This window comes from Aquarana catesbeiana, linkage group LG02 (genome assembly GCF_042186555.1).
Source record: "Aquarana catesbeiana isolate 2022-GZ linkage group LG02, ASM4218655v1, whole genome shotgun sequence".
In the NCBI taxonomy this organism is placed as follows: Eukaryota; Metazoa; Chordata; class Amphibia; order Anura; family Ranidae; genus Aquarana; species Aquarana catesbeiana.
Window position 1 is genome coordinate 733015221 of NC_133325.1, and position 72089 is coordinate 733087309.

Consider the following 72089-nt stretch of genomic DNA (forward strand, 5'->3'; position numbering starts at 1 on the left):
GCAAATACTGCAAAAGCTGGGTCATTTTAGATCTTTTTTGGCTGGAAATCTGATGTAAAGCTCACTAGTAGTACTGAAGATGTCATCTCATAGCTTGGAAATTGAGAAATGATACACAATCCAGGATGTGCGGTGTTATTTCAATAACTTTTATGTAGTATTATATCAGCGTGTTACAAAAATACATAAATATGATACAACTAGCATCTTTGTAACATCTGCTCAATCATTTCAACATGGTTCAATGTTGCTGCAATACATTATTTTTATTATATTATTTCTATTACAATAAAATGACATTTATTAGTCTAATACATAAAATATTAAATTGAGCTTGAAAATAAATATTTGGTATAGAAACTTCCAGGACAACAATTGATTAACATGATTTTGTGCAAGTCACAATATATAAATATTAAAAAATACCCAGGCACTTCACTAGAACCCCAAGAGTGCTTATCAAATTACTTATACAAAAAGTGCAACAAATGTTGTTAAAAAAAAAAAAAAAAAAAAAAAAAAAAAGGAAGATGCTTATGCAGTTTGGTCCAGCATCAATATTAGACTCCGAGCATATACATGCATAGAGATGTATTCAGGGTATAGTGAATGCACCCTGAACTACACATTATCTCTATGGTGACAACATACAGTTCTGCAGTTTGGACAATTCCTTGCATTAACATGAGACATAAAGCGACTGAATGACAGAAATCTTCACTCTGCTTGGAACATCATTGCAGTAATCCAGGAGCCACTGGAACCCCGGGCAGGACGACTACAGTCCAACCACTGCAGTATTACAGTTGGCAAGAAGATGGTGCCCTTAGCAAAATAAAGTCTTGTTATATGTTGCTGGAGGAGGAAAAAAAAAAACACAACACCTCCATGTACTACAAAAGAAAGTGCTAAATAAAAAGGGGGGTTTCTAATTGCTCTGGAAAGAAGTGCACTTAGGGCAACACAATACGGTAGCATTTTAACCTATGTGTTACACAAGTGTACACGCCCATCCATATTGTGACTACACTTCATCCTTAGGCCATGCACTGACGGTGAGCACTCAGCATATGTAGATTAGTCCAGTGGTTCTGTTCATTCTGCATCATAGGCGGCATCCATGGTACATGCCCATATACCTTATTCCTTCCTTGTTGATAGCTAGGCACAAACTGTGGCTGATATTGGAAATGGGAATTCTGCCTTCTCTTTGGGTTCTTGTTCCAAGTAGGGAGAGTCATTTGTGGCACAAATTCAGGCACCTGGACAAAAAAGATAAAAACAGAAAATAAAAACAAGCATGTAAAAGGAAACTAGTAAGACAGATGCTGGCTAAGCTTCGTCTTCAAGATTTTGAAAAAAAAAAAAGATTTTGAGTCAGAACACTGGTATGCAGACTGGTAATGGAACTAAAGGGTCAGAATGATGAGCAGGCATTTGCCCTTCTTATTCAGTCACCGCAGACTGAAAAAAAAAATAAAAATAAAAAAAAAAAAGCTACACTTACCTTTCCTGTGGCCTTTTTATGTGCCGCTGCTTCAGTGCTCCCTGGCAGCTAGCAGTAGCTAAACCTTTGGATGTGTTTGGTTTTATGCCACACACTTTAATTTCCTTGAGTACCTGCATTGTCAGGAAGCAGTGAAGCACACGATGGGCCAAATTAAAGGTATGTATAGATCATTTTTTTAAGGCTGCCCAACCCCCAGCTTGTTTTGGTGAGAGACCCTGTAAATGAGGTCACCGAAGTTTCCATTATAGGAATGGTCTTTCATGTAGCAACCAGATGTAATCTCAACATAGTATGCAGGTCAGGGGTAGTGAGCTCTAAAAAATATAATAAAAATAACCCATTACGGGTTTCTGATGGTACAAACTCCAAGAATAACATCTTGATCCTTCCATCACAACTTTGTTGGTTACGGACCTTGAACATGCATGTGCATATCACCATATGTCCTACCACCTAATCTACCACTCTACCAGTACAGCCGTGGCCAAAATTTGAGAATTACACAATTATTGATTTTCACAAAGTCTGCTGCTTCAGTGGTTTTCAATTTTTTTGTCAGTTGTTACTATGGTATATTGAAGTATAATTACAAGCATTTCATAAGTGTGAAGTATAATTACAAGCATTTCATAAGTGTAAAGGCTTTTATTGACAAAATAAAGCGGGATTCCATCCCTGAACAACAAAAAAATAAAAGTCAGCAGCTACTAACACTGTTGCTGCTGACTTCAAATAAGTACTTACCTGTCCTGGGTGCCCGCAATGTGGGCTGCCCGAGGCCGACCCGTCCCACGGCTCTCGGGTCCCGGCACCGCCATCCTAAGTAAGGGAAACAGGCAGTGGAGCCAGACAGCCACACAGTTCCCAGAAGACAACGGGGCCGCTCACCGAGGAGCAGAACACGCCACGGAATAGGAAGAGGCAGATTAGGAAGACTGCCTAGCAACAAGTGTTTAGGTAAGTTTAAAATTTTTTTTTTTATTTTATTTTTTTTAGGGTTTTTGGTGAATTTTTTTTTTCAGGATGACCCTCCACTTTAAGAAGATTTAAGATTAAGTTTATGCAAAAGTCAATATTTGCAGTGTTGATCCTTTTTCAAGACCTCTGCAACTCGCCCTGGCATGCTGTCAAAACAACTTCTGGGCCACATCTCACTGATGGCAGCCCATTCTTGCATAATCAATGCTTGGAGTTTGTTAGAATTTGTGTTTTTTTTTTTTGTTCACCTGTCTCTTGAGGACTGACCACAAGTTCTCAATTGGGGGGGGTTTCAATGGACCCAAAATTGATGTTTTGTTCCCTATGCTACTTAGTGATCACTTTTGCCTTATGGCAAGGTGCTCCATCATGCTGGAAAAGGCATTGTTCCTCAACAAACTGTTCTTGGATGGTTGGGAGAAGTTGCTCTCTGGGGATGTTTTGTTTTTGTTTCTTTATTCATGGCTGTGTTCTCAGGCAAAAATTGTAAATGAGCCCACTGAGACACAACCCCACACATGAAATGGTCTCAGGGTGCTTTACTCTTGGCATGACACAAGACTGATGGTAGCGCTCATCTTTTCTTCTCCGGACAAGTCCCCCCCCCCCATACCCCAAACAATCGCAAAAGGGGGTTCATCAGAGAAAATTACTTTACCCCAGTCCTCAGCAGTCCAATCCCTGTACCTTTTGCAGAATATCATTCTGTCCCTGATGTTTTTACTGGAGAGAAGTTGCTTCTTTGCTGCTCTTCTCGACACCAATCCATCCTCCAAAAGTCTTCTCCTCACTGTGCATGCAGATGCTCACATCTGCCTGCTGCCATTCCGGAGCAAGCTCTGCACTGGTGGTGCCCCGATCTCCCACAGCTGAATCAACTGTAGGTCCTGGCGCTTGCTGGGCTTTCTTGGGCACACTAAAGCATTCATAAATGCAGTGCAGATTTTTATGGGATTAAAATTCCTTTTCATGGCAAAAGAGGGACATTACAATTAATCGGATCACTCTTCAAAACATTCTGGAGTATATGCAATCTCAAAAACTGAGGCAGCAGACTGTGAAAATTAATTTTTATCATTCTCAAAACTTTTGGCCACAACTGTATATCATATTTGTCCTACCACCTAATATACATATGCTTGTTCCAGGTCAAGGGCTTAGCAAGGATAAGTCCAACAGCCCTGAAGCTTCGCCCTTCAAAGACAAGTCTGCAATGTCAATTCCCATATTTCTGCCACTACAGGGGTCCCTTTATGATGCCCTTCAGTGATCTCTTATGTCCAACATGTACATCAGATTTCTTATGGTTACAGGATACAGAATCGTGTTCATTAGGAATTGATTTGTCTACACCAAGCTCTTTCCAGGTGGCAGCCTCACACCACACTGCTGTACAAAGGCAGTCCTCTCTACATACAGCTTATTTTAGAACCAGTTACTGTTGCTTAGGAGCAAAATGAGCCTGACATTCAAATGCAAAAAAACAAGGAAATGAGAAGATATGATAGATTTAAACATGACCTCAGCTCCACTTGCTGCACAGCTCGTTAACTATTCCTCGCACAGTAAAGTGCATAATGGAAGAGTGCAAAAATTGTTTGTGGCCAGTGTGGTAAATGGGTGTCCCTACACACCAGCCTTATAGAAGAAAATGTACATGTCTTTCACTGCCAGGCCTGTATGCCGTACGAACCTCATCTCTCTCCCTCCTATAAGCTCATGGTCACTTGAATGACCATAAACTTATAGCAGAATTATAGCAGACTCTGCTGAACAATTCTATAATTCTAATTAATTCAGATTACAACCTGCTGATCAGAGTTATTAACCTCAAATATGATTGCCCCAGACACCCCCCCCCCCATAAAAAAAAAAAAAAAAAAAAGGAAAAAAAATATAATAAGACAACCCCTCCCTCCCCCAGGTACACCCACACTCAGCCTCTCCATGGTAATGGCCCCCGCACTCACCTCTCCGCGGTTTCTCCTCCCGGCCAACCTGATCTGCCTCCTGTCCTGATTTCCGAGAGGAGAAGGCAGAAGACAATAGCGAATATTAATTCACCATTGTCACAAGTGGGTGGTTTGGGGTGCAGTGCTCTGCATCCCAAGCCCAACCTTTTTGAAACCAATTAGAAGCTCAGGTTCTAATCTGGTGGCTTGGGGAAAAAAAAAAAAAAAAAAAAAACACCTCATACAAAACGTACCAGTCCAACACCCTGCAGGGGGGCGGAGCCCCTGCACCCCCTAATGGACCGGCCGCACCCAGTAAGACTCCTTTCACATGGAGCCTTGTTCACACAGGTGTTCCGTGCATCTCTGTGCAGGCAATCCCACTGATGTCATTTGGGATGTAGCAACTGCACGAATAGAGCTGTTGCTCCCAATTTTACATCCATGTAGGTCCACATGCATGGCCCTGAGCTAACACTCTCTGCGTTCTGGGTGGTGTACCCACACGGATGTCAGATTGGAAACAGCAGCTATGCCTGTGCAGCTATTGCATCCCAATTGACATAAATGGGACTGTATGTACATGATTGCGCAGAACACCTGTGCGGGAAAACATGGCCCTCCATGGGCGTACACTTTAGTATGCCACATGTGAATGATGCTTTAGTAGCAATTTAGCAGGAATTGTGTAAGTTATGTTGTGTTTATGTGCACTAGTAATGATTTTAGTGTATTTTAGTGAAAATAGCGATATGAACATTTGCGCAAGTCTTGCGGGGCCCAAAAAAAAAAAAAAAAAATCGGTAGCATTTTTTTTATTCTACAGGTCATGTGCTTTCAGAAAAGGTCTACTTTGAGGGGGGTCTTTTCAAATTCTGAAAGCTGTAAGTGAAAAATGGTAACCTCTGGATTTTTAGAGTAAATTGTTTTTATTTACAGTTTTGCGTACCTTCAGGTTTTCACCATTTCACAAAAAGGTGCAATTTTAAAATATCTACAAATATTTGTTTTTAACTCACAGTTTTAACTTTTATATTTACTAGGAATTTTGTACTTTTTGCCATGTATGAATCCACCATTTAGGATTTTAGTGTCATTTTAGATAAAATATTGTTTTGATAAACATTTGCGCAAATATCACAGTGCCTTAAAAATCAGTAGCACCTTCTTTTTAGCTTTTTAGTCTACTGGCCATTTTAGAAAATGTATTGTTTGGGGGGGGGGGGGGGGGGTCCTTTACAAATTCTGAAAGCTGCAAGTGAAAAAGGAAAACCTCCCGATTTTAAAGAAATTTTTGCCTATGTCCGATTTTCACTTTCTCAAAAAGGTGCAACTGAAAATTTAAAAATATTTGTTATTCATTAACTCAATACAGGTTAAGCTTTTATATTTAGTAGTAATTTAGAAGGAAATTTGTAAGATTTGCTGTGTTAATATCTGCGAAAAACATTTTAGAACATTTTTCGCAAATATATTGTTTGATAAACATTTGCACAAATATCGTTGGGCCAAACCAGTAGCACCTATTTTATTCTACTGATCCTATGCTTTCAGAAAATATATGGTTGGGGGGGGGTCATTAAACTCTGAAAGCTGTAAGCGAACCTTCAGATTGTCAGAGAAACGTGGTTATATACATTTTTGCATACGTTCAGTTTTCACTATTTTGCAAAAAGGCGCAATTTAAAAATTACAAATATTTAATTTATTAACTCAATACAGGTTAGCTTTTATATTTAGTAGGAATTTTGTAAAATGTATTGTGTTTTTATCGGCTAATAATGATTTTAGGGATTTTTAAAAACAAATATTGTTTTGATTAATATTTGTGCAAATATTGTGCCCTAAAAAGCCATGGCACCTTATTTGTATTCTACTGTAAACGGGGTACATTTTGCCTAAAATGTGGATAATTTATGGACAGGGTTTCATGGAGAGGGCAGGAGTTATAATGCCTCGCGAAGTTTTTAAAAATGTTGGCAGGCACTGTCTATGCAATAATGATGGGGCAGTTAACTGAAAGGAACCATCAGCCATTTGGTCCTATATGCTCAACAGGGTCCAAACTGCTCTGAAATGATCAAACAGCTAGCTAGATTGGAGTAATACGTTTAGGGGTAGTGTAATTGGGTCATGCTGGTCTTACACCGTCTGTTTGTAAGTTGCAGGGGAGCCATTACTGCTGTCCAGAAAGCACTTAGTTTAGGGCCCCTTTCACACTAGATCCACCTCACTCTGCATTTATACCATTTTGACTGTACATTTAGGATATGGACTCCTTTTAACCAGTTTATGTTTTTTATTGTACTACTAAAGCTGTATTTGTTTGCAATTTCATATTTTGTGTGAAGTAACAATCACTACATCTCCCGACTCAAACTTCCTATTTTTGAAAGCTTGTTTTTTGCTTTATTTCAAGTATATATACTTGGGGGATGGTGTCCATCTTTTTGCGTACACAGTCCTTCCACCCACGTACATATAGACCCTTTCACACGAGTGGCTGGCTGTAAAACACACATTTTTATCAAGCCTTACTGCAAGGGAAAGTAGTCCACAAAACGAAATGCTGTACTTGCCAGGTAGAAGCCAGGATTGAACCTACTTCCGCTGAGCCCAGGATGTCATGGGACACACCTGAATGGGGAGGAGGGGAGTGCCGCTGCAGCACTGCACATATTATGTGAGCATCCTTCAGTAAGGATTGCTCAACACCAAAGTAGATGTCACTGGACTGGCCAGCAGACAGCTGAAAGAAAGTAAGACCCCTTTCACAATGAGACAGTTTTCAGACATTTTATCGCTAGAAATAGCGCCTGAAAACCACCTCCCATTCATTTCAGTGACTTCACACCGGGCGGTGCGCTTGCGGGATGTCAGGTGAAATCCTGCAAGCAGCATCTTTGGGGCCGTTTGGGAGTGCTGTATCTAGCGCTCCCAAAACGCCCTGCCCATTGAAATGAATGGCCAACGCTTTTAAAACGCCTCAAAAGCGCTTCGGCAGCACCACAACGCGGGCGCTTTTAAGCCCTTCTTTGGGGTTAAAAGCGACCCGCTAGTGGCCGAAAAGTGCAGCTTAAACAGCGCTAAAACGCCACTAAAAGGAGCGCCGTTTTAATGCCAACGCCGCCCCAGTGTGAAAGAGGTGTAAGGTAGGTATGTAATAAAAACAAAAAAAACAAAAAAAAAAAAAAAAACAAAAAAAAAAAAAAAACACGAAAACAGACTTGGTGGGCCGAGGACTGCGGATCCAAAACTGACTGGAGTGTAAAATTAGGAGCTTTGCGTGTAAAAGTTAAAGCATCATTTGTGATGAAAGATTTGAGTATGGACTTGATTATAGTGTTATCATGCAGGGGAAAAAACAAAACAAAAACACAACCAACTAGTCACACAACTAGTTTAAGATTATGTAGCTCACCTTTAGCCCCTCCCTAAGGTGATTATATAGTTAGATCAATGACCCCCAAGCATGCAAAAAAAAAAAAAAAAAAAAAAAAAAGAACCAAAACAGAACAAACAGACTGATTCATTCAAATACCTGGTAGATGTCACATGTTCTGGGTATTACTGGAGTGGGTGGGGTGGTTTTATGACTTATATACACTTCGTCTTCTGATGAAGATCCGGAATGGTAATCGGATGTAACTTTGTCCATGGCATAATTCACTTTCTGAGAAATCTCCATCTTTTCATCATCTTTGCTGTCAAAGCTGGCCACCACAAAAGAGGGGTTCTTCTCTCCATACCTAGTATGATGACAAGAAAGTAAAACAGCCGTAAACAGACACTCAACACAATCATTACCACTGGATAGCGGTCAGAGCTTTTACACCCTATCATTCCCACTCTGCCCAAACATGGATAGACTTTAGCTATATTGGTAATAGCAGAACATATCCTAAGCAGAATCCTGGTTGGTAGGAACATTGATTGTTCTGTCTGTGGAAAAAGAATTATGAAGTCATTTTTTACACCAGGAATGTATTAGGACTTAGGCCTGCTTTTGATAGGCAACCTGGAAAAAAAAAATAAAAGAAGAAGCTTCCCTATTTTCGGGACACCCCTGGGTTGATTTACTCAAACTGGAGTGCAAAATCTGGTGCAACTGTGCATGGTAGCCAATCAGCTTCTAACTTCAGCTTGTTGATTACAAAAACGAGTAATATGAAAACAGTTCATCCGCTCCTCCCCCCCACCACAGTTTATAAATCTTTTTACATTAAAATACTGCCACTATATAACTTTATGGATGATCTGTATACCATGGTTACATGATAAATTGCAGTTTCTCCAGCGCTGAGACTTCAGGAAGGAGGAGATATCCACTACAGCCTGTATACACGCCCACATGTGTGATGTCAATATCATGTGACCTGGCTATCTCTGAGAACAAGTAACTTAACTGTTCTCTCCAGCATAAAAGACACCTGAGCATGTGCAAGTCGGCTACTCTGCCTGTGTTAGCTGGCCTTCCCCAGATAGACAGTGCAGGAGGGATGGAGGATCTACGCATTCAGGATAAAAACAGCCTTTTTACAAAATGCAGAGGATTAACCCCTTAAAGAGGAGTTCCACCCAGGGGGTCCATTAAATTAAAAAAAAAGTCAGCAGCTACAAATACTGCAGCTGCTGACTTTTAATTGGATACTTACCTGTCCCAGGGTCCAGCGATGCAGGGGATCGAAGCCCCGCTCGTCCCCCCCCCCCTCCGCTCGCCGGCATTTCAACTGTGGGCGCCAGGCTGTGACTTCACAGCCTGGCACCCACAACGCATGCGCGAGCGGCGCAGCGCGCCATGATTGGCCGCTCAATCACCTGGGACCTGTAATGGGTCCTAGATGATTGACAGGAGGGAGGGAGCAGAGCCGAGCCCTTCCTGTGCCGAGGGGGAAGGGTTGTCACCAGCCCAGGCAAAGGAAGAGGCAGACTACGAGGGACCACCTAGCAACAGGCATTTAGAGGTAAGTAAAAAAAAAAAAAAAAAAAAAAAATATCCAAATGTTTTTTTTTTTTTTAGAATTTTTCAGGTATTTTTTTGTTTTTTTGGGTGGAACCCCACTTTAAGTTCCACAATGAGTATACCAAGCATGCTATGCTGCATATACAGACCGATTTTACCATTGTGGGTTTAGTAACACTTTAAGCTTTGGCGTAAAAAAAAAAAAAAACAAACAAACCTGGAATCAGATTGGTTTCTATGCAGAGCTGCACCAACCCCAATGTCACCCGCTGATCAAAGTTCAAAATCCTCTATGCATATTTAGAGGATTTGCACCAACAAACTAAACTAGGGCATTACAGCAGGCCCAGACACGTCTCACCCAAAAATAAGCACTACGCAAACTGCATACTGTGCGAGACAGGCTGAGCCAAGACGTCCTTAATCACACTGTAGCAGGAGTGGGTGTGTTGGTGCCAGGCTTTATCCCAGAAGGTGCTTTCAAGGGTGCTGATGATACAACTCAGGGCACACTCAAACTAAGATTGCACCGATTAAAAGCTATTGCCGATGTATGGGGGCACGCTCTGAAATCCTGGAGTTACTGTTGGGGAAAACTGGTACCAGTGTCAGTCTATCAAAACTAAGCACCCTTATTTGGATCCGGCTCCTATAAAAGATATACACAGCAAGGGATTCTTTCTCAACATTGAACACACCTTTAATATGGTTTCTTTCTCTTTTTAAGCACTTTCATAGTAATACAGAGAACACAAGCCAGATTGTAGATGGTTTCCTATAGGGACTACAGATGGTTTGGTAACAAGCCTCCAGTCCCAGCTCACACAGCCTTCACTTCCACTGATCACAGCTACTTACAAGCTTTTAATCTCCTGGCATAACTCTTAACTTATAATCTTTGACTATTCTTTTTTTTAGATCCTCAGAGTTCTTTGCCATGAGGTGCCATGTTGAACTTCCAGTGACCAGTATGAGGGAGTGAGAGTGATAACACCAAATTTAACACACCTGCTCCCCACTCACACCTGAGACCTTGTAACACTAATGAGTCACATGACACCGGAGAGGGAAAATGGCCAAATGTGCCTAAATTTGGATATTTTCATCTAGGGGTGTACTCACTTTTGTTGCCAGCGGTTTAGACATTAATGGCTGTGTGTTGCGTTATTTTGAAGGGACAGCAAATTTACACTGTTATATAAGCTGTACACTCACTACTTTCCATTGTAGCAAAGTGTAATTTCTTCAGTTTTGTCACATGAAAAGATATAATAAAATATTTACAAAAATGTGAGGGTTTACTCACTTTAGTGAGATACTATATGTTCCATAGCTTAAGACACCGAGTCAGCATCAGGTTGGAAGACTGTAGGCTTGTGTAACCTTTAAAGTGCCTGTTTATCCCATAATGTGCTAGTATGCACTGCAGACTTACTTTCAGTATCACCAGGTGAAAACAAAAGAAATACTTAAGAAAACTAATACAGTCACCAGATCCAAGAACTAGCAAGCTGCAGTATAGTAAAAATGATTTATTTTGGGTTTATTTTCACTTTAAAATGTAGCCCTTTATTTTTTACATCACCAAGAGAGGTTTAGCTTTTCTTAATGCAACAACTGCCTGGGCCAAACTCTCTGGACTCCAGTGAACATTTGTAATGTGGCTGCCAAATACATTGTTACATGCCGTACCTTTCTAATCCGGCCATTATGAGGCTCTGTAAGTGCCGCATTACAGAATTTTCCACACAAGAATATTAGACTTGGAGAAATGTGCCCAATTGAGCAATGTTCCAGGTAGAGAAGGCCGAGCCAGACAAGCAATACAACACACCCAAAAACAGCGTGCAAGGACATATGTGTAATTGAAATGCACTTCACAGTTAATTCTCTGGCTACCTCAGAACTACAAGTCCCAGCAGATAACTCACTGGTTTACCCAGAAAACCAAAGTATTAGTGCAACATTCCAGTATACTGCAAGATGAAATCAGACGACTTAAAACAGATGTTCAGCCAAAACTTTTTCTCTTAGATTTGTATTGAGTAGAAAAGGAATAGACCGCCAGTCAGCCTTTCACTGCTATACAAGGCTACGTTTTAGAGATATGGCCTCACTTGCTGTCCTGCTGATAACTTTTTACCAGGCAGAAAGTGACAGCAACCCTCCCACAGAAATACAGACAAAAAGAAAAAAAAAAAACACACCACACAACTTTTCATTAGAAGAGCAGCAGGATGCTTCGAATATGCGATGCAGATTTTCCCTCACTTCCTGTCTTGTGAAACTGTTGTCATCAGGGCATGAACTGAGGATAGATCACCAACAGAGGCCCAGATAGTAGGAAAATCCTGACAGGAGTTCTCATCTTTCCCACTCATTGGCTCGACATACGCTTTAAAGCAGGGATATTCAATTAGCGGACCTCCAGCTGTTGCAAAACTACAAGTCCCATCATGCCTCTGCCTTTGGGTGTCAGGCTTGTGGCTGTGAGAGTCTTGCTATGCATGATGGGACTTGTAGTTCTGCAACAGCTGGAGGTCCGCTAATTACATACCCCTGCTTTAAAGGCTTATTCAGATGGGTGATCAGACTCGTCCTCGGATCTGAGCCGCTGTTCGCTGTGAGGAAAAAAAAAAAAAAAAAACCCTCAGCTGTGTGCAGGCAGCCTATAGAAGTGGATGCAGACTCAGCAGCAGCACTCACACAATTGCTTGTCAAAAACTGACATGTGTGCTCTTAGCTCTGAAGAAGGCGGACCATTCCAGAAACAGGTCAGATGGCACAATGGTACTGTCAGGTCACACGACTCCCGCACTGGATGGTGGTCTACCTTTGTGAGTAACCATTTTGTTGCAAGTTTTTTTTTTTTTTTAAATACTTTAAAACCGTTGATGATGCACTAGGTGTTTGCACGCTCCTGTGTGTTCTTTTAGTCTCTCCCAAGGAATGACCAAAAACGCAATGAGAACAGAAGGAAGAGACATCTGCCCACATCACACCATGCTGAAGCACAAGGGTCCGCTGTGATTCCTGTACAGTGACAGAGGCATGGATACTTTGAGCCATTCCTCTACTCTACGGGCGCACCAGGTTTATACCATTTACTACCACCCCAAGAGCTTCATGTCTGGCCAAAATACCTTAGCAATGTGCTTAGTTTTGAACTTTTATCCCTTCAAAAGATGTCTAGTGTTTATTTTCCACTATTAATAGTATTAATATTACAGGATAAAGCATCTTAAAGTGGTTGTAAAGCCTCAAGGTTTTTCACTTTAATACATTCTATGCATTAAGATGAAAAAACTTCTATGCTGCAACTCCCAGACCCCCCTCCCCCCCCCCTTTTCTTACCCGAGCCTGATCCAGCGATTTGCAGGAGCACAGAGGCTCCAGCCGCCATAACCCTCTGCATTGAACAGATTGATAGCAGCGGAAGCCAATGAGTGAGACGGGAGCGGGGCCAAGTCCCATGGTCTGTGTCAATGGACGTGCCCCCAGGGAAAGGGGCTTGGAGTGCCAGTCGGGGCACCCCAGAAGAAGAGGATCTGGGCTGCTCTGTGCAAAACAATTGCAGAGAACAGGCAAATATAGGCATGTTAGTTATGTTATTTAACCGCTTGCCGACCACCGCCTGTACATTTACGTCGGCAGAATGGCACGGCTGCACAAATAGGCGTACCTGTACGTCCCTTTGAATTTGCCGCCGCTGTGCGCACACCCACCGCGAGCTCCGCGAGTAGGATTGTGGGTCCCGCGGACTCTGTCCGCGATCGTCTCATGGAGAGGAAGTACAGCTAATATAAACAAGCATTTCCTTGTTCTGCCTAGTGGCACTGTCACTGATCACAGCTCCTTGTGATGGGGAGCAGTGATCAGTGATGTGTCACTCATAGCCACGCCCCCTGACAGTTAGACTCACTCCCTAGGACACACTTAACCCCTTCCTAGGCAGCTAGTGGTTAACCCCCTTTCACTGCCATTGTCATTTTTACAGTAATCAGTGCAATTTTATAGCACTGACCGCTGTAAAAATGACAGTGGTCCCAAAAATGTGTCAAAATATGCGTCCGCCATAATGTTGCAGTCACGAAGATGAAAAATAAAAATTATATATTTTTGGGGGATATTATAGCAAAAAGTAAAAAATAATGCGTTTTTTTCAAAATCGTCGCTATTTTTTTGTTTATAGCGCAAAAAATAAAAACCGCAGAGGCGATCAAATACCACCAAAAGAAATCTATTTGTGGGGAAAAAAGGATGTCAATTTTGTTTAGGAGCCACGTCGCACGACCACATAATTGTCAGTTAAAGCGACGCAGTGCTGAATCGCAAAAAGTGCTCTGGTCTTTGGCCAGCCAAATGGTCTGGGGCTTAACCACTTGCCGACTGCCTAACGCAGATATACTGCGGCAGAATGGCACAGGCAGGCAAAATCACGTATGATCTGCCTCCCGCCCCCCCGGTGCCCAAGGCGGTCGGCTTCGTTGGGGGAGCGATCCAGGCTGAGGGGGAGACCACTCATTCGTGGCCACCCCCTCGCGATCGATCCCCACGAATGAGATTCTTCCTCTGCTGCTGTATAGTAAACAGCGGCAGAGGAAGTGATGTCATCGCTCCTCAGCTCGGTATTTTCGGTTCCATTGCTGAGAGAAGTCATCGATGTGAGTGCATCAACACTACACACACACACACAGTAAAAACACACCAGGCACACTTTTCACCCCCCGATCACCACCCACACACACGTTTTTTTTTTCTGATTACTGCATTGGTGTCAGTTTGTGACAGTTAGAAGTGGTAGGGCAGTTAGTGTTAGCCCCCTTTAGGTCTAGGGTACCCCCCTAACAAAGTTTTAACCCCTTGATCACCCCCCGTCGCCAGTGTCACTAAGCGACCGTTTTTCTGATCGCTGTATTAGTGTCACAGGTGACGATAGTTAGGGAGGTAAATATATAGGTTCTCCGTCAGCTTTTTATAGCGTCAGGGACCCCCATATACTACCTAATAAAGGTTTTAACCCCTTGATTGCCCCCTAGTTAAACCTTTCACCAGTGATCACCATATAACTGTTAGGGGTGACGTTGGTTAGTTAATTTTTTATAGTTTCAGGGCACCCGCCGTTTATTACCTAATAAGGGTTTAGCCCCCTGATCGCCCGGCGGTGATATAACTTAGGTTTTAGGGTCAGATAGGGTCTGCGTCGCCCCAGGCAGCGTCAGGTTAGCGACAGTAGCGCTAACACCTACGCACACACCATACACCTCCCTTAGTGGTATAGTATCTGAACGGATCAATATCTGATCAGATCTATACTAGCGTCCCCAGCAGTTTAGGGTTCCTAAAAATGCAGTGTTAGCGGGATCAGCCCAGATACCTGCTAGCACCTGCGTGTTGCCCCTCCGTCCAGCCCAGCCCAGCCCACCCAAGTGCAGTATCGGTCGATCACTGTCACTTACAAAACACTAATCTCATAACTGCAGCGTTCGCAGAGTCAGGCCTGATCCCTGCGATCGCTAACAGTTTTTTTGGTAGCGTTTTGGTGAACTGGCAAGCACCAGCGGCCTAGTACACCCGGTCGTAGTCAAACCAGCACTGCAGTAACACTTGGTGACATGGCGAGCCCCATAAGTGCAGTTCAAGCTGGTGAGGTCGCTGCCACCAAGAAGACAAACACAGGCCCGTCGTGCCCATAGTGCCCTTCCTGCTGCATTCGCCAATTCTAAATGGGAACCCACCACTTCTGCAGCACCCGTATTTCCCCCCATTCACATCCCCAACCAAACGCAGTCGGCTGCATGAGAGGCATTTTCTTTATGTCCTCCCGAGTACCCCTACCCAACGAACCCCCCCAAAAAAAGAAGTCATGTCTGCAGCAAGCGCGGATATAGGCGTGACACCCGCTATTATTGTCCCTCCTGTCCTGACAATCCTGGTCTTTGCATTGGTGAATGTTTTGAAAGCTACCATTCACTAGTTGAGTATTAGCGTAGGGTACAGCATTGCACAGACTAGGCACACTTTCACAGGGTCTCCCAAGATGCCATGGCATTTTGAGAGACCCGAACCTGGAACCGGTTAGTTAAAAAAAAAAATGGTTGTCGTTTTATTGTTTTCTTTCTCTATTGTTCTGCTCTTTTTTACTGTATTCTACTCTGCAATGTTTTATCATGTTTGCTTTTTAGGTATGCAATTTTTTATACTTTACTGTGTTTTATTGTTAACCATTTTTTTGTTTTCAAGTACGCCATTCAGCTGCAGCGCGGATTTATTTATCTTGACAGCAACAGCGTTTGCTCCCACGATACATAAAGCCGTGACTCCAGCGCTGTCGGAGGTGATATATGCCGAAGCATGGGGGCAGCAGGGGTGGAGGAGCGATTTGCTCCTAACTTTTGAGGCAGATGCCCCCATGCTTGGCATATATAAATGGTGCATGTATGCCCATCATTAGAAGTGGGTGGATGAAGGGAGGCATTCTAATGGTGGGCATACCCACCAATCAATCTTTTTTTCGTTCAGCCCACAGGCTGCACTGAAAAAAAAAAAAAAAAAAAAGATTACAATATATGCCCAACAAGGACCAGCAACGTACTGGTATGTTGCTGGACTTTGAATGGTTATACCAGAATGATGCCTGCAGGTTTAGGTATCATCTTGGTATTCTTTTCAGCCAGCGGTCGGCTTTCATGTAAAAGCAATCCTAGCGGCTAATTAGCCTCTAGACTGCTTTTACAAGCAGTGGGAGGGAATGTCCCCCCCCCCACCGTCTTCCGTGTTTTTCTCTGGCTCACCTGTCCCAACAGGGAACCTGAGAATGCAGCCGGTGATTCCGCCAGCTGACCATAGAGCTGATCAGAGACCAGAATGTCTCCAATCATCTCTATGGCCTAAGAAACCGGAAGCTACGAGCATTTCATGACTTAGATTTCGCCGGATGTAAACAGCGCCATTGGGAAATTGGGAAAGCATTTTATCACACTGATCTTGGTGTGGTCAGATGCTTTGAGGGCAGAGGAGAGATCTAGGGTCTAACAGACCCAATTAAAAAAAAAAAAAAAAAAAAAAGGAAGAAGAAGGAGAACCTGTCACTACCTATTGCTATCATAGGGGATATTTACATTCCCTGACAAAAAAAAAAAAAAAAAATGAAAGGAACAGTTTAAAAATAAGATAAAAAAAAAAAGGCGAACGCAAGTGTTGATCTGGCGTCAAATATAAACAGCAATTGCACCATGCATGTGAAGTATCACCACGAAGGTCAGATCGAGGGCAGTAATTTTAGCAGTAGACCTCCTCTGTAAATCTAAAGTGGTAACCTGTAAAGGCTTTTAAAAATGTATGTAGTTTGTCGCTACTGCACGTTTGTGCGCAATTTTAAAGTATGTCATGTTTGGTATCCATGTACTCGGCCTAAGATCATCTTTTTTATTTCATGAAACATTTGGGCAATAAAGTGTGTTTTAGTGCATTAAAATTAAAAAAAAAAAAAAAAAAGTGTGTTTTTTCCCCAAAAAATGCGTTTGAAAAATCGCTGCGCAAATACTGTGTGAAAAAAAAAAAAAAATATGAAACACCCACCATTTTAATCTGTAGGGCCTTCGCTTTAAAAAAAAAAATATATAATGTTTGTGGGTTCAAAGTAATTTTCTTGCAAAAAAAAAAAAGTTTTAATGTAAACAAATACTGTCAGAAAGGGCTTTGTCTTCAAGTGGTTAGAAGAGTGAGTGATGTGTGACATAAGCTTCTAAATGTTGTGCATAAAATGCCAGGACAGTTCAACCCCCCCAAATGACCCCATTTTGGAAAGTAGACACCCCAAGCTATTTGCTGAGAGGTATAGTGAGTATTTTGCAGACCTCGCTTTTTGTCACAAAGTTTTGAAAATTGAAAAAAGAAAAAAAAAAAAATACATTTTTCTTTTCTTTCATTTTCAAAAACAAATGAGAGCTGCAAAATACTCACCATGCCTCTCAGCAAATAGCTTGGAGTGTCTACTTTCCAAAATGGGGTCATTTGGGGGGGGGGGGTTGTGCCATCTTGGCATTTTATGGCCTTGGAAACTGTGATAGGTAGTGAGGAGTGAAATAAAAAATTTACGCCCTTAGAAATCCTGAAGGCAGTGATTGGTTTTCGGGGCCCCGTACGCAGCTAGGCTCCCAAAAAGTCGCATACATGTGGTATCCCTATACTCAGGAGAAGCAGCAGAATGTATTTTGGGGTGCAATTCCACATATGCCCATTGCATGTTTGAGCAATATATCATTTAGTGATAACTTTGTGCAAAAAATAAATTAAAAAAAGTATGTCGTTTTCCCGCAACTTGTGGCAAAATATAAAATATTCCATGGACTCGACATGCCTCTCAGCAAATAGCTTGGGGTGTCTACTTTCCAAAATGGGGTCATTTGGGGTTGGTTGAACTGTCCTGGCATTTTATGGCCTTCAAAACTGATAGGTAGTGAGGTGTGAAATCAAAAATTTACGCCCCTAGAAATCCTGAAAGTGGTGATTGGTTTTCGGGGCCCCGTACGCGGCTAGGCTCCCAAAAAGTCCCACACATGTGGTATCCCCATACTCAGGAGAAGCAACTAAATGTATTTTGGGGTGCAATTCCACATATGCCCATGGCCTGTGTGAGCAATATATCATTTAGTGACAACTTTTTGTAATTTTTTTTTTTTTTTGTCATTATTCAATCACTTGGGACAAAAAAAATGAATATTCAATGGGCTCAACATGCCTCTCAGCAATTTCCTTGGGGTGTCTACTTTCCAAAATGGGGTCATTTGGGAGGGGGTTTGTACTGCCCTGCCATTTTAGCACCTCAAGAAATGATAGGCAGTCAAACTAAAAGCTGTGTAAATTCCAGAAAATGTACCCTAGTTTGTAGACGTTATAACTTTTGCACAAACAAATACATTTACGCTTATTGACATTTTTTTTTACCAAAGACATGTGGCTGAATGGAATAGGAAGGAGCAGCGCTGAATACATTTTGGACTAAATGTATGACTAAAATTGAGTTTATTGTATTTTTTTTTATAACAAAAAGTAGAAAATTGTTTTTTTTTTTTTCAAAATTTTCGGTCTTTTTCCCTTTATAGCGCAAAAAATAAAAACCGTGGAGGTGATCAAATAGCATCAAAAGAAAGCTCTATTTGTGGGAAGAAAAGGATGCAAATTTTGTTTGGGTACAGCATTGCATGACCGCGCAATTAGCAGTTAAAGCGACGCAGTGCCAAATTGTAAAAAGTGCTCTGGTCAGGAAGGGGGTAAATCCTTCCGGGGCTGAAGTGGTTAAAGTGGTTAACACAAATTTAAAAAAAAAAAAAAAAAAAAAAAAAAAAAAAATTTATATCAGACCCCCTCTGATAACACAGGTTTCTATTGTTCTAATGTGTCACGGAAACAGATTTTTTTTTTTTCTCCTCCTCTAGCGCAAAACCTGCTGAAGAGCACAAGAAAATATATGTAGATCTCAATTTTTCCCTTTCTTCCACATCTTCACGGAAACATAGAAAAAGTGATGGCAGAAAAACAAAAAAAAAAAAAAAAAAAAAAAAACAACCGAAGAAGAATGAATGATACAGGTTTAGTAGTATAGATCTAGGTTTGTCCCAAGCATGTCTGAATCCACTTACTGTTGACAGACTCACTACCTCTGCTGGATGCCTGTTCCAAGCATCTCCCTGTTGGAGGCACAGCAGCCTCGTAGGCAGAAAATAGATTGTCACAGAATGGGATGTTGCTTTTCCGATTCCTCACTGTGCATCTCAGCAGGCCATAAAATATGACCAAACACTGCTTAGATGACTTCCTATTTCACAAGATTTCTTTGGACTTTTTGTAACAGCAAACAAAAAAAACAAAAAAAAAAAATTGTAACAATAATAAATTATTGTTGATGAATTGCAAGAAGCAGCACAACAGGCATACAGTATTTTGTAAGACCATGCAAATGGCAATGCTGATGTACAATGTGCCATTTAGGTTACCATATACTGCAGGCAGATCCATGCAAAAACGGATCATGGCTACTACACTGCACATAACATTGATCATGTCTGTTAAAGGGGTTGTAAAGCCTCATAGTTTTTCACTTTAATGCATTAAAAGGTGAACCCCCCCGTCCATTCCAGCGACGAGCCCAGCGCCTCCAGCCACTGTCTCGGTCCCCATTGGATAGATTAATAGCAGAAGGAGCCATTGGCTCCCACTGCGGTCAATCAAATCCAGTGACACGAGAGCCGGGGGGTGGGGCCAAGTCCCGCTGTCTGTGTCAACAGACGCATCAGCTGGACGCGGGAGTGCGTACGCACGGATTCCACCATGGAAAGCAGCTCTCTGGGGGGGGGGGGCACCTGATAAAGGGGAGGAGCCAGAAGCCTCGGCGGGGCATCCCAGAAGAGGATCGGGGGCCACTCTGTGCAAAACCTTTGCACAGAGCAGGCAAGTATGACAGGCTTGTTTTTATTTTAAAAAATGCAAACCTTTACAGCTGCCACTGACACATTTACTAAAGGCAAATACTGTTCACTTTGCCTTTGCAGGGGAATTTCTCAGCGCTTAGCAAATGTGGTAAAATTACAGAATAATAATAATCATAATAGATGTATATAGCATCAACAGTTGCGTGGCATTAGAATGACTTTGAAAGTCAAAATGATCCCCCGCAAAGAAGACAGCACATTCATACCTCCTCCTGCTGCCAAGTCTGACACTGGCGCCTCCCAATGGCCCATAAAAGTCAGTAGAGCATACAGTCCTACAGACCGGCAGTTCAAACTACCTAGGGCAGCTGACACACTGACGATTTAGGATTTTTTTTCTGTAAGAAAAGAAGTTCTTTTCCAAGGCAAAACCCACTGCTCTGCTATACCTCTCCTCCATCCTACACAAATGTAAAATAAATGGTTGTACAACCAGTGCATCCCTGTGTATTGCTAAAGAGGATCAACAGAACACAGGGATTGTCAGATTTGTGCTTGAACATCCAAATACTTTAGAGGTTTGCAGCCACCTTACATTGATTACTCACCTGCAACACACTTCACATGGATCCACCCATAATGTCATTTCTTTCGGTAACCCCAATTCTTCATACAGTAAACCACTGTTGAAACAAGCCTTCTGGAGGTCTGGATCAACACCCTGATACCGATTCACACGGATACATCTTAAAAGGAGGAAGGAAGGAAAAAAAAAAAAAAAAGCATTTATTTTACATGTACTGGAATCACTACCAATGGGAGTTTATTACATTCTCGATACATAAAATCAGCCTACAGTTATTACCATTTAGGCCTCATGCACACGAGACGCTGGTAAACGCGCGTTCAGAGGCAGTTGGACACTTTTTCAACTGCCCCTTAACTCATTCAATGTTATCTTATGTGTCCATGTACACAGTCTCGTTGTCTGGTGTTTTTAGGCAGTTGCGTTTAACCTCGTTTTTCCAGAAGCAAAAAAATTGGTTCAACGCAAAAGTTTTCCACGTTTCAGCGACTAAATGCTGGTACCGCGTTTGAGTTTATAAGTGTTTTTAAAGGAACCCTATTTTTTGGACCAGAAAACACAGAAATATGATGGTAAACTGCAGCAGAGAATGACATTTTGTGACCTGACTTTGGGGCCCCATATCTCGGGGGCCACTTGGTGCTAGGACCTAATACTACAACATATTAGTTCCACTGTGTTATCACACCAAATTTGGGGTTCCTAGCACCAAGTGGCCCCGAGATATGGGGCACCAAAGTCGGGTCGCAAAATGTCAAGCATTTTTCTGCAGTAGAGAATGACATTTTGTGACCCGACTTTGGGGCCCTATGTCTCGGGGCCACCTGGTGCTAGGAACCTCAAATTTGGTGTTCTAACACAGTGGAACTAACACTACAACATATCTAAAATTGGGGTTCCTAGCACCAAGTGGCCCCCAAGATATGGGGCTCCAAAGTCAGGTCACAAAATGTCATTCTCTGCTCTGCAGACGCTTCTAAATGCAAACGCAGTAAAATGCGGCTAAACGCGGCAAACCAGGCGTTTCTAAACGCCGGTTTCAGCTTTTAAAAACATGTGTTCAGCAGAGTTTGCACCGGAGTCTCGTGTGCATGAAGCCTTAGGCTTCGTTCGCAGAGATTTACTAGAGCCTACGCTCATGCAAGGACATGTTTACCCACACGGAGATGAACAGGTGTTCTGATAGTCACTGTGCAAACAGTCCCAATAAGGTCTACTGGGACGCAGCAGATGCAGGGACAGACAGTGCTCCCAATTTGACATCTGTGCGGGTGCACGGCCCCGAACACTGAAGTGTGTGCTTGGGGACGCGCACCGTTATGGATGTAAACTTGGAAGCAGAGTCTGTGTCCGTGCAGCCACTGCATCCCAATAGACATCAACTGGCTGCCTGCCTGGGGGATGAGCAGAACACCTTTACATTCACGAGCAGGTAAACATGGGCATACGCTGTACCCTTCAGCACAAGTTTCTTCACACAGACATGTAATGTATTGCTGAGAAAGGGAGGGGGTGTGGCTTTATAGCACAGAAAAGGGGTGGGGAACATAACTGACCAGGTCTTCTACATTCCTGAGTACACCGATACATACACAGACCACTGGTGAATGGAAAGGCTACAAGTCCCATCTTCAACAGCAGTGGAGGAACTAGATTTCCCATGAACAAGAATGGTGACGTCCCGCACTTGTATTCCATGGCTTACTTCCTCCAGCCCCAAAACAGAAGGTCTGTACTTCTGCGTTAACCTTGGCCTTGGATGTAAACAATATAGGAGCATGCATATGCAAATCAATGTAGGTGCATTTTTCATTTTCAAAAGGTGGACTATCCCTTTAACCAATCTGATCAGTTTGTATATAGTGCTCTAAACTCAGGTAAGATTTATTAAAGCTGCAGGCACCAATAGATTAAAACTCCAGGCAGATACAAGACAGAAATACTGCAACACTTTTTTCAATGCAAGCACCGGAATTTGACTTGGCTTTAGCGTCTAGAAATCTCGGATATCGATCTCTATATCACCGATATAGGAAAAGTCAGGATTAGAAGCCAATCAGGTAAGCAGCGTGCCATGTGCTGAAAAGAGACATGCCACTAAGAGGAGAGTGAGCAGATTATCTCATGTCATTTTGCATCTTCACTGTCCAATCAGCAGGCTGGGGAGGGGGAGACATTAACCCCTGCATGCCTATGGGTAAAACAAATATAAAATGTCCAAGCACAATTTTGCAACTTTGACATGCGTTAGTAAAACCGTACATCATATCACAACTACTTTGTGCATCCAGGTGGATCATACCGCGTTTCTTTTTCAGGACAAAATTAGGCTTTCATTTGGTGGTAAGTGGTAATGCATATCTTTTTTTAAAAAAGCCCCAAAATAGTAAACAAAAAATATATTATAATAAAAAATATAAAATTTTATTTAAATTTAGCAGCATCTTCCACCAAAGGTAAACCCAAAATTAAAATATCCTGCTTCTGGTGATTGCCGTAATGCCACAGATGTTAGTTGTATGTACCCGTAGTACTGCCCAAAAACAAATAGTGCGCATTTTGCTTTTTTTTAATTCTACCGGACCTAAAAACACACTAACACTGATACAAAAAAAAAAAAACAAAACACAAACGACTCTTCTGGGACACCCACTGGTCTCCGCAGCAGTGTTAGGACAGAAGTACATATGGAGAGAGAGAGAGATGATAGAGAAAATATAATAATAATATATATATATATATATATATATATATATATATACACACACATATATATATATATATATATATATATATATATATATATATATATATATATATATATATATATATATATATATATATACACACATATACACATATATACACACACACACACACTTATGTTTAATACCCAATTATATTTTTGGCTGGAACTCTGCTTTAATTAACCTGTCAAAAACAAAAAGCAGTTGTAGATGCATTGAAGGGGCCCATTTTTCTCCGGTATACACGTACCTATAGGCTTGTCCCTTCGTTGGCATTTCCGGGTACCAGTGATTAACATACTTATCATACAGAATTCTGCTCAGTTCTTCAGAAAAGATCTCGATATCCTCCTCACTTAAATTTCTATTATTTTTTAATAGCTTTGACAGAAAAAATACAACTGCAGAAATTTCGTTCTTCATCTTTAACCACACGCAAGAGAGTAAAAAACAAAAAAGTAAAAAAAAATAAAAATGAGATTGTTGCAAGGATCTGAAAGAAAAACAAAAATCAGACCATTAGTACACAACACAGCAATTGGAAGCCTTGCATGGAAAGATACGTTCTGAGGCACGCCTAGGCTTATAAAATTGCATTATCTCTCACACACATACCACCATTTTCATGCTACTTAGTCATGTAAAGGCGAGAAAAAGCAGGCAGGCCCAAGTTTGGCACAGCGAAGGCATTTAGTCTTTTTAGGAAGATTTTTTATTCGTAAATCATTCCTTTGGGGAGAATAATGCTACCATCATCTTGGATCTGCCCTGGGGCTGCCTCACTCAATTGGACGGTACTGCTACAGCATTATTTTCAGACTTCTACAGGGAATTCTTGTAAAATGCCCAAAGCACCCCAGCTGATATCTCAAATCTAAGTAGCAACTATAGTACAAGATGTTCCAAGCGCCACAATCCTCGTTCTATTATTTGGGTGTAAGCTCAGCAATCCTCATTTTCAATGCTCTCTTGAACCACATTCTTTTGATCATTACATAAATAATTTGGATATGATTTGCCTTGGTGGGGGCGATTGGTCACAGCAGAAGCTGACCAAAGGGTGCCATTGAATGGATGTCCGCCAGCACCCACGAACATTGAGAGAGGCTGAACGGCGCTCTGCTTATGTAAACACTGCAGAGCTCCATCCTGTCAGCAGAGATGTGATGGATTTTCTTTCCCTGAAAATCCAGCACATCCCTTAGCAAAAAGCAGCACACACAAAAAAAAAAAAAAAAAAAAAAAAAACACCACGCTTTAACGTTTGTGCAAATCTATATATGCGTTTTTTTGGCGGGAGGATATGTTTGTAAAACACACACATACATACACATACACACACACACACACACTTGTTTTTTTTGTTTATAGCACACACAAAAAAAAAAAAAAAAAAAAAAGCGTTAATCAAATACCAACAAAATAAATCTCTATTTGTGGGGGGTAAAAGAACATAAATGTCATTTATATACAGCTTTGCATGACCGCGCAATTGTCAAGTTAAAATAACGCAGTGCCGTATAGCACAAAATGGCTTGGTCAGAAAGAGGGGTAAATCTTCCAGAGGTCAAGTGGATATGGAACCTCTGACACATCAACACAATTAGAGCAATTAAATACTGGTGCCATTTTTTATAGCACACTTGAGCATTACCCTTTTCTTCTTTAAAACACAAGCCAAATAAACAATACACAGAAATTCTGGGTCATCCAGCTGGTTCCAACACCTGCTAGAAATTTTCATGCTGCTTTCCCTTGTTTTGGATCAGGGACATAAAAACAATATATATATAAGTGATGATGTCTTGCAGCCAGTGTTCAAAGAATGGAACAATAGAAAATATCCTGTGCATCAACACAGGAAACACCACAAAAAGGTGGTGGGGGTGGGGGTGGGGGCACACTTTACAGATTAATGGAAGCAATGATAGTGATGTTGCTTGCTTACGATTGCTCATTGTCTATCAATTTAGTAGCAAATTTTATTTTTTACACTGTACAAAAACTTCCTATGTAAACATCCCTTAATAGGAAAAAAAATGAAAGGACCTCTTAAATATGAGATCTGGGGTCAAAAAGACCTCAGATCTCATATACATACATACATACATACATAGTGACGTTTTGACGTCGCTTCCGCCCTGCAATGGTATGGAGACAGGTGGGGGCCATCTTCCCCTCACTCATCTCCATACCAAGCCAGGGAGAGGACCCGAAAAACTGACAAGGAGTTATGACCCTCCCTTGCCGCCCCCCCCCAAAAAAAAAAAAAAAAAAAAAAAAAAAAAAAAAACACCACACGAAAGAAGTTTTGCCTATAGTTCTACTTTAAAAGAGGAAGTAAACTTCCTCTGCTAACATTTACCTATAGGTATGTCCAGTGGAATACAACCGCTTTAAGACCAGTAATTTTTGCTGGGAAAGCCCAAAACACTTCTACATGAGACCAGCTGAAAAGTACCAGGACTTTCCTCAAGGTTTCAGTACATTGCACTCAACAATTGTATCAACATGTGTTTGTTGATACAATTACTTTTGTGAGTTTCATTTGCAAAAAAATAAAAGAAATCATCATACTGCTGCTGTATCTGGTTTCTCCACGGCTGCAACAGGTGCTTGGTACTGGTTGCAAGGGATGGGCAGATTCTATTGAATGCCATAAGGACATAAAGTGGATGTAAACCCTCATATACCCAGTGAAGTGAACAGCCTCAGATCATACACAGATGAAACAAATCTCCCTACATAAGTTTTACACATATCTGCAGTCTTCAGCTTTATATATATATATATATCCTTTAGAAAGTGCACATTGTGTTAAAGTTTTTCTCTTCCTCATTAGCACTGAGAGTGGATTCTTGGCATACAGCTGATTGAAGGAAAGACCCCCTCCCCCGCCCTCCACATAGGCAAAGGAAGAAGGGAATGCGCACAGGTCTGCTCTAAATCTAGGTTCACATCTCTGCGGCTGCGCTTGATGCATTTTTAGTGTGTTTTTGCATGCAGTTATGCATTTTGCGTTTTTATTTTTCTCTTTAAAACGCACTGTAAACACACTGTATATAGCTGGTTGCTAAGGTGGGGGCCAGGAAGAAGGAGAGAGAAGGGGCATGGGGTCCCACCCGGATCAAGTATGGATTCGGAGGGAAACCCCTCACGACAAAATTCTTTAAAAATGGCACGGGAGTCCCCTCCAAAATCCATACCAAACCCTTATCCGAGCATGCAACCCAGCAGGTCAGGAAAGGGAGGGGAGGAGTGAGCACCCCCACCCCTTCTGAACAATACCAGTCCACATGCCCTTAACATTGGAAGGGTGGACTCTCGCCCCCCCCCAAACACCTTGCCCCCATGTTGATGGGGAGAAGGGCCTCTTCCCGACAACCCTGGCCGGTGGTTGTCAGGGTCCGCGGGCAGGGGGCTTATCGTAATCTGGAAGCCCCCAGATCCCAGCCCCCCTATGTGAATGGGTATTGGGTACATCCTACCCCTACCCATTCACCTCAAAAAGCAGTGAAATGGGAAAAATAAATAAAATAAACTAAAAGCCGGTGTTTGACAAGTCCTTCATTAATAAAATAGCTTTGAGCCATCTTCTCCTGCCGCTGGTCACCTGCTATAAAAATTGTAAAAAGCCTCCCTTCTTCTGTGGCTGTCTTCCCCCATTGTGCTGTCGCTCGCTGTGTGGCATCTCTTACATAGCCATGTGGCATGGCCATCCGATGACATCACCCGGAGAGCCCACCCCTTGTGACGTCACGTGGCGGGAGAAGACAGCGGCGGGAGCTATTTTATTAATAAAGGACTTCACATTTCACTGCTTTTTGAGGGGAATGGGTAGGGGTACCCGATACCCATTTACATAGGGAGGGAGGGCAGGACCCGCACAACCACCGGCCAGGGTCGTCAGGAAGAGGCTCCTGTCCCCATTAACATGCTTGCTTCCTTCCCCCTGCATGTGGACTGGTATTGTTCGGGGGGGCTCGCTTGTCCCCTCCTTTTCTTGACCTGCCTGGCGGCATGCTTGGATAAGGGTTTGGTATGGATTGGGGGGGGGGGGGGGGGGCACGCCATTTATTTAATTGTGGGGGGGTCCCCTCTGAATCCATACTAGACCCAAAGGGGGGGGGGGGAGGAGGAGGAACCCACGCTGTTTTGTTTTTTTCCGCAATTATCTTTTGCCAGCATTTTTTTTTTTTTACATTCAGCTGAGGACTCATCAGTTGTTAAGGGCGTGACGGCCAGCTTTCCAGCTTCCTCCTTAGCAACCAGCTAAATACAGTGTTGAAATAAAAACTGCAAAAAAACATCAAAAATTGCATCAAACACAACACTTGCGTTTCTGGTGCAGTTCAATTGAAGTCTATTAACCGCAAATCACAGAAAAGTCCAAACTTTTCCAAAAACACACCGGCCACAAAACATATAGATGTGAACTTGTACCATAGGAAACCATGTCAAAGGGACTGTAGTGTGTTTCTGCAAAACGCACTAAAAAACGCATACACGTGAACCTAGGATTAGATAGTACACTGACTGCTAATCTATTTATAGCAACCTCACCGACACACACTTCTACCTCCTCTCTGAGAACTTGTCAGAAGCTATTAGGCTGATAACAGAGCTACGGAGCAGGAGAAATAGTGCTTTGGAGAGAGATAAGTAAACACTACAGATATGTGCCCAGCTCAAATTTCATGAATCGGGTTTACAGCCACATTAAAATACAGGAAAAGAGCTGTATCCAAATCAAGTGGATGGTCTTTTTGCCATTACAGTATTTAAAGTGGTTGTAAACCTCCATTTTAAGTTGTACCTATAGAGATAATTTACTTTGTACTGTTCCGATGACGTCATGGGCGCATGCGCTGTGAACATACTGCCCTCTGTGCGGTTTATTCACTAGCGAGTCCCATCACTGGCGGCTCCAGTGCGCGTGTGCGGGAGTGATGTCACGCGACTCCGGCCAGTCACAGAGCCGGAGTCCGCAGCCACGAAAGCAAGAAGGGAGTACATGGATGTGGCCTCCAGCGGGGACAGCGCGGGCTTCGTTTGCAGGGTTTACTTCCTCTTTGAAGGCCAAGTCCACCTTTGCAGAAGATAAAATTTAATGCACATATTTCAGAAGAAAAAAAAAAAAAAAAGTGAATTTATTTTCCTGCAGAAGCCTGGAAAGCATTGCACCCACACTCAGTCGTTATTTTAGATGCTGTTGAATTAGCTTACAGTTTTTTCTGCTCCTTCATGTATTCCCTTTTGCTTTCCATGCGGAATGAGCTTGCCCCTGGGTGCTTGGTGGCCCCTTTCCCTTGTAGGGCCCCATGTAGCCACCCGTGCATGATGAGTCTTCTTGTGCCCATAGAAAGATAGCCTCGGCAGTAAGCAATCCCTAAAAAACTGTGTTCTGTGACGCACGTGCTCTTACTACATGGATGTTCTGAGAAGCGGCGCTGTAGACCTGAACAGGGTATATAGGGCAATGGTCCATCAGCGGACTCTGGGTCCTGGGAGGACAAAAGCAATTCTACTCCTGTGATCCACAAGTGAGGTGTGGCCAAAAAAGCTTTGGTCAGCATTCTCTTTTATTAATACTTTAAAGGGCTAGAAGACACCAGTACAGATCACCAATTAGAAAATTCTGGGAAGGGTTTCACAATCTAATGTATATCAGTAGGGGAATCTAGCAGCAAGATCTTCGAGAGTTCCTTTTCCAATACAGCTAATAGTTTTACCACCTTGAAGCAATAGTCTTTTAGATTTAGCTCTTACAAGTAATGTAAAGTAATGTGTAAAGTGTTGGCACTATATAAATTGTGAATAATAAAAGAATACTTCTGTTGAGTCACCCATTCTTCCTTTCATGGTCTAAGCCCCTTTTCACATAGCTTATCTGAGAACACAGAAACTCCATGCTCTGTCTGACTCATACATTTCACAGATGTCTTACCAATGATTCTCACTAGTCAACGACTACGTGCTGCTACATACCTCTCAATCATTTTTTTGTTTCTATCAAACCATTTCCAGTTCTTGAAAAATCAAGTGAAAGAAAAAAAAAAAAAAAAAAAAAAAAAAAGAGAAAAGAAAAAAGCCCCAAACCTGCATTCGGAGAGCTCACTGGCATAATTCACACGCATGTAAAGTCATTCTAGTGGCTACAATAAACCAATATTCTACAAAAGAAGGAGTTTACGCGCATAAGCTTCAAAACGCTATATGCGTGTAAATGTGCATAACGTGAAAAAACAAGCTCTCTTTTTTTAATGCTGATTTTTTTGCCAGCTCCTGACAGAATGATCCAGCAGAGACAGGTGTATTTTATGTGTGCATGAGATCTAATACTGTAAGAAATACTTTATTGCTCCCTCTCTCATGTCACAGCTGTGTATCCATTCCTAGATAGACGCTGTAAAAACTCAAAGTGGAAATTAGACTTTTGACCCTTGTACACACGGGTGAGTGGGGCCGAGATCGGAAAAAAATGGTGTTTTCCGGTCTAGGATTCATAGCTGCTGTGTACAGCCACCCTTATAAATCAATTACGGGACGTGGTTGTACAAAGGTATAGTCAGGTACAGGTCAGCCAGGGAGGAAAAAAAAAAAAAAAAGGCAAATTGAAAGGAGTTGATATATATTTTTTACGCTGTGTTCTACAGCTGCTATCCAGGAGATTTCTTTAGAGCTGGGCGAAAAAAAAAAATATATAAAAAAGGAAAAAAAAAAAAAAAAAAAAAAAAAAGAAGGGGAGAGGACATATTTTTTTTGTAGTTCCATGTTAAAGTGGTTCTAAAGGCATAAGGGTTTTTTACCTTAAAGGGGTTGTAAAGGTAATTTTTTTTTTTTTTTTTTTAAATAAACATGTTATACTTACCTTCACTGTGCAGCTCGTTCTGCACAGAGTGGCCCCGAATCTTCTCTTCTGGGGTCCCTCGGCGGCTGTTTCAGCTCCTCCCCGCAAGAACTAACCACCTTAATGCGAGCTCCCTCGCATGGTGGTTAGTTCTTGCGGGCAAGCTCCCGTGATACAGCCGGCGGCTATAGCCGCTCACTGTATCACTCGGCCCCGCCCCCCGGCGCGCCGCGTCATTGGAAATGATTGACATCAGTGCGAGCCAGTGGCTGCGCTGCTTTCAATCCATCCACTGTAGCCAATCAGCGGCCAGGCTGAGCAGCTTAATGGATGTCAGGAGCAAGCGGCTGACTTTCGAGGTGTCAGGTAAGTAAAACGGGGGGCTGCGCTATTGTCAGAATGCATTAAGGTGAAAAAATGTTTACCTTTACAACCCCTTTAATGCATTCTATGCATTTAAAAAAAAAAAAAAAAAACAACCCAAACCCACACACACAACTCATTTTCTTGAGCCCCAATCACTAGCAGTGTACTTGCGATACTTCACTAGGGGTAACCTCAGACATTTAGTCATTATAGACTTTATGCATCAAGCCATAGTGCAGTGTTATTTGCCATAGTTATTATTTACAACTCTCTGCTGAATAGAGGGGATAGCTTACTAAAAAAAGCCATATTCTAAAAATGTACTAATAACAGTTTTTGCACCAGGTACAATGTCAAACCCTCAGACCAAACTGTTGGGCTTAAAAAAGTACCCAAAAACCATGGAGGCCAAGGCTGTAAATCAGGCTGGATTTGATTTAAATCATAATTTTTAAAAAGAGCAACTGCCATCTCAGTCCTGCAGCAGCTCCTCCTCCTCCTCCTCTGACCCGCTGTTCACTCACCGACAGTCCCATTCACTTTAGACCCCTTTCACACTGGGGTGGTTTTCAGGCACCTGAAAACCGCCTCCAATTCATTTAAGTGCGACTGGGGAGGTGCACTTGAGGGACGTTCTGAAAAGTCCTGCAAGCAGCATCTTTGGGGTAGGTTGGGATCACTGTATTTAGTGCTCTCAAAACGCCCTGCCCATAGGAATGAATGGGCAGCGCTTCCGAAGCTACAGAAGTGCCACAACACGGGAGTTTTATTGGGGTTAAAAGCACCCTTCTAGCGGCTGAAAAGCACCACTTAAGAACAGTGCAAAAGTGCCGCTAAAATGAGCGGCACTTTAGCGCCAACGCGACCCCAGTGTGAAATGGGTCTTAATGGGGCGGCTTGTGATGTGGCAGTGGCACGACAAGGTGAGGGACGTGGCGGCAGCAAGTGAGTGGATACCCACTAACAGACGCTACCACGAAGAATCTGAAATTACAGGTGCTCTTTAAATGTAAGGACATTCTTGCTGGTAGTTAGAATCTTTAATATTATTTGCAAACAAAATTAAGGTTTCCCCATTTAGAATAATAAGCTGTCAGGCTAGTAAAACAGAACTCTGAACCGATTCAATCATACAGTTTGTAGTGTACATAGATTTGCAAAACAATGGGATAAAGGAATATTCCTGAACTTTGTTTTATCTCATAGTTACTGTGAAATTGTTTGAATGCATCGCATGTCATCTCAGCTTGCAGAACTTGGATTCATTAAATGAGTTTACGAAAGGAAAAAATAATAATAATAATAATAATAATATTGCAGAATATACAGCCTCAGATTACATAACAAAGCTCCATTTCAGCCTGGATAAACTAAATTATTAATGCATCTTAAATAGAAAACTATCTTTAGATAAATTTTGACTCCAAAAGCAATTTAAAATAAAATTTGATAAAAATACTTTTTTTTTTTAAATCATTGATTTTTATCCACCCTGCTGTAAATACAAAAACACTTTGAAATGATGCAGATTATTTATTTGTAGGTCTTAAACCTCAAGTCAAAACACAGGCAGCCAGGTTGAGCCCTACCTCTGATCTATAAACATTTCAACAGCTTTCAGCTTGAATAATTGTACTTGTCAGAAACTCAACTGCTGTATGTTTGTTTAGAGAATTAAAAAGGTCACCTATGGTCTAAACTCTGACAACACCTTGATTGTAAATATTGCCTTCAATCGGTTTCTTTTCCAGTTTGATCTGTCAGTAAAACTCCCTAAGGACGTCTAACATAGCGACTGGAAAAGGTTAATTTGGTCCAAGTTTCTTCTACACAAGTTTTGACATGCACTGAGGCTTGAGCCATTCACCAATGGAAATTCTGCAGCAGACATTAAATTTGTCATACTTACAATCGCCCAGAATACAGGAAAAAAAAAAAAAAAAAAAAAAAAAAAAAAAAACTGTTGGCGTTTAACCACTTGCCGACCGTGTCGCGCCGGGGCGAAATCCCATACGTGTACGTCCTACCCTTTTTCGGCCACCAGAGGGCCATCGCGTGCACAAGGATTTCCCTATGCTGTCAGAGGAGAGGAGCAATATTGTTCGTTCCTACTAAGTAGAAAAAAAAACGATAAGGCTCCTCTCCTAATCAATCCTATCCCCATACAGTTAGAACACAGTAAAGGAACACACAACCCCTTGATCTCCCCCTAGTGTTGACCCCTTCCCTGCCAGTGAAATTTACACAGTAATCAGTGCATAAATGCCAATGGTCCAAAAAAAAAACAAAAAAAAAAACAAAGTGTCAAAAGTCTTCCAATCTGTCCATCGCAATACTGGGAAAAAAAAAAAAAAAAAAAATATGTATGAATCTTTCCCACAGTTTGCAGACACTAACTTTTGCGCAAACCAATCAATATACGCTTATTGCAATTTTTTTTACCAAAAAAAAAAAAAAAAAATCAGTAGAGGAATATATATTGGCCTAAACGGATGAAGAAATTGGTTTTTCTTCTTTAAATTTTGGGGATATTTATTATAGCAAAAAGTAAAAATTTTTTTTTTCCCCCCAAAATTGTCGCTTTTTTTGTTTATAGCGCAAAAAATAAAAAACGCAGAGGCGATCAAACACCACCAAAAGAAAGCTCTATGTATGGGGATAAAAAAGAAAGCTCTATGTATGGGGAAAGAAAAAAAAAAAAAAAAAAAGGACGCAAATTTCGCTTGGGTATAGCGACCGCGCAATTGTCAGTTAAAGCGACGCAGTGCCAAATTCTAAAAAGTGCTCTGGTCAGGAAGGGGGTAAAATCTTCCGGGGCTAAAGTGATTAAATGATGGACAGCAAAGTTACAGAGCTGAAGCTCATCTTACACAGTCTAGAACTAGTTTAACAAAAAGGACCTTTAAGACCCCTTTCACACTGCCGGCATTTTTCAGGCACTACCACGCTAAAAATAATACCTGCATAGCGCCTGAAAAAAAGCAGCTCCATTCACTCCAGTGTGAAAGCCCGAGGGCTTTCACACTGGAGCGGTGTGCTGTCAGGAAAAGTCCTGCCAGCAGCTTTTTTGGAGCGACGAATTCACCGCTGCTCCCCATTGAAATCAATGGGGCAGCGCTGCGATACTGCTGGCAAAACACCGCTCTGGCGGCGTTTTGCGGGCGGATTTAACCCCTTTTCAGGCGCTAGTGAGGGGTTGAAACCGCCCCGCTAGAGGCCGAATAGCGCCACTAAGACCGTAAAGCGGTGCTAAAAATAGCGCCGCTTTACTGCTGACGGTTTGGTGTGAAAGCCCTCCAATTCATAGGCCAGAACATGTTTACCAAATACTGGTATTTAGGGCTGCAACTAACGATTATTTTCATAATCGATTAGTTGGCCGATTATTGTGTCGATTAATCGATTAATCGGTTAATAACCTTAAAAAAATGTGTGGTGTATAATTTAGTTAATATGTAAAGTTTAAAAAAAGGCAATTTATTCTTAAATATCTCTATACAGTGGCAAATATAAATAACCAACTATATGGTTAGGGAGCAAAATATCGAATCCACTCTGAGAATAACAGACAGAAGAGATATACTGTATAAACTATTATCCCCCGTACACACGGTCAGATTTTCCGACGGAAAATGTGTGATAGGACCTTGTTGTCGGAAATTCCGACCATGTGTAGGCTCCATCACACATTTTCCATCGGATTTTCCGACACACAAAGTTTGAAAGCAGGCAATAAAATTTTCCGACAACAAAATCCATTGTCGGAAATTCCGATCGTGTGTACACAAATTCGACGCACAAAGTGCCACGCATGCTCAGAATAAATAAAGAGAAGAAAGCTATTGGCTACTGCCCCGTTTATAGTCCCGACGTACGTGTTTTACGTCACCGCGTTCAGAACGATCGGATTTTCCGACAACTTTGTGTGACCGTGTGTATGCAAGACAAGTTTGAGCCAACATCCGTCGGAAAAAATCCATGGATTTTGTTGTCGGAATGTCCGATCAATGTCCGACCGTGTGTACAGGGTATTAGAGGAGATATACTGTATATACTATTAGAGGAGATATACTGTATAAACTATTAGAGGAGATATACCATATATACTATTAGAGAAGATATACTGTGTATACTATTAGAGGGTGAATCTGGTAAATATCATCAGACTCAGAGATCAAATTTTTTTTATTAAAAAACAAACAATGTCTTCCTTCAAAAAAAATGTAATTTTAAGAACGTTCATTCGATTTTCTAATCGTTAGTGGGGTCAAATCGACGTTAGTTTTCAACCACAGTGACCGAAAAATTTAGAAATAGAAAACTTCTTGGTCAAAGGAATTTTCAGACAGTGTATGTGGTTTTCGTTCAGAAATTACATTCATTTTAAAAACAGAATGTTAAAAACAAGTGAAAATTTCAAACAACATTCTTTCATTCAGCGAATGTACAAAGATTTTTTGTCTGAATATTCTGGTCTGAAAATTGATCCGTGTGGCCAGCATAAGGCTCGGTACACACCTATGCAGTTTGCTTTTACGTTTAGTAACATAATGGGATTAAAAAAAACTAGCCCTTTATAGTACAAAAAAAAAGCAGATAATCACTACTGTAAGGGGTTCATTTTTTTTTTTACTGTAGAACTGTGAAAGTAATATTTACAGTAGCAATTTGCTCTTTTTGTACTATAAAGGGCTCATTTTAGTTTTTTTTTAACCCCATTATGTTACTGGCCGATTAATCGATTATGAAAATAGTAATCGATTAATTTCGTAATCGATTAGTTGTCGATTAATCGATTAGTTGTTTCAGCCCTACTGGTATTCCAGAATGCAGTAAAAATGCTTGTGAAATTCAGCAATATACATTTTATTAGTGGATCAGGATTATAGACACCTTGAGCCAAATAGAAGAATATAATATAATAATCATCAAGTAGAAATAACCAGGCAATGTCAAGAATGGGTTCACCATGAAAGATATTAGAAATCGCTGGGAGCCAAATAAATTCTGAATATGAATAAAGGGTTACTGGATCTACTGATTATCAACAATACAGACCTGATCACGGATGTGGAAATATGGGGCAATTTAGGAAACAGTGATCACAGGTCAATTGGCTACAGTATAAATCACACAAATAGGAAACACAAGGGGAATACAAAGATACTGAATTTTAAGAGCCAACTTTCCTAAACTACGAACCTTGCGAGAAAGCAGAAATTGGGATAAAATCTTAGGAACAAAGATCACAGAGGTGGGTTAGTTTTAAGAGCATATTAAAAAAGGGCATTAGCCAATGCATCCCATTGGGTAATACATTTGAAAAAGAGTGAACAAAAGTCCTGGATGGCTTAACTCCAATGTAAAAATGCATATAAAAGTAAAAGGAGAAGGCCTTCAAAAAAAATACAAGGTTGAGGGATCATCATCAGCATTCAGACTTTATAAAGAATGCAACAAGAAATGTAAAGGTGCAATTAGGGTGGCCAAGATAGAACACGAAAGACACATGGCAAAAAAAAAAAAAAAAAAAAAAAAAAAAAAAAAAAAAATTCTTAAACCACTTGCCGACCACCGCACGCCCATATACATCGGCACAATGGCAGCAGTGGGTAAATGGGCGTACCTGTACTTCCCTCTTTAAATTTGTGGGGCTAGTGGGCACGCGCGCCGCATACCACGTGACCGTCCCGGCGGACTTCATGTCAGCCAGGGGCCCGTGATGGTGTCACGGAGCGGCAGAATGGGGAAATGCCTATGTATACAAGGCATTTACCTGTTCTGCCTAGTGACATGACAGGGATCTACTGCTCCCCGTCATCGGGAACAGTGATCGCTGTCATATCAGTGGTAGCCCATCCCCCCCCCCCCCACACTTAACCCCTTGATCACCGCATTTAACCCCTTCCCTGCCAGTGTCATTTACACAGTAATCAGTGCATTTTTATAGCACTGATCGCTGTATAAATGACAACGGACCCAAAATAGTGTCAAAAGTGTCCAATGTGTCAGTCATAATGTTGCAGTCACGATAGATATATAAAAAAAAAAAAAAAAAAAAAGCCACCGCCAGTATTAACCACTTCAGCCCCGGAAGGATTTACCCCCTTCCTGACCAGAGCACTTTTTACAATTCGGCACTGCGTCGCTTTAACTGCTAATTGCGCGGTCATGCAATGCTCTACCCAAACGAAATTTGCGTCCTTTTCTTCCCACAAATAGAGCTTTCTTTTGATGGTATTTGATCACCTCTGCCGTTTTTATTTTTTGCGCTATAAACGGAAAAAGACTGAAAATTTTGAAAAAAAATGATATTTTCTACTTTTTGTTATAAAAAAAATCCAATAAACTAAATTTTAGTCATACATTTAGGCCAAAATGTATTCGGCCACATGTCTTTGGTAAAAAAAATGTCAATAAGCGTATATTTATTGGTTTGCGCAAAAGTTATAGCGTCTACAAACTAGGGTACATTTTCTGGAATTTACACAGCTTTTAGTTTATGACTGCCTATGTCATTTCTTGAGGTGCTAAAATGGCAGGGCAGTACAAACCCCCCCCAAATGACCCCATTTTGGAAAGTAGACACCCCAAGGAAATTGCTGAGAGGCATGTTGAACCCATTGAATATTTATTTTTTTTGTCCCAAGTGATTGAATAATGACAAAAAAAAAAAAAAAAAAAAAATTTACAAAAAGTTGTCACTAAATGATATATTGCTCACACAGGCCATGGGCATATGTGGAATTGCACCCCAAAATACATTCAGCTGCTTCTCCTGAGTACGGGGATACCACATGTGTGGCACTTTTTGGGAGCCTAGCCGCGTACGGGGCCCCGAAAACCCAGCACCACCTTCAGGATTTCTAAGGGCATACATTTTTGATTTCACTCCTCACTACCTATCACAGTTTTGAAGGCCATAAAATGCCAAGATGGCACAACCCCCCCCCAAATGACCCCATTTTGGAAAGTAGACACCCCAAGCTATTTGCTGAGAGGCATGGTGAGTATTTTGCAGCTCTCATTTGTTTTTGAAAATGAAGAAAGACCAGAAAAAAAATTTTTTTTTTTTCTTTTTTCAATTTTCAAAACCTTGTGACAAAAAGTGAGGTCTGCAAAATACTCACTATACCTCTCAGCAAATAGCTTGGGGTGTCTACTTTCCAAAATGGGGTCATTTGGGGGGGGTTTGTGCCACCTGGGCTTTCCATGGCCTCTGAAACTGTGATAGGCAGTGAAGAGTGAAATCAAAAATTTACGGCCTTAGAAAGCCTGAAGGCGGTTCTTGGTTTTCGGGGTCCCATACGCGGCTAGGCTCCCAAAAAGTCCCACACATGTGGTATCCCCGTACTCAGGAGAAGCAACAGAATTTATTTTGGGGTGTAATTTCACAAATCCCCATGGCGTGTTTGAGCAATATAACATTTAGTGACAACTTTGTGCAAAAAAAAAAAAAAAAAATAAAATTTGTCTCTTTCCCGCAACTTGTGTCACAATATAAAATATTCCATGGACTCGACATGCCTCTCAGCAAATAGCTTGGGGTGTCTACTTTCCAAAATGGGGTCATTTGGGGGGGTTTTGAACTGTCCTGGCATTTTATGCACAACATTTAGAAGCTTACGTCACACATCACCCACTCTTCTAACCACTTGAAGACAAAGCCCTTTCTGACACTTTTTGATTACATGAAAAAATTATTTTTTTTTGCAAGAAAATTACTTTGAACCCCCAAACATTATATATTATTTTAAAGCAAATGCCCTACAGATTAAAATGGTGGGTGTTTCATTTTTTTTTTTCACACAGTAATTGCGCAGCGATTTTTCAAACGCATTTTTTGTGGAAAAAACACACTTTTTTAAATTTTAATGCACTAAAACACACTATATTGCCCAAATGTTTGATGAAATAAAAAAGATGATCTTAGGCCGAGTACATGGATACCAAACATGACATGCTTTACAATTGCGCACAAACGTGCAGTGGCAACAAAATTAATACATTTTTAAAAGCCTTTAAAAGCCTTTACAGGTTACCACTTTAGATTTACAGAGGAGGTCTACTGCTAAAATTACTGCCCTCGATCTGACCTTCGCGGTGATACCTCACATGCATGGTGCAATTGCTGTTTACATTTGACGCCAGACCGACGCTTGCGTTCGCCTTAGCGCGAGAGCAGGGGGGACAGGGGTGCTTTTTTTTTTTTTTTTTTTTTTTTTCTTTATTATTTTTTTGCTTTTTTATCTTATTTTTAAACTGTTCCTTTCATATTTTTTTTTAAATCATTTTTATTGTTATCTCAGGGAATGTAAATATCCCCTATGATAGCAATAGGTAGTGACAGGTACTCTTTTTTGAAAAAATTGGGGTCTATTAGACCCTAGATTTCTCCTCTGCCCTCAAAGCATCTGACCACACCAAGATCGGTGTGATAAAATGCTTTCCCAATTTCCCAATGGCGCTGTTTACATCCGGCGAAATCTAAGTCCTAAAATGCTCGTAGCTTCCGGTTTCTTAGGCCATAGAGATGTTTGGAGCCACTCTGGTCTCTGATCAGCTCTATGGTCAGCTGGCTGAATCACCGGCTGCATTCTCAGGTTCCCTGTTGAGACAGGAGAGCCAGAGAAAAACACGGAAGACGGTGGGGGGGGGGGCATTCCCTCCCACTGCTTGTAAAAGCAGTCTAGAGGCTAATTAGCCACTAGGATTGCTTTTACATGAAAGCCGACCGCTGGCTGAAAAGAATGATACCAAGATGATACCTAAACCTGCAGGCATCATTCTGGTATAACCACTCAAAGTCGTGAATGGCGTACCTGAAGACAAAAAAATGGTTAACAATAAAGCACAGTAAACCGTAAAGTATAAAAAATTGCATACCTGAAAAGCAAACATGATAAAACATAATAACAATAAAACATTGCAGAATAGAATACAGTAAAAAAGAGCAGAACACCAGAGAGAGAATAGAGAGAGAGAGAACAATAAAACGACAACTATTTTTTTTTATTTTTGTTTGTGTTTTTTTTTTTTTTTTACACTTTTTTTTTGTAACTGTAACTTTTATAACTGTAACCGGTTCCAGGTTCGGGTCTCTCAAAATGCGATGGCATCTTGGGAGACCCTGTGAAAGTGTGCCTAGTCTGTGCAATGCTGTACCCTACGCTAATACTCAACTAGTGAATGGTAGCGTTCAAAACATTCACCAATGCAAAGACCAGGATTGTCAGGACAGGAGGGACAATAATAGCGGGTGTCATGCCTATATCCGCGCTTGCTGCAGACACATCTTTTTTGGGGGGGTTCGTTGGGTAGGGGTACTCGGGAGGACATATAAATGCCTCTCATGCAGCCGACTGCATTTGGTTGGGGATGTGAATGGGGGAAATACGGGCGCTGCAGAAGTGGTGGGTTCCCAATTAGGATTGGCGAATGCAGCAGGAAGGGCACTATGGGCACGACGGGCCTGTGTTTGTCTTTTTGGTGGCAGCGGGACACTACTTGTGCTTGCCACCTCACCAGCTTGAACTGCACTTATGGGACTCGCCACGTCACCAAGTGTTACTGCAGTGCTGGTATGACTACGACTGGGGTGTACTAGGCCGCTGGCGCTTGCCAGTTCACCAAAACGCTACAAAAAAAAGTGACAGTGATCGATCGATACTGCACTTGGGTGGGCTGGGCCGGGCGGAGGGGCAAAACGCAGGTGCTAGCAGGTATCTGGGCTGATCCCACTAACACTGCGTTTTTGGGAACCCTAAACTGCTGGGGACACTAGTATAGATCTGATCGGATCAGATATTGATCCGATCAGATACTATACCACTAAGGGAGGTGTACGGTGCGTGCGTGGGTGTTAGTGGTACTGGCGCTAATCTGACGCTGCTTGGGGCTGGTGCTTGCCAGTTCACCAAAATGCTACCAAAAAAACTGTTAGCGATCGCAGGGATCAGGCCTGACTCTGCGAACGCTGCAGTTATGCGTTTAGTGTTTTGTAAGTGACAGTGATCGATCGATACTGCACTTGGGTGGGCTGGGCGGAGGGGCAAAACGCAGGTGCTAGCAGGTATCTGGGCTGATCCCGCTAACACTGCGTTTTTGGGAACCCTAAACTGCTGGGAACGCTAGTATAGATCTGATCGGATCAGATATTGATGTGTTCAGATACTATACCACTAAGGGAGGTGTACGGTGCGTGTACGGTGCGTGCGTAGGTGTTCGCGGTACTGGCGCTAATCTGACGCTGCCTGGGGCGACGCATATCACCGCCGGGCGATCAGGGGGCTAAACCTTTATTCGGTAATAAACGGCGGGTGCCCTGACACTAAAAAAAATAAACGAACTAACCAGCGTCACCCGTAACAGTTATACGGTGATCAGTGGTGAAAGGGTTAACTAGGGGGCAATCAAGGGGTTAAAACATTTATTAGGTAGTATATGGGGGTCCCTGTCGCTATAAAACGCTGACAGCGAACCTAAATATTTACGTTCCTAACTAGCGTCACCAGCGACACTAATACAGCGATCAGAAAAATGATCGCTTAGCGACACTGGTGACAGGGGGTGATCAAGGGGTTAAAACTTTATTAGGGGGGGTTAGGGGGGTACCCTAGACCTACAGGGGGCTAATACTAACTGTCCTACCACTGCTAACTGTCACAAACTGACACCATGCAGTAATCAGGAAAAAAACAAAACAAAACAAAAAAACTGCTTGCTGTCAGTTTGTGACAGGGGGGGGGGGGGTGATGGGGGGGGGATCGGGGGGGGGATCGGGGGTGTTTAGTGTGCCTGGCATGTTCTACTGTGTTGTGTGTGTGTTGGTGCACTTACATGTCTTCTCTCCTCGGTGCTGGAACGGAAACTGGCCAGCCGAGGAGAGATGACATCACATCCTCTGCCTCTGTGTACTATACAGAGGCAGGGGATGTTTCTCATTGGCTGGGAGCGATCGCGAGGGGGGGGCCACGATCGGATGGTCTCCCCCTCGTCTCTCAACTCTCCCAGCCAAACGCCGACCGCCGATGGCACCGGGGGGGGTCCGATCGGACCCCCCGCCCGCGGGAAGGCAATCACGTACCAGGTACGTGATTTTGCCTGCCCGTGCCGCTCTGCTCACGTATATATGCGTGAGGCGGTCGGCAAGTGGTTAATAAAAAAAATTCATAATAAAAAGGCCATAAATCCATCCTCTATTTTGTAGACGCTATAATCTTTGCACAAACCAATCAACATACGCTTATTGCGATTATTTTTATTACCAAAAATATGTAGAATACATATTGGCCTAAACTGAGGGAAAAATCGGAGTTACTTACCGGTAACGTCCTTTTCCAGGAGTCTTTCAGGACAGCACCATAGAGAGAGACCTTGGCTCCTCCCCTTCTGAGGAAACACCGCCTTCAACTTAAAGCTTTAAACCTCACCGCTCTCCCCCGGCCCCTCAGTTCTTCAAGAGGACCTCCGGTTAGCTGGGGAGACACAAGAACACGTCATAATAACTTTGATCTTACCTGACGTTCTTCTGCGATGAACTCCTTCACGAATATCCCTACAGTAGGGTGGGTAACTGTGCTGTCCTGAAAGACTCCTGGAAAAGGACGTTACCGGTAAGTAACTCCGATTTTCCCATTTCCGTCTTTCAGGACAGCACCATAGAGAGGATGAGCGAGCACCTTACCTTAGGGTGGGACTACTGCCTGCAGAACCTTACGCCCAAAAGCCTGGTCTTTTGCTGACAGAAGGTCCAATCTGTAGTGTTTCACGAACGTGTCGAATCTAGACCACGTTGCCGCTCTACAGATCTGCTCCGGAGACGCACCAGCCCACTCGGCCTGAGAGGTCGCCACTGCCCTTGTGGAGTGTGCCCTGATACCCTTAGGGGCTTCTAACCCGCTAATTATATAAGCCTGACTGATAGCTAACCTTAGCCACCTAGCTAAAGTGCGCCTCGAGGCTTTGCCTCCCTTCCTGGTTCCTGAAAATAACACAAAAAAGGAATCAGATTTTCTAAATGGTTTTGTATCCTCCAAGTATTGCAGGACACACCTTCTTACATCTAGTTTATGAAACCTATGTTCCTGTTCCCTCACAGGATTCAAACAAAAGGTGGGCAAAACAATTTCCTGGCCTCTATGAAAAACCGAGGCTACTTTCGGTAAGAAGGCCGGATCGGCCTTAAAAATTACCCTGTCCGGGAATACCTGAAAAAAGGGGGCCCTAATGGAGAGGGCCTCGAGTTCACTTACTCTTCTTGCCGTAGTGATTGCCACCAAAAACACCGTTTTGAGGCTAATCCATTTTAGTGTACACGTCTCCAATGGCTCAAAGGGTTCCCCTGTAAGTGCTTGTAGGACCAAGGAAAGATCCCACATTGGGAAGGGGGGGACCTTCAGAGGTCTCTGCCTACTCAATGCTTTAAAAAATCTAATGACCCAAGGATCGGAGGCTAGTTGCTTCTCCAGAAACACACTCAAAGCAGAAACCTGTCCTTTCAGGGTGCCAAGGGCTAACCCCTTGTCCGCCCCTGCCTGCAGGAACTCTAAGACCGCTATAGAGCTGTGAATATCAAAAGAAGTTTCTGTACACCAGCTATTAAAACGCCTCCACGTTTTTTGGTAGATGACCTGGGTTTCTTTTTTCCTGCAGTTAAGGAGGGTCTTTACCAAGCTATCTGAGAAACCTCTGTTCTTCAACAGTTCTTCCTCAGTAGCCAAGCCGCGAGGCTCCATCTCCCCACCTGGGGACAACAGATTGGCCCCTGGGAAAGGAGATTCTCCTGAACTGGCAAAAGCCAGGGGGGTTCCGCTGCCAGACTTCTCAGGATGGAGAACCAAGGCCTCCTGGGCCAATGTGGCGCAATAAGAATGAGAGTTGTGTTTTCCAGTTGGAATTTTCTTAGGACGGCTGGGATTAGTACAGGTGGGGGGAAGGCATAACACCTGTCGAAAGCCCAACTCTGAGCCAGTGCGTCTATCCCTAGAGCTCCATCCCACCTGTTTAGGGAGAAGAAGAGATGCACCTTCCTGTTTTCTCTCGAGGCAAAGAGGTCTATGCATGGCCTTCCCCATTTCTGGGATATTGCTTCGAAAACCCCCTGATTCAGAACCCAGTCGCCTTCCCTCAGCCGTTTCCTGCTGAGGTAATCCGCCACCAGATTTTGATCTCCCTTCAGATGCACTGCCGAGAGGGATAGGACGTTTAATTCGGCCCATCTGAGAATGCTTTCTACCAGGGTCCACAGAGGTCTGCTCCTGGTACCCCCCTGCCTGTTTATGTAGGCTACAGCTGAGGAGTTGTCCGACCGGACTCTCACATGCTGTCCCTGAAGTTCCTTTTGAAAAGTTTTGAGTGCCAAGGCTACTGCCTTCAGCTCCCTCCAGTTGGAGGATCTTCCTGCGTCCTCCTTCCGCCAGCCTCCCTGAGCCACCCGGTCCTCCATATGCGCCCCCCAACCCATGCCACTCGCATCGGTCGTGACGCATCTGGACACCGGCAGAACCCATTCCAGACCCTGAGAGAGATTGGCTTCTTTCCGCCACCACCATAGGGATCTCTTGACCTGGTCCGGTACAGTTAACAGGGAATCCAAAGATTCCTGACTGTGGTCCCAAATGCTCAGGATAAATAGTTGCAAGGGGCGAAAGTGTAATCCTGCCCACTGGACTGCTGGAAGTGCTGCCGTCAGTAACCCCAAGGCTGACATAGCCTTTCTTACTGATATTTGTTGGCTGCCCTGGAGTAACAACATTGCCCTGTCTACCTTCTGGATTTTCTCCATAGGCAGGAAGACCTTTTGTTTTGTTGAGTCCAACAGGTAACCTAAAAAGATTACCTTTTGCGAAGGAGTCAGATTGGACTTCTCCAGATTTAAGAGCCAACCTAGACCCTCTAAGATGTTCCTTGTCAACTGCAGGTCCTGCGACAGTTGTTCCGCGGAAGGGGCAAAAAGTAGTAGATCGTCTAAATAAGCGATCACTGAAATGCCCCTGATCCGTAGGAAAGCCAAGACTTCTACCATGACTTTGGTGAAGATGCGGGGGGAAGAGGATAGCCCGAAGGGAAGGGCCCTGAACTGCCAGTGAAAGGTCCCTTCTCTGGTATTTATTGCCAGCCTGAGGAACCTTTGACACTGATCTGCAATGGGAATGTGCAGGTAGGCATCCCTCAAGTCTATCGATGCCATAAAGCAGTTTGGAGGAAGAAGTGTCTTTACCGAATAGATTGAGTCCATTCGGAACCTCCTGTAGGTGAGAGAGACGTTCAGAGGCTTCAGGTTCAGGATGAGCCTGAACTTCCCCGAGGGTTTGCGCACCACAAAAATGTGGGAGTAAAAGCCTCTGCCCGTCTCTCCTTCTGGCACTCGAACTACCACCTCCTGTTCCTCCAACTCCTGGAGGGAGGAAAGGAGAGCCGCTGACCTCTCTGCACATTTCGGAAGCGTGGTTACGAGGAGTCTGCATGGTGGAGGTTCTGCAAACTCCAACCTGTACCCTCTTCTTATGACTTCCAAAATAAAATTGTTGGAGGTGATCATCTCCCACTGTGGAAGGAAGGCCCCCAGTCTTCCTCCCACCGTTATTCTGTCACTTTGTCTTTTTGGGCTGTTCAGGAGGGCGAAAAATAGCCCCCCCACGCCCCTTCCCTTTTTGTCCCCACCCCTTTTTCTGTTGATCAGATTTTGGGGGGTCCAACTTCTTCCACGGCCGAGACTTTCTTTTAGTCTCTGCCGGTTTTCTTTTAAAAGGAAATGCCTTTTTTCTGTCAGCCGTTCTATCCAATACAGCTTCCAGACCTGGCCCGAAAAGCAAGTCCCCCGTGAGAGGAATGCCGCAGAGTTTAACCTTGGATGCGGTATCTCCCTGCCATGTTTTAAGCCATAGGGCTCTTCTTGCCGAATTGGACAATGCGGCTGATCTTGCAGACATACGCACCGATTCAGCTGACGCATCTGCCAGGTAAGCTATTCCTTTAAGGAGCATGGGAAAAGACGAAAGGATTGTTTCCTTAGGCGTACCCGCCTCTATATGCGCCTTAATTTGCGTTAGCCAATACTCCATGTTTCGTGCCACCACCGTGGACGCCATGGCAGGTTTGAGGTTCCCTATGGAAGAGTCCCAGGATTTTTTCAGGAGGGAATCTATCCTTTTATCCATGGGATCTGGGAGTGCCCCCATGTCCTCAAAGGCCAAGTCAGTGTGTCTGGAGACCTGCGAAAAGGCTGCGTCTAGCTTAGGCGATTTGTTCCATACCAGCGCCTCCTCTTCTGCAAAGGGGAACCTACGCTTAAGTGCCTTTGAAAGGAAAGGCTTCCTTTCGGGGTCTTGCCACTCCTTTTTGATGGCGTCGACTAAGACCTCATGGACCGGGAACACCTTCCTTTTATGTTCCCCTAGTCCCTTGTACATCTGGTCATGGAGTGAAAGTTTTTTCCTTTCCTCCTGGATTCCTAGGGTGGTATGAATGGCTCCTAGGAGCTCCTCCACCTCCTCCAGGGAAAGCTTGTAGCGAGAGGATCTTGTGGATTCCCCTTCCACCTCCTCTCCCTCTGATTCCCCCTGGGGATCTGAGGACCCGCTATCAGGCTCTTCCTCAACCTCAAATCTGGCACCTCCTGGATTCTCTCCACTTCCCGAGGGAGCATCCATTAAGGATTGATGAACACTCTGCTGTGCTGGTGGAGAAACAACCTGCGGCTGTGGCAACTGAAGACTGGCAAATAATGTTTTAAAAGTCTGCACCGTATTGGAAAGTTCTTTCACGGATGCTGCTAAATCTGAAGACTGTTCTCCAGATTGCTCCCTTACTAGCCCCTCTATACAATCCCTGCAGAGGGGTTTAGACCAAGATTCCCCCATTGTGATTTTACATGAGGGGCATTTCTTCTTGGCACTGTGGGGCGACTTGCTTTTCTCTGTAGCTTTGCCCTGGAAAACAAGTTAAAAGTAGGGAGCAATCAGCAAACTTTCACCAGCACTACCACGGAGGGCCACCAGGGGTGCACTTCCCGGGACCAACCATCACCAGGGACCCAGTCACAACCCTTTCCCCCCCTTCACCACCAGGGGGAGTTCTACACCTGTGGAGCTTTACAGGAAGCGGTAAGGGAACACCACCCCAGGGTTCCTCTTACCTTAGAGTGGCTGGTGCAGGATTCTCCTGGAGCGGTTCTTGAAGCCTCTGCTTCCGACATCTCCTTAGAGTGCAGTGGTGATCCAAGCCCCTGTGTGCTGTCCCCACAGCAGGTCAGAGGCAGCACCAGCCGAACGCGCGGTCCGTTTTCAACACCGCGACCGGAACCGGAAGTCACGGGTCAGACGGAAACACCGACCTCCGCCGGAAATGACGTCACCCGTCCTCCGACCCAGCGCTCAGAGCTCCCACGCTGGCTGCAAGTGCAGGGCGGTCTTCTGTGCCTCCGCCTATGCCACTGCTAGGCAAGAAAGAAAACGGACCCCCCCAGCTTACAACTTCACTAAGAGAAGCTGGGGGAGCGTGATGTGCAGTCTTCTAAAAGGTACTCAGCCACCCTAGCCCCTTAGACTGCAGCTTTCTTAGAAAAAATGAGCAGGAGAGAGCCAGAGAGAGAGCGCCCCCTCTGGTCAGCCTGCAATTAGCCTCAGCCTCCCTAGCTGTGCGGCCCTAGTTCCTTGCGATGTCTCCCCACCGGAGGAAACACCAGAACTGAGGGGCCGGGGGAGAGCGGTGAGGTTTAAAGCTTTAAGTTGAAGGCGGTGTTTCCTCAGAAGGGGAGGAGCCAAGGTCTCTCTCTATGGTGCTGTCCTGAAAGACGGAAATGGGAAAAATGTGTTTCTATATATTTTTGGGGATATTTATTATAGCAAAATGTAAAAAAAAAAAATTGCTTTTTTTTCAAAATTGTCGCTCTTTTTTGTTTATAGCGCAAAAAAATAAAAAACCACAGGAGGTAAAATACCACCAAAATAAAGCTCTATTTGTGGGGGAAAAAAAAGGACCTCAATTTTGTTTTGGTGTAACGTCGCACAGCCGCGCAACTGTCAGTTAAAGCGACGCAGTGCCTTATCGCAAAAAGTGCTCTGGTCAGGAAGGGGGTAAAGCCTTTCCGGGGCTGAAGTGGTTAAGTATGTAAACAGTAAAAAAGGGAGGACAGACCATATTGGCCCTATAAAGAATGAGGAAGGACATCTGGTTACAAAGAATGGGGAGATGGGAAAGGTATTGAATTTATTCTTCTCCTCAGTCTTCACGAGGGAATTGGGGGGTTTCAGTAACCAAAACTGCAGTGTTTATCCTCATGACACATCACAGGAAGCACCTCCATGGTTAATAGAGGACAGAATTAAAATTAGACTTGAGAAACTTAACATTAATAAATCACCGGGACCAGATGGCTTGCACCCAAGGGTACTTAGGGAACTCAGTCAAGTAATTGCCAGACCATTGTTCCTAATTTTTACAGACAGTCTATTGACTGGAATGGTACCAGGTGATTGGAGAAAAGCCAATGTAGTACCAATATTTTAAAAAGGGCCCAAAATACATCCCAGGGAATTACAGACCAGTTAGCCTAACATCAATGGTATGTAAACTCTTGGAGGGGATGATAAGGGACTATATACAAGATTTTAGTAATGAGAACAGTATCATTAGCAGTAATCAGCATGGATTCATGAAGAATCGTTCTTGCCAAACCAATCTATTAACCTTCTATGAGGAGGTGAGCTGCCATCTAGATAAAGGAAGGCCCGTAGACGTGGTGTATCTGGATTTTGCAAAAGCATTTGACACAGTTCCCCATAAAACGTTTACTGTATAAAATAAGGTCCGTTGGCATGGACCATAGGGTGAGTACATGGATTGAAAACTGGCTACAAGGGTGAGTTCAGAGGATGGTGATAAATGGGGAGTACTCGGAATGGTCAGGGGTGGGTAGTGGGGTCCCCCAGGGTTCTGTGCTGGGACCAATTCTATTTAAATTTGCTCATAAACGATCTGGAAGATGGGATAAACAGTTCAATCTCTGTATTTGCGGACGATACTAAGCTAAGCAGGACAATAACTTCTTTGCAGGATGTGGAAACCTTGCAAAAGATCCGAACAAATTCATGGGCTGGGCAACTACATGAAAATGAGGTTTAATGTAGAAACATTTAAAATAATGCATTTGGGTGGCACAAATATGAATGCAATCTATACAATGGGGGGGGGGGACCTTTCAGGATTTACAAAATACACGCAATGACTTCTAAACAAGAACACAACTGAAGTAAAGCTTATCTGGAGTTCTGTTTAGATTCGGGACTGAAGTGTTTCAGGAAAGGCCTGGATGCAGATTTCGCAGAGTGTTCTATGTAGAGGCCAGATACTGAGGAATGTGCTGTGGTAATCTGACAGACAGGAGGTAAATGATATAGCTGTGGTTTTGGATCTGGCGGTTCCTTAACACGCAACTTTGAGACTGCCACATAGACAGCTTAAAGTAAACCAGTGATGATACATACCGGGCTGCCACTGTTGACTTTCTGAAAACACTAACTGACCTATTAATCTTGATAGCTTTAGAAATTACTGACCCAGAACATATACAACCCCAATTCCAAAAAAACTTGGAATTCGGTGTAAAATACACATTAAAACAGAATGCAATGATTTGCAAATCTTGTAAACCAATATTTTATTTACAATAGAAAACATTAAATGTTTAAACTGAGAAAATGTACCATTTTAAAGAGAAAAAAAATGACATTTATGGGAGTGGTGCCAGCAGATTGGTGAAAAGAGAACGTGGTATCAATCAGGGTGGATAAAGGAAAAAAAAATGTTTTGATTGAAAGCGATTTTTTAGATTTTCATCAAATTTATTTTAATAAATACATTAATAATTTAGTTTATTCAGCATGAAACTAAGCATGAGGCTATACATTCTACAATATTTCCATTTTTGGTAAACTCCTTCAATTAATCTAAGCTCTGCAAGCAAGCTGAGATAACATGCACTGCATTGATGCATTCACACAATTTCACAGTAACCATGAAATAAAACAAAGTTCAGGAATATTCCTTTATCCCATTGTTTTGCAAATCTATGTACACTACAAACTGTATGATTCAATCAGTTCTGATTAGGGCTGCAACTAACGATTATTTTCATAATCGATTAGTTGGCCGATTATTGTTTCGATTAATCGATTAATCGGTTAATAACCTTAAAAAAAAAAGTGTGTGGTGTATAATTTAGTTAATATGTAAAGTTTTAAAAAAAGGCAATTTATTCGTAAATATCTCTATGCAGTGGTAAATATAAACAACCAACTATATGGTTAGGGAGCAAAATATCTAATCCACTCAGAGAATAACAGACAGAAGAGATATACTGTATATACTATTAGAGAGATATACTGTATATACTATTAGAGGATATATACTGTATATACTATTAGAGGAGAGATAAGAACGTTCGTTTGATTTTCTAATCGTTAGTGGGGTCAAATCGACGTTCATTTTCAACCACAGTAATGGGAAAATTTGGAAATAATAAAAAGCTTGGTGAAAGGAATTATCAGACAGTGGATGTTGTTTTCGTTCAGAAATTACAATTATTTTAAAAACAGAATGTTAAAAACAAATGAAAATTTCAAACATTCTTTCATTCAGCGAATGTACAAAGATTTTTCGTCTGAATATTCTCATCTGAAAATTGATCGGTGTGGTCAGCATAAGGCTCGGTACACACCTATGCAGTTTCCTTTTGATCTGTTTATGCAGTGCTCTTTGCTGTGCGTTTTGATTTTTGCGCACGTGATTTTGCTGCGATTTGCGTTTTTGCATTTTTTTTGGCCAATTTGTTGGGCAGAATAAAAAACACAAATTGCTGGAAAAACGCATTACCTGCTTTTCTGCAGCTTCTCCATTGAAGTAGGTTGAACCAAAAAAGCACTGTTATGCGTTAAAAAAAAGTCACTGACGCTTTCCAAATACGCAGCGGCTGAAAAAGCATAGATGTGAACGTGTCCCATAGGAAACCATGTAGATGAACTGTAGTCCGTTTCTGGAAAAAGCACCACAAAACACATAGATGTGAACCAGGTGTAAGACGTTTAGTAACATAATGGGGTTAAAAAAACTAATATTAGCCCTTTATCGTACAAAAAAAACAAATAAATCAGTACTGTAAGGGGTTAATTTTTTTTACTGTAGAACTGTGAAAGAAATAGTTACAGTAGTGATTATTTGCTCTTTTTGTACTATAAAGGGCTCATTTTAGTTTTTTTTTAACCACATTATGTTACTGGCCGATTAATCGATTATGAAAATAGTAATCGATTAATTTCATAATCGATTAGTTGTCGATTAATCGATTAGTTGTTTCAGCCCTAGTTCTGATATTGCTGTTTTACTAACCTGACAGCTTATTATTCTAAATAGGAAACCTTTAATATTTGCAAACAAAATGAAGATTCTAACTACCAGCAAGAATAAGTCCTTACATTTAAAGAGCACCTGTCATTTCAGATCCATCATGGCTGCGCCCGTTAGCGGGCATCCACTCACCTGCTGCCACCACGTCCCTCACCTTGTGTCACTGCCACATCACCAGCCGTCCCATTAAAGTCAATGGGACTGTTGGTGAGCCAACAGTTTTTAACCGTTTTTAATTCAGTGACATCTAAGGGCCATACGATCATAGGTATCCAATATTTTGTTTCGGCCTTGAAATATTTCCAGATTCTCACAATCTTTTGATATTATGTACTCTGGAAGATGATAGATTTAAAAAAAAGTCTTTGCAATTTTACGTGGAGGAACATTATTCTGAAACTGGACAATTTTTTGGCATCTCTTTCCAGATTGGTGAACCTCTGCCCATCTTTACTTTTGAGACCCTCCATGATGTTTTTTTTTTTTTTTTTTATACCCAGTCACCCGATATATCGTCTACTGAAAATTATCAGCCAAAAACAGGGTTATCAGTGTTTTGCCAATAGAAAAGAAAAAAAAAAAAAAAAAAAAGTGTCAATAATGACTGCATGTACTTTTACTGTGCTTACGATGGGTTTTTCATAGGTCATGTGACTCAAAAACCACATCAAAACACAACACTGGTGCGTTTTTTGCCACGTTTTCAATGCATTTGAATAGGGAGGTACATTTTTGTAACTGACCAAATATGCGGCAAGCAAGATTTTTAACACCGCAACGGAACCGCAATGGACAAGTGCGAAGACATACATAGAAATTAAAGGGATGCATTTTTCTTGAGCTTTTTTTATTTTGAACGCGAAAGCGCTTCAAAAACTACTGTTTCTTTTTTCAAAATAAATTAAAGTGCATTTTTTTTTTTTAAATTGCGTTTGAAAGACCGCTGCGCAAATACAGTGTGATATAAAATTATGCAACAACCACCATTTTATTCTATAGGGCAGTGATGGCTAACCTTGGCACCCCAGATGTTTTGGAACTACATTTCCCATGATGCTCGTGAACTGTGCAATGTAGTGGAGCATCATGGGAAATGTAGTTCCAAAACATCTGGGGTGCCAAGGTTCTCCATCTCTGCTATAGGGTCTCAGCTTAAAAAAAAAAAAATCATGTTTGGGTGTTCCAAGTAATTTTCTAGCAGAAAATAATGATTTTTACTTGTAATCAACAAATGTCATAAAACGTTTGGTCTTTAAATGATTAAACTTCCTTCATTTACACGCAGGTGTTCTTTCCTTTGAACAAAGAGCAAAAAGATACTTTGTTAAAACTTGGCAGGCTGCCTGGATTTTTAATTTTTTTTCCCAGCTGTGAGAACTCTCTGCACTTGTTAAAAGACTGGACTGATGATATGCCGTTTTAAAGATCGGGAAGAGAAAAAGATCGCAATTTCCATTCTTAACCACTTACCAACCGGCCCATAGTCGAATGACGGCTGCAGGGCGGTTGGATAACTCTGGGAAGACGTACTATGACGTCCTCCCAGAATTCCCCTCTCGCGCGCCGAACCCGCGAGGACCCGTCGCATCACGGATCCCGGTAAATGGCCGCTGATCGCGGCCGTTTACCATGTGATCACGCCGTCAAATGACGGCGCGATCACATGTAAACAGACCGGCGTCATCTGATGACGCCGGTTCCTCTCCTCCCCTCCTGTGTACCGATCGGTACACAGTGAGCGGGGAGGGGGATGGATGGATGTCTGCAGCGCTGTGGGCTGTATGTGTAGTGCCCACAGCGCTGCACAGAGACATCCAGCCATCCATCCATCCATGCATGCTCAGCCATCCCTCACTACTATGCAATGCTGTGCCATACTCTGCCATGCCCCCGCCATGCTCAGCTGTACTCGCCCTCTGTATGTGGCCAGGCTGTGGAAGTCTCACACATGTGGTATAGCCGTACTCAGGAGGAGCAGGAGAATCTATTTTGGGTGTCATTTTTGGTGTGTACATGTTATGTGGTAAAAAATATTGTATAAATGGACAACTTTGTGTAAAAAAAAAAAAAAAAAAAAAAAAAAAAGCGTTTTAACCACTTCCCGCCCGCCGGCCGTCATACAACGTCCTTGACTTTGTGCGGGGATATCTGAATGATGGTTGCAGCTACAGGCATCATTCAGATATCAGCTTTTTCAGCCGGCTATTCCCTACACCATGAGAACGATCATAGCAGCTGTTCCACTGCTTGATCGTTCTTACAGGAGGCGAGAGGGGATGTCCCCCCCCTCCCGCGCTTCTACCGACTCACCGCTACGATCGAAGCCAGGATCGTTTTTTTTTTTTTTTTTTTTTAATTTCAGGCTTCCCAGCCTAGAGGTGAGATGTGGGGTCTTATTGACCCCATATCTCACTGTAAAGAGGACCTGTCATGCCATATTCCTATTACAAGGATGTTTACATTCCTTGTAATAGGAAATAAAGTGGTCAAAAATTTTTTTTTTTGGGAAAAAAGCATCAAACTAAAATAAAGTAAAAAAAAAAAATTTTTTAAAGCGCCCCTGTCCCTGTGTGCTCGCATGCAGAAGCGAACGCATACGCAAGTCCCGCCCACATATGAAAACAGTGTTCAAACCACACATGTGAGGTATCGCTGCGATCGGTAGAGCGAGAGCAATAATTTTGGCCCTAGACCTCCTCTGTAACTCAAAATTTGTAACCAGTAAAAAAATTTTAAAGCGTCGCCTATGGGGATTTTTGAGTAGCAAAGTTTGGCGCCATTCCACAAGCGCGTGCAATTTTGAAAGGTGACATGTTGGGTATCTATTTACTCGGCGTAACTTCATCTTTCACATTATGCAAAAACATTAGGCTAACTTTACTGTTTTGGTTTTTGTAAAGCACAAAACAGTTTTTTTTCCAAAAAAAGCGTTAAAAAAAATTGCTGCGCAAATACCGTGCGAGATAAAAAGTTGCAACGACTGCCATTGTATTCTCTAGGGTCTTTGCTAAAAAAAACATATATAATGTTTTGGGGTTCTATGTAATTTTCTAGCTAATAAATGATGATTTTTACATGTAGGAGAGAAATGTCAGAATTGGCCTGGGTGCTCCAGAACGCCTGAAGGTGCTCCCTGCATGTTGGGCCTCTGTATGTGGCCACGCTGTGTAAAAGTCTCACACATGTGGTATCGCCGTACTCGGGAGTAATAGCAGAATGTGTTTTGGGGTGTAATTTGTGGTATGCATATGTGGTGTGTGAGAAATAACCTGCTAATATGACAATTTTGTGGGAAAAAAAAAAAGTAAAAAAAAACCTTGATTTTGCAAAGAATTGTGGGAAAAAAAATGACAACTTCAAAAAACTCACCATGCATCTTTCTAAATACCTTGGAATGTCTTCTTTCCAAAAAGGGGTCATTTGGGGGGTATTTGTACTTTTCTGGAATGTTAGGGTCTCAAGAAATTAGATAGGCCGTCAGTACTTCAGGTGTGATCAATTTTCAGATATTCGCACCATATCTTGTGGACTCTATAACTTTCACAAAGACCAAATAATATCCACCGATTTGGGTTAATTTTACCAAAGATATGTAGCGGTATAAATGTCGGCCAAAATATAAGAAGAAAAATTACTAATTTGCAAAATATTATAACAGAAATGAAGAAAAATGTATTTTTTTTTTACAGATTTTTCGGTCGTTTTTCTTTTACGGCGCAAAAAATAAAGAACCCAGCGGTGATTAAATACCACCAAAAGAAAGCTCCATTTGTGTGAAAAAAAGGACAAAAATTTCATATAGGTACAGCGTTGCATGACTGAGTAATTGTCATTCAAAATGTGAGAGCACCAAAAGCTGAAAAGTGGTCTGGTTAGGAAGGGGGTTTAAGTGCCCAGTTGTCAAGTGGTTAACGGTTAATCGTGCAGCACTAATATAATATGATAAAATATAATATACTCGAGTCAAGCACTTTTCTGCAGCAAAAAATTTCATTTTCCGAACCGAATTTGGGGCCCCGTATCTCAGGATCACTTGGTGCTAGGAAACCCAAATTTAGTGTGCTAACACATATCCAAAGCTGGAGTTCCTAGCACCAAGTGGCCCCGATATATGGGGCCCCAAAATCGGTTTGGAAAATGTCATTCTCTGCTGCAGAAAAGTGCTTGACATTTTCTGAACCGACTTTGGGGCCCCATATCTCAGGGCCACTAGGGGCTAGGAACCCCAAATTTGGTGTGCAAACCCAGTGGAACTGGTATGATAACATATCCAAAGCTGGGGTTCCTAGCACCAAGTAGCCCCGAGATACGGGGCCCCAAAATAGGTTTGGAAAATGTCATTCTCTGCTGCAGAAAAGTGCTTGACATTTTCTGAACTGATTTTTGGGGCCCTGTATCTCGGGCCCACTTGGTGCTAGAAACCCCAGCTTTGGGTATTTTATGGTGCTAGTTCCACTGGGTTTGCACACCAAATTTTGGGGTTCTTAGCACTAAGTGGCCCTGAGATACAGGGCCCCAAACTCGGTCAACTGTGTCCATCTGCAGCAATGTCATTTCAGGACCCTTTGGGTTCAGAGACCCCAAATTTTGGCTGCAGCTAGGGGGCATCTAGGAACCCTTAACTACCGAGTTTGAAGTTCGGGGGACCGTTGGCTGCAAATGGGCACAGTGAGGCTGCAAATGGGCATTGTTGACCCTCTTTTCAACTTACAGTAGCTGTGCATTTCTCACCCTCGTCTTATACTCGGGTCAATAAGTTTTTCCCATTTTTTTGTGGTAAATTAGGGCCTCGACTTATACTCGAGTATATAAGGTACATCTTGAATTTTTGTTTTGGGTCCAGAATCTTTCTTTTGGTGCACCACTTGCTCTTCCTTGTTGGTACCACTTATTTTACCAGCATTTTGTTCCCAGTTTCATCTTTTTTGAGCCGTGTTGCTGCCATTATTTTCAAAATGATTTTGTCTTAAAATGGTACATTTTCTCAGTTTAAACATTTGATACATTTTCCATATTTGATTGTGAATAAAATATGGGTTTATAAGATTTGTAAATCATTGACTGGCCTCAAGTGATACAAAGAGATGAAACAAATCCTCCTACATAAATTGTACCTGTTTACCTGCTGTCTCCCCTTCTCTACATCATTCAAAAAACAGAATTTATACAGCTTGTCTGAGCTTCCAGAAAGCAGGGGGTGGGGAGCTGAAGTTACTCTGCAGAGCTCATTGAGAACTGACTGAAAGGAAGGGACACACCCCACCAGAACGGAGCTGAAAAAACGGTCAATCACAGGTTGCGCGCTGGAGCTCCCTTTCCTGTCACCTTTTTCTCTTGGTGTCAGGAGAACTTGCCAGAAGGTTCTTGTGCAAATAGCAGAGGAAAGAGGCAGCAGACAAAAACGACACATAATCCTCTGGATTGAGACAAGTACACACTATAGAGCAGGTATATGCAATTAGCGGACCTCCAGCTGTTGCAAAACTACAAGTCCCATCATGCCTCTACCTCTGTGTCATGCTTGTGGCTGTCAGAGTCTTGCTATGCCTCATAGGACTTGTAGTTCTGTAACAGCTGGAGGTCCGCTAATTGCATATCCCTGCTATAGAGCAATATGCTTGGACAGATTCGCCCCTCTTAGGGCTTAATCATAGAGGAGATCTCTAGGATTATGCCTTAGGAGGGGCAATACATGTCAGAGGGGCCTGACCTAAGGATGGAAACTGTCTACAACTAGCTATATACAATAAACTTAACATTGAGATTTCCATGAGTGCGGCCTTGTTCTTTGATTTTACTAAAATGAAATGTGGATACGGATGATGTCCATTTAGGCTCCTTTCACACCGTCAGGGTTCGCCAGTCAGGTGGATCCGATTGAACTACCCATTGCTCTCTATGGAGCGGCAAATGTCCGCTAACATCTGATCCACTAAAAACAGATGAATGGGGGGGATCCATTCTCTATCCATCTGGCAGATCGGATAAAACAAACAGGCGGTCTGTTTCCACTTGACAGCCCCATAGAGAGCAAAGGGCTGTGTCCGCTCTGCACCAGAGGAGCAAACACAGACCTGACATCCGAATACTTAGTGGGGATCAGCAGAGAGATCTCCAGCTGAGCGGGCGGATCTGCTGGTGGACTCCTGCTGGTGTGAAAGAGGTCTTAGTGGAGCCGCAGCACTTAAAGTATCTCCTGACAGAACAGATTCTGCACACCCAGCCCTAAGTAAGAATATCCTTCAAAACCAAGGCTTCTCCAAGATAAGGACGTATTCAACCAAACAAGCCAAAAAGATCAAGCATTAATCACTGGTGTGGATGGCAATCTGAGGGGGGGGGGGGGGGGGGGAGAAAACCAGATGACACACAGGCTGCCATTTATTAACCCTTACCACAAACCCCATGTAGGCCACATACTTGAGGCATGACAGGGCACAATGAATAATGGGAAATAAATAGGAGGGGGTGGGGTGGTGAAGTATTTTACGTTCCATACATCCAGTTCCATTGCTGCAGACACTAAATTACAAAACACGTGCTTATCTGATGGCCTCTGCTGGCAAAAATATGGAATTCATAACTTTTCACAGTTGGGAAATGATCCACAAAGAACATAGAAATAAAATATGTATTATTAGCAATGTTTGACAGTTTAAAGGAAACTTCTGTTCACCAAGTAATGACCATCACCAGGAAACTCTCCAGTAGGCACCGGGGCCTGTTTTCTACCAGCACAGCGAGTAACTTCCCAGTCTACTTATTCCACTCCCACAAAATCCTATGGAAATCACATTGTGCTGCTCTACAGAAAACCCAACATGAAAAAAAATAAAGTTACAAAACACCCTCCATTGAACTGCTCCTCCCAGTATCTGATATAGTGCAATGTTGGGATCTATCTTTTGACAAATGGAGAAGCCACCATTGCATGATGGGTCAGCCAGAGCCCTGACTTGAGCCTCAAATCAAAAGAGAATGTGTCCGGGGACACCAAATCCCTGGATGTACCAAGGAAAATGTTCTCGGTAGCTGGGGGTGCATTACAGCGAGCCAATGAGGAGGGAGAGTCTCTGGAGAGCTGAGGCTCCCGTGCACATCGCTGGATCATGATGGGGCTCAGGTAAGTATTGGTGGCACACAGACTTTTTTTATCCTAAAGTGATTGTAAAGTCTTTCTTTTTTTTATTAAAAACAACAAACATGTTAAAAACTTACCTGCTCTGTTGCAGTGGATTTGCACAGAGCAGCCCGGATCCTCCTCTTCTTGGGTCCCTCTTCTGTGCTCCTGGCCCCTCCCTCCTGTTGAGTGCCCCCCACAGGAAGCAGCTCTCTATGGGGGCACCCGAGTCACAGCTCCCTGTGTCCATTCAGACCCGGAGCTGCAGACCGGCCCCACTTCTATTCAGCAGCGGGAGCCAATGAGGAGGGGAGTGCTGGACGGCTGAGACATCTTTTTTTTTTTCTTCAGGAGGTTCTAAATAATTTCCTAGCGAAAAAAGAATTTTTACTAGTAAACAAAAAGTGGCAGAAAAAGCTTGTCCTCCGAGTGGTTTAGGCTCGGTCCACACTAGGGAATTAGGGCGCAATTCCCGCAGAATTTATTCGGAATGGCATCCCCACGCATCTCAGTCTGCAGTGTGATTGGGGGACTGTATGGTCAAAAAAGATCATGTGGTTTACAGGCAGCCACCATATAAAAAAACATTTGTGTTTCACACAGCAGCCCATTTGAATGAACGGATGGATGGATGAGCTACCGTGCCCGAGCAAAACATGGGACACACAGCCTGCACTAGTGTGGGTTATACGGTGGTGGTGAGGGGGTCATGGGCAGTAAAAACACAGCTTAACCTGTTTTTACCTCCCAACCCCAAGTGTAGACTTAGCCCAAGACAAAAAATAAAAAGTGTAAAAACAGAAAAGGAATGCAGCCACCACATCTGAGGTCTGATAAGCTGTAATGTTCCATCATGTGTGGAATGTGATGGGATTTCTAGTAGAGCGGTGATTTTGTATGAACGGTCAGAAGCGGTCACAATGACCTCACAATTCGCACCGATTAGCGATATGCCGGCCTCCACTTAGCGATGTTTTGATTCATTTTTCCCCCCCACACTCTTGCACACAGGCACCACTCCGCGCTCTATAGAGATGAATGGGGCAGCCAAGAAAAACTTCCGGAGATAAATTTCCACTTTGTTACCTTACAGGTGCCCATAGCATTCCAGAATCCAGCTTACTCCAAACTGAACCTGATTGGTTGCTATGGGCAATGACTCTTTAAAAAAAAAGTGCCAGACAAAACTGATAGGGTGACCCTGAATGTATGAGGCTGATCAGCCAATCAGAACAAGGGGGCAGACTTGGTTGCTAGGGGCAACAGTCCCACCTTGCCACCTAGTGTGAGAAGTTCATAGAAGTCTATGAGAGACTTCAAACTCTCCCACCATGAAAAGTTCCCCCCACCAGCACGGCTCACTCTCCGCCTTACCCCAAGTTGCCCTCATGGAAGTCGGACTCCGCCGCTCGCTGCCCGGGAATGACCAGATACTGCCCGAGTTCTCCTCCTTTCTCAGCCGCGTCCGGTCAGCTCCCGCCTGCCCTCCCGCTCGCTGACGTCAAGCGGCCATCTGGGGGGACGAGCAGCACTGCAGTTGCTGGTTTGTACCGCTAGGGGCCGCTGCCAGGACTCGCTTTCACCCAATCACGGGTAAGATGGGAAAACCGCGGATGCCATCTTTATTTTGGGCAGAGAGCCAATAGCTGGAGGCTTGCGAGCTGCATTGAGTGAAATTGTAAAGGAAAACTAATGTTTATAAACACAGCTTTCTTTTCAGATGGGAAACACAGAAGCTAAAGACAGAACTTGTTTTTAAAGAGGTTGTAAAGCCGAAAGGAAAAAAAAAAAAAAAACCTGCAAGACAAAGGCATAATGAGCTAGTATGGATCGCATGGTAGCTCATTATGAAATACTTACCTTAGATCGAAGCTGTTGCAGCGCTCCCTGCACACCCATGTGACTGGTGACATATATCCCGGAGTTATTAACGGGTTCGCTGGCTCTGACGCTGTGATTGGTCGAAGCCGCGATGATGTCACTCCCGCGCATGCACGCGGAAGCCGGAGACCACGGCACAGCTGCTGAGAAAACGGCATGGAGGGTCGTTTCTTCAGTGTGCATGCGACGATGACGTCGGCGCAAGCGCTTATGGTAAATATCCCCTAAACCATGCAGGTTTAGGAAATATTTATTGTACCTACAGGTAAGACTTATTAGGCCTTATTATAGGCTTACCTGTAGGTACAAGTGGTGTGACAGGGTTTACAACCACTTTAACCACTAAAGATCCGCGCTATAGCCTAATGACGGCTACAGCGCGGACCTGCTTTGCCGAGACGACGTCAATAGAGCAGTGCACGAGCGGCCTGCGCGTCCCCTGCAGGGCGCGTGCGGTGCGCTCTGTGATCAGCGAATCTATGAGAGTCGCCTGATCACAAATCGGAGTAAGGGGTCAATCCCAACCCCTTACCACATGATCAGCTGTCAGCCAATGACAGCTGATCATGTGATGTCAACAGAGCCGGTAATCTGCTATTTTTTCTCAGCGTGAGGAGGAAAAAAAAGCTGATCACGGGCGGCCAATAGAGGGACATCAGTCCCGATCACGGCGATCATCAGTGTCCACCTGTGCCCCCTGCCAATGACACCTAGCAATAGGCAGCAGTGCCGTCTACCAGTGCCCACCAGAGCCACCCATCAGTGCCCACAGTGCCACCCATCAGTGCCCACAGTGCCACTCATCAGTGCCCACAATCAGTGCCACAACAACAGTGCTGCACATCAGTGCCCATCAGTGTCACCTACCAGTGCCCATCAGTGCCGCCCATCACTGCCAATCAGTGCCCCCCATCAGTGCCGCCCATCAGTGCCCCCCATCAGTGGTACCTATCAGTGCCCCCCATCAGTGGTACCTATCAGTGCCCCCCATCAGTAATACCTATCCGTGCCACCCATCCGTGCCACCCATCAGTGGCCATCAGTACCGCCTTATCTGTCCCCATCAGTGCCGCCTTATCCGTGCCTATCAGTGCTGCCTTAACTGTGCCTATCAGTGCCGCCTTAACTGTGCCTATCCGTGCCCATCAGTGCAGCCTATCAGTGCCCACCAGTGCCGCCTCATCAGCGCATATCAATGAAGGAGAAAAATTACCTGTTTGCAAAATTTTATAACAAACTATGAAACATGATTTTTTTTTTTTCAAAATTTTCCATCTTTTTTTTGTTTGTTTAGCAAAAAAAAAAAAATCCCAGCTGTGATTAAATACCACCAAAAGAAAGCTCTATTTGTGGGAAAAAAATGATAAAAATTTCATTTGGGTACAGTGCTGTATGACCGCGCAATTGTCATTCAAAGTGCGTCAGCGCTGAAAGCTGAAAATTGGTCTGGGCAGGAGGGGGGTTTAAGTGCCCAGTAAGCAAGTGGTTAAAGGTAAACTTTGTGCAACAAAAACCTTAAAGTGATATTAACCACTTACCGGGCACTTTTACCCCTTCCTGCCCAGGCCAATTTTCAGCTTTCAGCGCTGTCACACTTTGAATGACAATTGCGCGGTCAAGCAACTCTGTACCCAAACTAAATTTTTATCATTTTTTTTACACAAATAGATCTTTCTTTTGGTTGTATTTAATAAGCGCTGTGTTTTTTATTTTTTGCTAAATAAACAATAAAACAAGTTTTTCTTTGTTTCTGTTATAAAATTTTCCAAATAAGTAATCTTTAAATTTAGGCCTAAATGTATTCTGCTACATTTTTTTTTTTTTGTTGTTGTGAAAAAAGGGCAAATCCGTGTATATTATTTAGTCCAGGGGTAGGCAACCTTTTGCGCTCAGTGTGCCAAAAAATATTTTCAAAGAAATTGAGCGTGCCGATTTTATAACAAAAACATGTCAACTTCACATATTCAATCACAAAAAGGATTTTTTATAAAGTACATGCTGTAAACTACTTGAGTAGTGGGAAATTAATATCCTGCACTCACGCCTCAGATCAGCCCCAATTCATGCACCTTCACACCTCAGATCACTGTCCCCCCTGCAAATCTGCCCCAAATCTGCCCCACCACTGTACCACCCTGCTCATCTGCCCCACCACTGTACCACCCTGCTCATCTGCCCCACCACTGTACCACCCTACTCTTCTGTCCCACCACTGTAACCTCCTGCTCATCTGCCCCACCACTGTACCACCACTGTACCACCACTGTACCACCACTGTACCACCCTACTCTTCTGTCCCACCACTGTAACCTCCTGCTGATCTGCCCCACCAATGTTCCCCCTTTCTCATCTGCCCCACCACTGTACCTCCCTGCACATCTTCTCTACCACCGTACCCCCATGCTCTTCTGTCTCCCCACTGAACCATCTTCTCATCTGTCCTAACACTGAACTTATCTGCTCATCTGCCCCACCACTGTAACCTCCTTTCTCATCTGCCCCACCAATGTACCTCCTGCACATCTGCCCCACCACTGTACCTCCTGCACATCTGTCCCACCTCTGTTCCCCCTGCTCATCTGCCCCACCAATGTTCCCCCCTTCTCATCTGCCCCACCACTGTACCTCCCTGCACATCTGCTCCACCGCCGTACCCCCATGCTCTTCTGTCTCACCACTGAACCATCTTTTCATCTGTACTTACACTGAACTTATCTGCTCATCTGCCCCACCACTGTAACCCCCTTTCTCATCTGCCCCACCAAGGTACCTCCTTTCACATCTGCCCCACCGCTGTACCCCCCTGCTCTTCTGTCCCACCGCTAAACCCCCTGCTCATCTGACCCATCACTGTACCCCCCTGCTTTTCTGTCCCACCACTGAACCCTCTTCTGATCCCTCCCACTACTGTACCTCCTGCACATCTGCCCCACCACTGTACCCCCTTGCTCTTCTGTCCCACCACTGTAACCCTGCTGCTCATCTGCCCCATTGATGTACCCCTTTTCTCATCTGCCCCACCACTGTACCTCCCTGCACATCTGCTCCACCGACGTATCCCCATGCTCTTCTCTTCTACTGAATCACCTTCTCATCTGTCCTAACACTAAACCCATCTGCTCATCTGCCCCACCATTGTAACCAGATTTCCCATCTGCTCCACCAATGTACCTCCTGCACATCTGTCTCACCTCTGTACCCCCTGCTCTTCTGCCTCACCTCTGTTCCGCCTGCTAATCTGTCCCACCAATATACCTCCTTTCACATCTGCCCCACTGCTCTATCCCCCCTGCTTTCCTGTCCCACCACTGAACCCCCTTCTCATACGCCCCAACACTGAACCCATCTGCTCATCTGTCCCACGATTGCAATCCCCTTCTCATTTGGCCCAACACTGAACCCCCCTGTTCATCTGTCTCATCACTGTACCCCCTGCTCTTCTGTCCCACTGCTGAAGCCCCTTCTCACCATCTTCCACCATTGTACCTCCCTGCAAATCTACCCCAGCACTGCCCTCCTGCTCTTCTGTCCCACCTCTGAACCCCTCCTGCTCATTTTCCCCACCGCTGTACCCTCCTGCTCATCTGCTTCACCGCTGTACCCTCTTCTCATCCATGATATGCGTGATATGCAGAGTGGTGAAAGGAAGGTGAGACACGTAATGTAATAGATGGATTGCGCTAACTTCTATAAAATATATTACCATTCGTAACATGAAACAAAATATACAAATAAAAAATATAAATGTCCTTGATTTCGTGCTTTTCTGTGTCAACTATTCATGTGTCCAAAAATTTTTTTCCACCACATCATAATCCTTGTGAAAGCAATACCACTTATGAAAATACCTTACGATACTGCCAACAGCTAATTAAAGTGCAAGTGCTAAAAAATATATAATTCAAATATGTGCCAATATTAATCTCTAACCATGAGGTCTCAAATTATCAACATATTTGTGTACAACACAATGCAATGAATATCCTATCCTCAACATATATGTATGCACCACAGTACAATAAATGTCCTCAGTGAGTGATCACTTCTGTGCAATAGTGACGTTCCTTCTCAATATTAAGTGCTTCTACTTCCATTGCTTAACGTGACTTCACCACCACCTAGTGCAATGGCCACTCACCAGATATATCGGAATATGCGCCTTTGGTTCATTTATTTAGGATAACCACTCCGTTTGTGATGGATCCAGTAGCAGCCTTTCCAAGCAGTATACTAGTGCCTCTTGCTCTATTAGTTCTCATAAAGACATATGGATAGCCATCATAGTGTAGTATGTAACTATTTTTATTATTAAAAAGTTAAAAAATACAGTTAAACTCACATGCTGTAGTGCCTCTAAGCCGGCACCAAGCTGATCCAGCCGTGTATATGGAGAGGGGAGTCTCCATCTATCTCCCACTCTATCCCTGTGTCTCCTCACAGCTGCGTGCGTTCCAAGCCTCACTTTCGCCGGACCGGAAGTGATGAGAACATTTTCCAGCAGTTTCTACGCGTTTCGCAATACAATTTGCGTCATCAGGAAGATGTGCTTGTATGTGATGTTTATGATGCATGTGATGTCACATACAAGCATATGGAATGGATGTGCAATGATCAGCTCAGGTCAAGGGTATTTTCTGAAAGCAGTGGGCCTGTGTGCAGGATCATCCATCATGAGAAAAAGTGCGGCGCTCAGCGCCGCAGCAAAAGTTGGGTGTAATTTTCATTGCACTGAATACTGGCTGTGGCTTAAAGGGACACAGAGTGCAGGGGGTCAGTAGTAAGTGATGCAAAGGTAATTCCACAAACTGTCACCTGATTGCGGTTTTCTCAATCACAGTGAAATCCCTTCTTTCTGAGATTGGTAGTGGCAACCAAGCGAGTCATCTTCCTCCCAGATAGTGGACGGGGCTAGCAGGACTGTAATTGGCTTTAGCAGTGGCCAATGACAGTCCTCCTCCTGGAAACAGAGACCCCCCTAGAAGAACTGCACCCAATCTCTTCCCCATCACAAAAGCTGACAATCACAGCTACAGCAAAGTTAGGCTACTTTCACATTGGGGCAGTGGATGCGTCGGCGGTAAAGCGCTGCTATTTTTACCGCTGCTTTACCGTCAATTTTGTGGCGCTATTTGGCCGCTAGCAGGGCGCTTTTAACCCCCCACTAGGGGCTGAGAAAGGGTTAAAAGCGCAGCAAAGCGCTGCTGCAGCAGCACTATGCCGGCGGTATAGCCGCGCTGCCCCATTGATTTCAATGGGCAGGAGCGGTGAAGGAGCGGTGTATACACCACTCCTTCACTGCTCCAAAGATGCTGCTAGCAGGACTTTTTTCAGTGTCCTGCCAGCACACCGCTCCAGTGTGAAAGCTCTCAGGGCTTTCACATTGGTGACAGAGCAGCGGCTCTTTCAGGGCCCTTTGAAGGTGCTATTTTTAGTGCTGTAGCGCCTGCAAAGCACCCCAGTGTGAAAGGGGTCTTAGAGAACCAAACAATGTTTCCCATCTTTTACAATGTGTGCGGGCACAGTGCCTCCCCCTCAGTGCAGGAGAGGCTTCCAGTGCTGGGGGTTGCCTACCCCTGATTTAGTCTGTAGAAAGTTATAGAGTCCACAAACGATTGGTGTATATATATATATGAAAATCGATTAATCCTGATGTACTGACTTGCCTATCTCATTTCTCAAGGCCAGAACAGTACAATAGAAGTACCCCCCAAATTACCCCTTTGCAGTGCATAGAATACATTAAGATTAAAAAAAAAAAAAAAAACTTCTGCAACAAAAAAACTTCTGCAAACTTCTGCAAAAAAATGTACAACCACTTTAAGTTCCTGCAAAGATCTCTGCATACTAAATAGTGATTAGGGGCTTTTTAAGAGTAAAGAACTATACACAATCACTAAAGTTCTGAATTCACAATACCACAAGATCATCGGTTGCCTCCTTCCGATATCCAGGCACTCTTCAGTGAGGAAGGCACAGACTCACAATACCACAGGAAAGCTGGATACCCTCCTCCAACTTCCACCAGTAGAACGGACCGAAAATTCGCACGAACGTTAGAACCCCATTGACGTCTATGGGATTCGAATGTTCAAAATCAAAAGTGCTCATTTTAAAGGCTAATTTTCATGGTATTGTCCTAAAAAGGGTTTGGGGACCCGGGTCCTGCCCCAGGGGACATGTATCAATGCAAAAAAAACTTTTAAAAACTGACGTTTTTTCGGGAGCAGTAATTTTAATGAGCTTAAAGTAAAAAAAAAAAAAAAGTGAAATATTCCTTTAAATATCCTACCTGGGGGGTGTCTATAGTATGCCTGTAATGTGGCGCGTGTTTCCCGTGCTTAGAACAGTCCCTGCACAAAATGTCATTTTTAAAGGAAAAAAAGTCATTTAAAACTGCTTGCGGCTTTAATGTAATGTCGGGTCCTGGCAATATGGATGAAAATCAGTGAGACAAACGGCATGGGTACCCCCCAGTCCATTATCAGGTCCTTTGGGTCTTGTATGGATATTAAAGCGAACCCCGCACCCAAATTAAAAAAGGAAAGGTGTGGGGCCCCCAGCCCCTATATACTCTGAACAGCAGTATACAGGCGGTGCAAACAAGACAGGGACTGTAGGTTTCTTGTTAAGTAGAATCTGTTTGTAATTTTGAACTGGTACATTTTTAACGTGTTTAGCTCCAGCCAAAAAATCTATTTTAAGCTTTCTGGAAAACATAGGGAAGGGTTATCACCCCTGTGACATTTGTTTTGCTGTCTTTCCTCCTCTTCAGAAGATTTCTCCTCACTTTTTGTCCAATGACAAATGTTTTTTGAAAATTTGGGTTTTTTTGTGAAACAAGGATTGGTGATAAAGCATCAGTGGAAAGGAGAAAAGTTTTTACCATATTAACCACTTGAGCCCCGGACCATTATGCTGCCTAAGGACCAGAGGTCTTTTTCCAATTTGGCACTGCGTCGCTTTAACTGCTAATTGCGCGGTTATGCAATGCTGTACCCAAACGAAATTTGCGTCCTTTTCTTCCCACAAATAGAGCTTTCTTTTGATGGTATTTGATCACTTCTGCAGTTTTTATTTTTTGCGCTATAAACGGAAAAAGACCGAAAATTTTGAAAAAAAATGATATTTTCTACTTTTTGTTATAAAAAAAATCCAATAAACTCAATTTTAGTCATACATTTAGGCCAAAATGTATTCGGCCACATGTCTTTGGTAAAAAAAATGTCAATAAGCGTATATTTATTGGTTTGCGCAAAAGTTATAGCGTCTACAAACTAGGGTACATTTTCTGGAATTTACACAGCTTTTAGTTTATGACTGCCTATGTCATTTCTTGAGGTGCTAAAATGGCAGGGCAGTACAAAACCCCCCCAAATGACCCCATTTTGGAAAGTAGACACCCCAAGGAAATTGCTGATAGGCATGTTGAACCCATTGAATATTTATTTTTTTTGTCCCAAGTGATTGAATAATGACAAAAAAAAAAAAAAAAAAAAAATATTTACAAAAAGTTGTCACTAAATGATATATTGCTCACACAGGCCATGGGCCTATGTGGAATTGCACCCCAAAATATATTCAGCTACTTCTCCTGAGTACGGGGATACCACATGTGTGGGACTTTTTGGGAGCCTAGCCGCGTATGGGACCCCGAAAACCAATCACCGCCTTCAGGATTTCTAAGGGTGTAACTTTTTGATTTCACTCTTCACTGCCTATCACAGTTTCGGAGGCCATGGAATGCCCAGGTGGCACAACCCCCCCCCAAATGACCCCATTTTGGAAAGTAGACACCCCAAGCTATTTGCTGAGAGGCATATTGAGTCCATGGAATATTTTATATTTTGACACAAGTTGCGGGAAAGTGACACTTTTTTTTTTTTTTTTTTTTTTTTTGCACAAAGTTGTCACTAAATGATATATTGCTCACACAGGCCATGGGCCTATGTGGAATTGCACCCCAAAATACATTTAGCTGCTTCTCCTGAGTATGGGGATACCACATGTGTGGGACTTTTTGGGAGCCTAGCCGCGTACGGGGCCCCGAAAACCAATCACCGCCTTCAGCGTTTTTAAGGGCGTGAATTTTTGATTTTACTCTTCACTGCCTAACACCGTTTCGGAGGCCATGGAATGCCCAGGTGGCACAAACCCCCCCCAAATGACCCCATTTTGGAAAGTAGACACCCCAAGCTATTTGCTGAGAGGCATGGTGAGTATTTTGCAGCTCTCATTTGTTTTTGAAAATGAAGAAAGACAAGAAAAAACTTTTTTTTTTTTTCTTTTTTCAAATTTCAAAACTTTGTGACAAAAAGTGAGGTCTGCAAAATACTCACTATACCTCTCAGCAAATAGCTTGGGGTGTCTACTTTCCAAAATGGGGTCATTTGGGGGGGTTTTGTGCCACCTGGGCATTCCATGGCCTCCGAAACTGTGATAGGCAGTGAAGAGTGAAATCAAAAATTCACGCCCCTTAGAAAGCCTGAAGGCGGTGCTTGGTTTTCGGGGTCCCGTACGCGGCTAGGCTCCCAAAAAGTCTCACACATGTGGTATCCCCGTACTCAGGAGAAGCAGCAGAATGTATTTTGGGGTGTAATTTCACATATTCCCATGGCATGTTTGAGCAATATATCATTTAGTGACAACTTTGTGCAAAAAAAAAAAAAAAAAAAAAAAAATTTGTCTCTTTCCCGCAACTTGTGTCGCAATATAAAATATTCCATGGACTCGACATGCCTCTCAGCAAATAGCTTGGGGTGTCTACTTTCCAAAATGGGGTCATTTGGGGGGGTTTTGAACTGTCCTGGCATTTTATGCACAACATTTAGAAGCTTATGTCACACATCACCCACTCTTCTAACCACTTGAAGACAAAGCCCTTTCTGACACTTATTTTTTACATGAAAAAGTTTTTTTTTTTTTGCAAGAAAATTACTTTGAACCCCCAAACATTATATATTTTTTTAAAGCAAATGCCCTACAGATTAAAATGGTGGGTGTTTCATTTTTTTTTTTCACACAGTATTTGCGCAGCGATTTTTCAAACGCATTTTTTGGGGAAAAAACACACTTTTTTAAATTTTAATGCACTAAAACACACTATATTGCCCAAATGTTTGATGAAATAAAAAAGATGATCTTAGACCGAGTACATGGATACCAAACATGACATGCTTTACAATTGCGCACAAACGTGCAGTGGCAACAAAATAAATACATTTTTAAAAGCCTTTAAAAGCCTTTACAGGTTACCACTTTAGATCTACAGAGGAGGTCTACTGCAAAAATTACTGCCCTCGATCTGACCTTCGCGGCGATACCTCACATGCATGGTGCAATTGCTGTTTACGTTTGACGACAGACCGCCGCTTGCGTTCGCCTTAGCGCAAGAGCAGGGGGCGACAGGGGTGCTTTTTTTTTTTTTTTTTTTTTTTTTCTTTATTATTTTTTTGCTTTTTTATCTTATTTTTAAACTGTTCCTTTCATTTTTTTTTTTTTAAATCATTTTTATTGTTATCTCGGGGAATGTAAATATCCCCTATGATAGCAATAGGTAGTGACAGGTACTCTTTTTTGAAAAAATTGGGGTCTATTAGACCCTAGATCTCTCCTCTGCCCTCAAAGCATCTGACCACACCAAGATCGGTGTGATAAAATGCTTCCCCAATTTCCCAATGGCGCTATTTACATCCGGCGAAATCTAAGTCATAAAATGCTCGTAGCTTCCGGTTTCTTAGGCCATAGAGATGTTTGGAGCCACTCTTGTCTCTGATCAGCTCTATGGTCAGCTGGCTGAATCACCGGCTGCATTCTCAGGTTCCCTGTTGAGACAGGAGAGCCAGAGAAAAACACGGAAGACGGTGGGGGGGGGGGGGCATTCCCTCCCACGGCTTGTAAAGGCAGTCTAGAGGCTAATTAGCCGCTAGGATTGCTTTTACATGAAAGCCGACCGCTGGCTGAAAAGAATGATACCAAGATGATACCTAAACCTGCAGGCATCATTCTGGTATAACCACTCAAAGTTGTGAATGGCGTACCTGAAGACAAAAAAATGGTTAACAATAAAGCACAGTAAACAATAAAGTATAAATAATTACATACCTGAAAAACAAACATGATAAAACATAATAACAATAACAATAACAATAAAACACTGCAGAATAGAATACAGTAAAAAAAGAGCAGAACAATAGAGAGAGAGAATAGAGAGAGAGAACAATAAAACGACAACTATTTTTTTTTATTTTATATATATATTTTTTTTTTTTTTACACTTTTTTTGTAACTAACTTTTATAACTGTAACCGGTTCCAGGTTCGGGTCTCTCAAAATGCGATGGCATCTTGGGAGACCCTGTGAAAGTGTGCCTAGTCTGTGCAATGCTGTACCCTACGCTAATACTCAACTAGTGTATGGTAGCGTTCAAAACATTCACCAATGCAAAGACCAGGATTGTCAGGACAGAAGGGACAATAATAGCGGGTGTCACGCCTATATCCGCGTTTGCTGCAGACACAACATCTTTTTGGGGGGGGTTCGTTGGGTAGGGGTACTCGGGAGCACATAAAAATGCCTCTCATGCAGCCGACTGCATTTCGTTGGGGGATGTGAATGGGGGAAGTACGGGTGCTGCAGAAGTGGTGGGTTCCCAATTAGGATTGGCGAATGCAGCAGGAAGGGCACTATGGGCACGACGGGCCTGTGTTTGTCTTTTTGGTGGCAGCGGGACACTACTTGTGCTTGTCACCTCACCAGCTTGAACTGCACTTATGGGACTCGCCACGTCACCAAGTGTTACTGCAGTGCTGGTTTGACTACGACCGGGGTGTACTAGGCCGCTGGTGCTTGCCAGTTCAATAAAAAGCTTCCAAAAAAACTGTTAGCGATCGCAGGGATCAGGCCTGACTCTGCGAACGCTGCAGTTATGCGTTTAGTGTTTTGTAAGTGACAGTGATCGATCGATACTGCACTTGGGTGGGCTGGACCGGGCCGGGCGGAGGGGCAAAACGCAGGTGCTAGCAGGTATCTGGGTTGATCCCGCTAACACTGCGTTTTTGGGAACCCTAAACTGCTGGGGACGCTAGTATAGATCTGATCTGATCGGATCAGATATTGATCCGTTCAGATACTATACCACTAAAGGAGGCGTATGCTGCGTGCGTGGGTGTTAGCGGTACTGGCGCTAACCTGACGCTGCCTGGGGCCGGTGCTTGCTAGTTCACCAAAATGCTACCAAAAAAACTGTTAGCGATCGCAGGGATCAGGCCTGACTCTGCGAACGCTGCAGTTATGCGTTTAGTGCCTTGTAAGTGTCAGTGATCGATCGATACTGCACTTGGGTGGGCTGGGCTGGGCCGGGCGGAGGGGCACAACGCAGGTGCTAGCAGGTATCTGGGCTGATCCCGCTAACACTGCGTTTTTGGGAACCCTAAACTGCTGGGGACGCTAGTATAGATCTGATCGGATCAGATATTGATCCGATCAGATACTATACCACTAAGGGAGGTGTACGGTGCGTGCGTGGGTGTTAGCGGTACTGGCGCTAACCTGACGCTGCCTGGTGCTTGCTTGCCAGTTCACCAAAATGCTACCAAAAAAACTGTTAGCGATCGCAGGGATCAGGCCTGACTCTGCGAACGCTGCAGTTATGCGTTTAGTGTTTTGTAAGTGACAGTGATCGATCGATACTGCACTTGGGTGGGCTGGGCGGAGGGGCAAAACGCAGGTGCTAGCGGGTATCTGGGCTGATCCCGCTAACACTGTGTTTTTGGGAACCCTAAACTGCTGGGGACGCTAGTATAGATCTGATCAGATCAGATATTGATCCGATCAGATACTATACCACTAAGGGAGGCGCATGCTGCGTGCGTGGGTGTTAGCGGTACTGGCGCTAATCTGACGCTGCCTGGGGCGACGCATATCACCGCCGGGCGATCAGGGGGCTAAACCTTTATTAGGTAATAAACGGCGGGTGCCCTGACACTATAAAAAATAAACGAACTAACCTGCGTCACCCGTAACGGTTATACGGTGATCAGTGGTGAAAGGGTTAACTAGGGGGCAATCAAGGGGTTAAAACATTTATTAGGTAGTATATGGGGGTCCCTGTCACTATAAAACGCTGACGGCGAACCTAAATATTTACCTCACTAACTAGCGTCACCAGCGACACTAATACAGCGATCAGAAAAATGATCGCTTAGCAACACTGGTGACAGGGGGTGATCAAGGGGTTAAAACTTTATTAGGGGGGGTTAGGGGGGTACCCTAGACCTAAAGGGGGGTAATACTAACTGT

General features: G+C 43.2%; 1 protein-coding gene across 1 annotated transcript; it reads right to left on the bottom strand.

The window, feature by feature from the left end:
• Positions 1-502: 502 nt before the first annotated feature.
• On the bottom strand, positions 503-59468 carry BTG3 (BTG anti-proliferation factor 3). Its single transcript, XM_073617067.1, has 5 exons — positions 59286-59468; positions 23420-23662; positions 20445-20582; positions 7982-8189; positions 503-1262 (listed from the first exon to the last, which is right to left on the bottom strand). Exons 2-5 carry the CDS (start codon positions 23590-23592, stop codon positions 1038-1040), a joined length of 744 nt encoding a protein of 247 aa, XP_073473168.1. The 5' UTR covers positions 23593-23662; positions 59286-59468; the 3' UTR covers positions 503-1037.
• Between the last annotated feature and the right edge of the window lie 12621 nt (positions 59469-72089).

Excerpts from the sequence above, each read along its gene's own strand:
- BTG3 (XM_073617067.1), bottom strand. The coding sequence starts at position 23,592 with ATGAAGAACGAAATTTCTGCAGTTGTATTTTTTCTGTCAAAGCTATTA. Across the intron at positions 8,190-20,444 it reads CCATGTGAAGTGTGTTGCAG|GTATGGAGAGAAGAACCCCT; the intron begins GTGAGTAATCAA and ends TCATCATACTAG. Across the intron at positions 1,263-7,981 it reads GAACATGTGACATCTACCAG|GTGCCTGAATTTGTGCCACA; the intron begins GTATTTGAATGA and ends TTTTTTGTCCAG.